At 44.8% G+C, this 72089-nt stretch overlaps 2 protein-coding genes across 2 annotated transcripts; one reads left to right on the top strand and one right to left on the bottom strand.

Annotated features, from left to right (window-relative positions):
* The first annotated feature begins 16066 nt into the window (after nucleotides 1-16066).
* Nucleotides 16067-23551, top strand: LOC145360487 (uncharacterized). The gene is made up of 3 exons (XM_080215728.1): nucleotides 16067-17180; nucleotides 17259-17383; nucleotides 21451-23551. The coding sequence occupies exons 1-3, from the start codon at nucleotides 16122-16124 to the stop codon at nucleotides 23138-23140; spliced, it is 2874 nt and encodes a 957-aa protein (XP_080071854.1). The 5' UTR covers nucleotides 16067-16121; the 3' UTR covers nucleotides 23141-23551.
* Nucleotides 23552-32209: 8658 nt separating this feature from the next.
* LOC145360531 (catechol O-methyltransferase domain-containing protein 1-like) lies at nucleotides 32210-48733 on the bottom strand. The gene is made up of 7 exons (XM_080215800.1): nucleotides 48579-48733; nucleotides 44875-45011; nucleotides 44056-44161; nucleotides 39697-39815; nucleotides 36584-36638; nucleotides 35512-35645; nucleotides 32210-34687 (listed from the first exon to the last, which is right to left on the bottom strand). The coding sequence occupies exons 1-7, from the start codon at nucleotides 48652-48654 to the stop codon at nucleotides 34538-34540; spliced, it is 777 nt and encodes a 258-aa protein (XP_080071926.1). The 5' UTR covers nucleotides 48655-48733; the 3' UTR covers nucleotides 32210-34537.
* Between the last annotated feature and the right edge of the window lie 23356 nt (nucleotides 48734-72089).

A 72089-nucleotide genomic window follows, 5' to 3' on the forward strand; every position in this document is an offset into this window, starting at 1 on the left:
CAAGAAGGACCTTGCATTTATATAGTGACCACAGGATGGTCCAAAACACATTACAATCAATGAGGTGCTTCTGCAAAGTAGTCACTGTGGTAACGTGGCAACCAATTTATGTGTAGCAATGTTCTAGCATCTGCAGTGGGATAATTAGTTTATTTTTACTCTTGAGTCTGTTTGCTTATATAAAGCTATCATATAAAACAGTGACCCGTATTGAGATCCAGAGAATTCTTTCATATCAAATCACTAGAAGAAAAGATGCTACACGTTCAAACTGCTTAAGAAAAAAGAAAATGTATATATTCTTCCATGAGCCCTTCGCACAGAGTAACTGATTAGTTAGCATTGCTGTTTCGCAGTGCCAGGGACCCGGGTTCGATTCCCAGCTTGGGTCACTGTCTGTTCACAGCCTGCATGTTCTCCCCGTGTCTGTGTGGGTTTGCTCCGGATGCTCTGGTTTCCTCCCACAGTCTGAAAGATGTGCTGGTTAGGTGCTAAATTCTCCTTCAGTGAATCCGAACAGGCGTCGGAGTGTAGCGACTAGGGGATTTTCACAGTAACTTCATTGCAGTGTTAATGTAAACCTGCTTGTAAAATAATAAATAACCGATTCCCCACTGTTTGTACGAGCCTGAGCCCCAGTGTTGTTATGTTCACATCTGACAGTCATGAGAGTTTGGCATTTGTTGAGGTTGCGCACAGATTGCAATATGGCCCTGAATACAATATCAAAAATTGCTCTCAGGATGGACTTTCCTCATACTCTGCAGTCTTCACTCTCTGTGAATCACACAAATGACACTTGACTAGTTGTATCTCATTAAAACATCCATTATTAAAACTGTTGAAAAACTTTTCTCAAATTTGCTTTTTGTTCTGGTTTCTGACCAGCTGCTGTTTCTCCACAATTACTTTTGTAATCCTATTTTACTTTTGCAGTCAGAACTGGAAGATGTATTCTAAGAAGTGCTTAAAGTGCACAGGCCTGTGCTCCAAACTTACAGAAAGAATACAGAGGCACTGATGGAGGTATAAAAAGGATTGACATGGTTGGTACCAGAAGCAAGAGGTCATAACTCTCAGAAAGTTTCACAGCTACTTTTCTCGAAGAGAGAGGGGACTGAGAGGTGCCCTAGTAGAGTTCTTTAAAACTATTCCACAGTTTGATATGGAGAATAGAGAATATTGTCTCACTTGTGAGATATCCAAAACCAGGGGTCCTGAATAAAGGATAGTCACTAATAAATCCAATACAGAATCCTGGAATAACTTTGCTTTTGATTTGATTTGATTTATTATTGTCACACGTTAGTGTACAGTGAAAAGCATTGTTTCTTGTGCACTATACAGACAAAGCAGAACGTACATAGAGAAGGAAAGGAGAGAATGCAGTGTTACAATCATAGCTAGGGTACAGAGAAAGATCAGCTTACCTCATGGTGTAATTGAGTTGAGTGGTGAAGATGCTTTTAAGAAGAATTTAAATAAATTCACTCAGGAGAAAGGAAGATATGTTGATAGGATTAGATGAGATAGAATGAAAAGTAGCTCACGATTGGATGTCGACACCAGCATAGACATGTTGGGCCGAATGGCCTGTTTCTATGTTGTACATTCAATGTAATGTTAGACTTTGACAATTTTTAAACACGTGCTGAAACAGGGGCAGCGAGGCAGAGCAAAGAGAATGATGGCGGGGGTGGGGCGGGGGCAGTGGCAATTCTTTATCTTCCACAATACGCTTTATAGTTTGCGATGAAGTGCTTTGGGACATCCTAAGAGGTGCTATATAAATGCACTCTTTCATTTACTGCTTGTAATGAGCAGGAGGTTGTAAAGTTAGATTTGCTTTTCCTCAAACTAACAGACATCATCGTCCAAACAGAAATATCTCACAATCCTTAAAACAATATAACTGAATACAAACGAAGATCTTTCATTGTAGGATTGCATTGTTACACAAAGCACAATGAGGTGGACTGCATCTTTTAAATGCACTGGGATCATTATCGATGAGCTAACTAAAAGAGAAAGCTGATTCATGAGAAGGCGGACACCATTAATCAAGTTAACATGAAGAATAGGCACGCCTTGAGCATGCTGAAGAGGGCACAGTTAGAGATATTAACCAGCCTGCAAATCACAGGTTAAAACTGCACTGCACTGTGAGTCTCCGACTTACTGTGCACCTTATTCTGTTTCATTAATATGAGGCTTGAACTGTCACACCAGCTCCAGCTCAGCACATCTCTGAAACATCAGTAATCAATCTCAGAGAATCAGATCATTTCATAACATGTCAGCGAGAGTTCTACCATTGAAGCCATACATGGGATCTGAAGAAAAGTTTATTTACCCATCATACATTAACACTGCAATGAAGTTACTGTGAAAATCCCCGAGTCACCACATTCCAGCGTCCGTTTGGGTACACTGAGGGAGAATTTAGCATAGCCAGTGCATCTAACCAGCGCATCTTTCAGACTGTGGGAGGAAACCCACGCAGACACAGGGAGAACGTGCAAACTCCACACAGACAGTGACCCAAGCCAGGAATCGAACCCAGGTCCCTAGCATTCACAAGGGGTCCACACTTGAAACATAAACTCTGTTCTCCCTCTCTGGATACTGCCTGAAAATTAGCCCACTGTTTAAATGGTTCAATCTGCACTAGTCACAAGAACCACTTTAATCAATGCCAATTTACAATGAGAGGGATTGGGAGATACCTCCTTCCTTCACATAATCAATTGCTTCCTCATGTGGCTTAATCACTGAATGAATAGAGAGGCTGATTAATTTTCCAATCTTGCTGTCCTTCAGATCTGTAGATGAATTCTGATGGATAAGGAAGAGATTGGACAATGGGAATGTGGGTAATCTGCTTGTCAACGTGACCTTTAACTTAGTGCATTACAGAGGCAATGCTGCACTGTTGAAGATGCTGTTTTCTCGGTGAACCGAGGACCCACCTTCTCTCTCAGTTGGACATACTATTTGAAGAATGGTAAGAGTGCTCTCCCAGTGTCCATCAAATAAAGAACGAGATAATCAGTTTTAATACTTATTAAAACTGATCATATCATTCTTTATTTCTCTGTTGTTTGGGGGAGCTGCTTCCTAGATTACAATAGTGATTACACCTAAAAAAAAGATTTAATTGGCTGTAAAGTGTCCTGGGTTGTGTAAGGCCCTAATATGTGAAAGGCTGAATTCCATGCAGGGCCAGGGGGCAGCCTCTGTTTGCCCAGTAGTCATTCAATAGAGTTTTTAATTGGCTTGAAGTGAACCCTCTACCTCAGTCAGGAAGGAAACCCCGTCTCTGAGTGCTGGCGGCCAATCAAATGGCTGGCAGGTCTCTGCTCCCGACAGTGCCATTGGAAGCAGTGGCCAGTGCTGGAACTGCAGCAGTCCCGGGGTGTGTGTTGGGCAGGGGAATGGTGGTGCGGGGAAGTCAGATGCCAAGGAAAGGGTGAAACCTTGCTCAGGACAGGCTGGCAGGCCCTGGGTTGAGGGGGCGACAGGGTGAGGGTTGATAGGGCAAGGGTAACGGGAAACGCGGGGAGGGGAACACACTGGGGTTGGGGTCTCCGACTGGCACAGAGGAAGCAGAAAGGAAATACCCTTCACTTGCCTGGCAACGAGACAATAAAACAACGGGGAGTATGGTGATGGTTGGGTAGGCACAGAGAAGAGTGTCCAGGCATGATGCCCTCTTAGTGTCCCACTCCCAACATATCAAGTCACCCATAAGGTGCCACAAAATTCAGCTCCAAGTCTTTGCTTTTTACATGAGAATCATCCTTGATTATTCTTAAACCCTACAAAGAAACCTTACAGCAATAATCCTGGCATTTTTTTATAGAAAGCAACTGTCCTGATTCTTCCCTTCTCCTATTTTATTTTTAATCGGTTCTGTCCTGTGGGTTAAGATTAATCAGGCTGTGAAATTAGTTCCAGTTGGTGTCAATTTTAGTGCAGTGTTATGATCACTGAACATCTGCCCCGGGGGAAGAAATGCCTTTCCATTGTAATTTCTAAATCTTCTCCATTACAGCCTTAACTCAAAGGGTTTTTAATTCTCTCATGAGATGTGTGCATTACTAGTGAGGCCAGAATTTATTCCCCATCCCTAATTGCCCTTGAACTGAGAGGTTTGATAGGCCATTTCTAAGGGCAGTTAAGAGTCAACCACATTGCTGTAGGTCTGGAGTCACATGTAGGCCAACTGGGTAAGAAAGGCAGATTTCCCTCCCTTAAGGGCTTTAGTGAACCAGCTGAGATTTTCCAACAATCAACATTACTAAGGCTAGCTTTATCATTCACAATTTAATTAACTGAATTTAAATTCCATCAGCTATCATGATGGGATTTGAACTCATCACGCTGGGCCTCGGGGTTATTAGGCCGATTATGTTACTGCTACACCCACCACTCGGGTGGCAAGATGGCACAGTGGTTAGCACTGCTGCCTCACAGGGCCAGGGACCCAGGTTCAATTCCCGGCTTGGGTCACTGTCTGTGCAGAGTCTGCACATTCTCTGCGTGGGTTTCCTCCAGTTTCCTCCCACAGTCCGAAAGATGCCCTGGTTAGGTGCATTGGCTGTGCTAAATTCTCCCTCTGTGTACCCAAACAGGTCATGATGTGGATGTGCCGGCGATGGACTGGGGTAAACACAGTAAAAAGTCTGACAACACCAGGTTTTAGTCCAACCGATTTATTTGATAGTAAACGCACAAGCTTTCATAACATAAGAACATAAGAAATAGGAGCAGGAGTAGGCCATCCAGCCCTTCGAGCCTGCCCCGCCATTCAATAAGATCATGGCTGATCTGTCGTGGCTCAGTTCCACATTCCCGCCCTCTCCCCATAACCCTTAATCCCCTCTCTTATCAAAAACCCATCAACCCGCGTCTTAAAAATATTTAGCGAGGCAGCCTCCACCACTTCAACGGGCAGAGAATTCCAGAGATTCACCACCCTTTGAGTGAAGAAGTTCTTCCTCAACTCTGTTCTAAACCGCCCCCCCTTTATCTTGAGGCTGTGCCCCCTAGTCTTTCGGGTTAGTCCCTTCGTCAGGTGAATGGAGAGTTCTGGCCCAGAACTCTCCATTCACCTGACGAAGGGACTAACCCAAAAGCTTGTGCGTTTACTATCAAATAAATCGGTTGGACTAAAACCTGGTGTTGTCAGACTTTTTACTGTGTTTACCCAAACAGGTGCCAGGGTATGGTGGCTAGGGGAGTTTTCACAGTAACTTTATTGCAGTGTTAATGTAAGCTTATTTGTGACACTAATAAATAAACTAAAACTTCTCCCTCAACCCCAGTAGAATATCTGACTCCCACCTGGTGGTCCATCTGAAATTCTCCCCAGTTGCATTTGCGAGTTAGAACTTCAGCCACTCAGGAAGGCAGCTCACCACCATCTTCACAAAGGCAACTCGGGATGGGCAATAAATGTTGGCCCAGCCAGTGACAACCATGTCCCACGAATGAATGAAAAAAATCCAGATTATCATGGTTGACAGTCAAGCTGCTTTAATTTTCACATCAGGGGGAATCGTTGATTTGAGATAAGTGGGCCTCAAACAAAGTTGTCATTCCAACAGAACAGAATGAAAGGTGCAAATACTGCCTTTCTTGATCCAGCACTGGAATCTGACAGTAAAATCTACGGCAAGTGTCAATTTCTCGGAAAACGTCATTTATTTCTGCAGTATGCAAGGCATTTCTCTTGATTGTGGAATGACTGTCACTCCAGAAATAACTACAATGGAGCTATTGTGAAAAAAAAACTGAGCTCAGGCAAAAGCAATTATGATATGACCTCTCCAAAGGGACTGGAACACTAAATGCCATAATGCAAGTGAGTTGAGCTTCTGAGATAATTGAATTCACATTATAAAGCTGATAGATTTTACCTGGAATCATTACAGTTTGACTTTTCCATTTGTCAACCCAAAGTCCTTTGCAATCTTTCCATACTTTCCCAAGGTAATTAGGGAAAAGGTTAACTGTGTTTCTTTCTGTCCTTAATATTGCACTGTAACATTTAAAAAAAAACTTCTAAGAATAATTTACAACCTGTAAGCATGAGACTCCAAATAAATTTCACCAATAGATGTATCCTTAAGCTCCTAAATACCAGCCCTAACTTTCTGAGTTCAATGCTGAGCAAGTGTAGCAATTTCACGAAACTGATCCATTTATTAGTTTGTAGAACTTTGAGGTGATTACTCCTCATACTCTCATTTGGAACAACCACTAAGCAATGATCCTTCTCTTACATAGCTATCAAATTCTGACTCACAAACGTACCCTCTCCTTCTTTCTCCCTGAACCTCCAGATAGACATTTCTACATCCTTCCTTTTCCTCGTGCTTCCCTATGCTGCGTTCCAGATTCATTGCACCGGCAATGCTGCATTAAAACTGTATGAAGCCATTTAGTGGCTAGACAGAAGACATCCACTGTGAAATAGACAGACATTTTGAATAAAGATTGAGACATGCTCCAGAGAGTTTACTGACAGTTGGCACTCAAGCAAGCCACCGACCTTTAGATGGACTCGGAGCTATTAGAACAAAAGAACAGCACAGCACAGGAACAGGCCCTTCGGCCCACCAAGCCTGTGCTGACACCGATGCCTCTCTAATCTAATATTTTCTTGCCTCTATGTGGTCCATATCCCTCTATTCCCTGCCAATTCACGTATCTATCCAGTTGCCTCTTGAATATTGTTATAGAATCTGCTTCTACCACCTCCTTTGTCAGTGCATTCCAGGCATTCACTACCCTCTATGTGAAAAACTTGCCCCTTACATCTCTTTAAAACTTTCCCCCCTCTCACTTTCAACCTATGGCCCCCCCGGCCCCGAGTAATTTTTTTGACCCTGGGAAAAAGACCCTTGACCATCCGCTCTGTCCAAGCCTGGATTATTAAAGGAAGGTTTCAGAAATTTGAAACGAGATGGCAAAATGGATAGAGTACTTTCAGATATGGGCAATGACACCATATACGGGAGATGAAGGAGATGGCAGCCCACGCACCAAACTGGGTATGATGGAGCAGGAAGAAACAGAGGTGTATAAAATGTTTCTGTATGCTGGCTGTGAGTACAGGTGGAACCTGTAGCTATTAGTGACTGTTTGGCCCACGGAAGATGGTGATTGCCTAGAATGTGCTGCCAGAGGTGGTGGAAGCAGATTCTACAATAACGTTCATGAGGCATCTGGATAGATACATGAATGGAGGGATATGGACCATAGAGAGACAAGAAAGCATTAGATCAGAGAGCCATCTGTGTCAGCACAGACTTAGAAGAATATTCTGTACAATAGCTACGTGTCACTTCGAATTTTTTGAAAAGTGACATAGATCAATTTGAAATAGATCTGTGAAAAAAGGTAAAAACTTGGAAGTTTAACCAGTCAGAAACAAACTTGTTAAAGAAGACGGAATTATACTTGGGGTGGCACAGTGGCGCAGTGGCTTCACAGCACCAGGGACCCAGGTTTAATTCCCACCATTTGGTCACTGTCTATGTGGAGTTTGTACGCTCTCCCCGTGTCTGTGTGGGTTTCCTCCGGGTGCTCCAGTTTCCTCCCACAGTCCAAAGGTGTGCGGGTTAGGTTGATTGACCCTGATGTCAGGGGGATTAGCAACGTATATATGTGGGGGGTTACGGGAATGGGGCCTGGTTGGGATTGTGCTAGGTGCAGACTTGATGGGCTGAGTGGCCTCCTTCTGCATTATAGGGATTCTATGATTCTAATAAAGGACTGAAGCAGGAGTCTGAACCAAATGATTAAAAGAAAAAAATCTGGATCCATGAAAAATAAGTGAGATTTGGTGCATTCCTAAGTTTTAAGTTAATTTATTAGTGTCACATTAGGCTTACCTAACCCTGCAGTGAAGTTACTGTGAAAGTCCCCTGGCAGTGCTGTAAGATCTGTGACTGGGACAGAGTTATCACATCATACAATGAACTTACTATCCACTCACACAGACCAAATGAGCAATCACAAGATGAAAAGAGAAAATACTCATTTTAAACTGACCACAGGGGAGCTGTGAGCTGTGTTATGTAATGGTAAGTTTACAAAAAAGTTAGGGAGAAAATTTCCAATAAAAGTACTGAATTCCAAAAATACTTAGCAGGTCAGTGGAGAGGGAGATGGAGTTAACATTCTGGGTCTGCAGACTGGTAACTTTTACTCTGTTTCTTTCTCCATAGATTTGCCTGAGCATTTCCAGCCTTTTCTGTTTTTGTTTCAGATTTCCAGCTTCCAAAGTATTTTGCTTTTAATTGGGTATAAAATTCTGTAATTCTAATAAAAAGTGTTGTTCTATCCCAGTCACAAGTTAGAGCGATAACATGTTGTGTTTAAATCCTTTCACAGCCTTGCCCCTCTCTATCTCCGTCATCATATCCAGCCCTACAAACCGCTGCCTCTAATTCTTTGCTTCTCCAACTCTGGCCTCTTGTGCATTGCCCCTCTGTGCCACTTAAGACCCACATTAAAATCACTAAACCTCTCTCAGCCTTAAAACCCAGCTCTGACCTATAATCTTGGCTATTTGTCTGAGAATTTCTCACTTTGACTTGGTGCCCGATTCTTCTGTTGATTAAAATGCTGTGAAGCATCCTAGGATATATTTTACAAGAGGCACTATACAAATGCAAGTCGTAACTCCCACAAAAAGGATGTCTAAGCTTGAACAACAATCAGCAACGCTAATAGGAGGTTCAGGTACATAGCTAAAACAACAGAATATAAATATTAATATTCAGTCTTTAGGCAACATGGTGGCACAGTGGTTAGCACTGCTGCCCCACAGTGCCAGGGACCCAGGTTCGATTCCTGGCTTGGGTCACTGTCTGTATGGAGTCTGCATGTTCTCCCCATATCTGCATGGGTTTCCTCTGGGTGCTCCAGTTTCCTCCCATAGTCCGATAGACATGCTAATTAGGTGTATTGGCCATGCCTCAGTGGACCTGTACAGGCTTCGGAGTGTGGCAACTAGGGGGATTTTCACAGCAACTTCATTGCAGTGTTAATGTAAGCCTACTTGTGACACTAATAAATAAGCTTTAACTTTAGATCTCTCTGGTCAGGTAGCAGTTGGAATAATGCACTGGGATACCAACAAACTGAACATTCAGACACTGGATGCAAATGCAAAGCATCAAAGTAGATTTCCAATATGAACGGTCTGAATTGTGGGGAAAGTCTAATTGAGATTTCAGTTTTTCAACTTGGAAGATAGAAGTTAGAGAGATGATTTTGCAAAGGTTGAAGCTGAAAAAATGTTATCCCAAAACACAGAACAAAGAGACACAGGTTCAAGCTGGTAAAAGACAATTGATTTGACTTATTATTGTCACATGTATTAGTATATAGTGAAAAGTATTATTTCTTGCATACTATACAGACCAAACATACTATTCATAGAGAAGTTCAAAGGTGTGCGGGTTAGGTTGATTGGCCGTGCTAAAATTGCCCTTTAGTGTCCTGACTTGCATAGGTTAGAGGGATTAGGGTAAATATGTAGGGTTATGGGGGTAGGGACTGGGTGGGATTGTGGTCGGTGCAGACTCGATGGGTCAAGTGGCCTCTTTCTGCACTGTAGGGTTTTTATGATTCTATGATTCAATGAAAGGAGAGGGTGCAGAATGTAGCGTTACAGTCATAGCTAGGGTTTAAAGAAAAATCAACTTAATGCAAGGTAGATCCATTCATAAGTCTGATGACAGCAGGAAAGAAGTTTGAATAAGTTGGTACATGATAGTATGTTGGCATGGTGTGTGTGAGGCCCTTAATTATGTTGACTGCTTTTCTGAGGCAGCAGGAAGTGTAGACAGAGTCAATGGATGGGAGGCTGGTTTGCGTGATGGATTGGGCTCCATTCATGACCTTTTGTAGATTCTTGCGGTCTTGGGCAGAGCAGGAGCCATACCAAGCTGTGATACAACCAGTTTTTGGACCGGTATGAAGGAATTATTGTCTGATCAACCGATAGTTTTAACTTTCAGATAGAATAGTGGAGGCATAAAAGCTGGAAACTTCTGAAACACACATACTGGGTGCATGATGTTAGGATCATTCGGGATGGATGAGATAAATTCAATGGCCATTCTGATCTGTAATTATCTGATGATGTTGCAAGGTGTAGTTAACAATGGAATATAAAAAGATGCTATGTAACCAATGGATTGAACCAAGCTAGCTAGTTATTCAGACGGGATGGATGGCAAAGATTAAACGTGTCTGTATGTTGGTTTGGGTGAAGGTAGTCAACAGAGGAAAGTGTATCTCAAAGCTTCCCACTCAAATCTATCACAATGGCACCAGAATTTTAATGCTGTTTTTCCTCAACTCTGCTCACATTTTTAAAGTTCTAAGTTTATTTATTAGTGTCACAAATAGGCTTACATTAACACTGCAATGAAGTTACTGTGAAAATCCCTTAGTTGCCACACTCCAGTGTCTGTTTGGGTACACTGAGGGAGCACTTAGCATCACCAATGCATCTAACCAGCACGTCATTCAGATTGTGGGAGGAAACCGGAGCATCCGGAGGAAACCCATACAGAAAATGTGCAGAATCCGCAGACATTGACCGCCAAGCTGGGGTCCCTGGCACTGTGAGGCAGCAGTGCTAACCACTGTGCCAGCTTTGTGCTGTAAACACGAATTCTCAATGGAAATATCTTTATTGTTGAGGCCGAAATGAAGGAGGATGAACACATGGAAGAGAACTGCTCAGAGTCAGGCATTATTAAAGTTAACTCTTCCCCACTTCTAGGCAATTGCTCACCAGAGGCTGGAGATAAGGAAGCTCTGCATTGAACACCCCATCAGCACAGGAGGTTTCACAAGGAGAAACAGTGGAACAGGAGGATGAGCAGATGGCTGCAAGAGCAAGGCCAAATGAGAGTCCAGAACTTTTAATAAATAACATGCTGGCTCACCAAAGAAACCACTTCACACCCACATTGTGTCCACCACACTCGCTTGTAAAGTCCCTCACTAAATGACTGCCAAGTACTTAACAAGGCAGTAATCAGCGTTTCCCCTGCTGCCAAATCAAACATCACTCAGCTTTTGGCTGGGCCAGCCTGAGGAAATGTATTTTGACTGATATATATCAAAGCTAGTGAGGAATTGAAACATTCAGAGGTAGAGCAAGCGCTGTCCAATGTGCAGCTGAAATCTCAGCACAACCTGCAGCTGTAGTTAACCAACATCCAATGTGAAATGCATACACAAAGCATAGTACAAAGAATGAAGAACAGTACAGTACAGGGACAGGCCCTTTGGCCCACCAAGCCGGGGCTGATCATGATGTCCTAACTAGACTAGGAAATAACCTTCTGCACTTTCTCGGTCCATATCTCTCTATTCCCTCCCTATTCATGTACCCATCCAGATGCCTCTTAAATGTTGCTAATGTACCTGCTTCCACCACTTCCTCTGGCAGCGCGTTCCAGGCACCCACCACTCTCTGTGTGAAAATCTTCCCCCACACATCTCCCTTAAACCTTCCACCTCTCACTTTGAACTTGTGCCCCCTTGTAACTGACACTTCCACTCTGGGGAAAAAGTCTCTGACTGTCCACCTTGTCGATGCCTCTCATAATTTTGTAGACCTCAATCAGCTCTCCCCTCAGCCTCTGTCCTTTGGGTGAAAACAATCCTAGTTTGCTCAATCTCTCCTCACAGCCAACACCATTGAGACCAGACAACATCCCAGTGAACCTTCTTTGCACTCTCTCCAAAGTTTCCTCCGAGTGCTCCAGTTTCCTCCCACAGTCCGAAAGATGTGCTGGTTAGATGCATTCGCCATGCTAAATTCTCCCTCAATGTACCTGAACAGGCGCCGGGGTGTGGCATCTAGGGTCACCACAGTAATATCATTGCAGTGTTAATGTAAGCCTACTTGTGACACCAATAAATAAATTTAAAACTTTAAGCCTGTGTGATGGCCAACTGATTCAAGAGGGGTTTTAAGTCTTTAAGAGGAATATTCATTGAACTGGAACTCATAGGGATAGGTTAACAGTTAACATCTTGTCATGTTTAAGTATTGTTCAAATGTTAAATGTTGTGCTGATTCATTTGTTAAACTATATTGTTTAAGAACATAAGAAATAGGAGCAAGAGTAGGCCATCTAGCCCTTTGAGCCTGCCCCGCCGTTCAATAAGATCATGGCTGATCTGTTGTGGCTCAGTTCCACATTCCCGCCCTCTCCCCATAATCCTTAATCCCCTCTCTTATCAAAAACCCATCAACCCGCGTCTTAAAAATATTTAGCGAGGTGGCCTCCACTACTCCAATGGGCAGAGAATTCCAGAGATTCACCACCCTTTGAGTGAAGAAGTTCTTCCTCAACTCCGTTCTAAACCGCCCCCCCTTTATCTTGAGGCTGTGCCCCCTAGTCCTACTGTCCTTTCTGAGCAGGAAGAGTCTCTCCACCTCTATCCTATCCATCCCATTCATCATCTTATATGTCTCAATGAGATCTCCCCTCATTCTTCTAAACTCTTAACAAGTACAAGCCTAGTTTATTCAGCCTCTCCTCATAGCTCAACCCCCTCAACTCCAGCATCAGCCTAGTAAACCTCCTCTGCACTCCCTCCAAGGCCAAAATATCCTTGTGTAAGTACGGCGACCAAAACTGCACACAGTACTCCAGCTGCGGCCTCACCAATGCCCTATACAGCTGCAGCAAGACCTCCCTACTTTTATATTCAATCCCCCTCGCTATGAAGGCCAGCATCCCATTCGCCTTCCTGACCACCTGCTGCACCTGCAAGCTGGGTTTTTGCGACTCATGCACAAGGACCCCGAGGTCCCTCTGCACCATCGCCAAACTTTAATAAAGTTTGTTTTCACAAAAACTCCCTAGTTTGTCAATAGAATCGCAATTGGAGTGAAACGTCCTCGCACAAAATGAAGGCAGCACAGTAGCACTGTGATTAGCACTGATGCTTCACAGCACCAGGGATCCAGGTTCGATTCCCGGCTTGGGTCACGGTTTGTGTGGAGTCTGCACATTTCCCCCATGTCTGCATGGGTTTCCTCCGGGCGCTCTGGTTTCCTCCCACATTCTGAAAAGAGTGCTGGTTAGATATTGACCAGAACAGGCACTGGACTGTGGTGACTAGGGGATTTTCACAGTAACTTCATTGCAGTGTTAATGTAAGCCTACTTGTGACTAATAATAAATAAACTTTAAATGCTGAAGTAGAAGAATTGTTGGGGTCTGTTATGACTTCATAACATACCTTGGGGTTTTGATCAGTACCCTATCAGAACGGTTAGGTGGTTTCTCTTCGATTGGTGCAGGTGTGATGGGCCCAAAGGCCTTTTTTCTGCACTGTATACCTCTATAAGGAGGCAGTAAAGGGAATGGAAGAAGAAAACATAAAGAAGCAGTTGAAATTGTGCAAGTCAATACCTCCTAAGCCTTTTAAAACAGGATGCATCTCACTCATGTTACTTTTGTCACAAGTGAACATCAATGTCCAATGTACAAAGCTCAATGAAATGCGTCAGTCCTGGGATTTATCCCTTTGGGAAAACACACACAGGCTGAAAAACAGCTTGGCACAACTTAACCACAGAGTGAATGACAATTGTTGCAACATCCTCACTCTTTGCATTAAATATTTACTTTGCAAAAGCTTCTGCACTGCACAAGAACGGGCTGAATTCTCAAATGAGACCCATTAGATGGTTTATGGTCGAAGTATTTCATTTGTATGAAAAGATAAAACTTTTACTATATTGGGAACAGTAATTGCTGGCATAAATCTCATGTACTGATTCAATTTGGTGGTATACCCCAGGTAAGAGCTGTATCTACATAAAGAACAAAGACAATTCTATCAGAGCAGATCACTTCAAAAGTTAAAGTTAATTTGTTAGTCACAAGTAGGCTTACATTAACACTGCAATGAAGTTACTGTGAAAATCCTCTAGTCACCACACTCTGATGCCTGTTCGGGTACACTGAAGGGCGAATTTAGCATGGCCAATGCACCTAACCAGCATGTCTTTTGGACTGTGGGAAGGAACCGGAGCATCCGAAAGAAACCCACACAGACACGGGGAGAACATGCAGACTCTGCACAGACAGTGACCCAAACCAGGAATCGGACCCAGGTCTCTAGCACTGTGAGGCAGCAATGCCAACCACTGTGCCACTGTGCCTCCCCAAAGTGATAGATCTCCTAAAATAAACTCCTCAGGACAAAAATAAATCGATGGCCACCTTCTCAGCGGAATGCTTGAGAACAGAGCACAGCATCGAGATGCAGCACTGACTGGAACATATGTACACTTGGCACTGGTGGCATCTCGCTCTCAGTTACATCCAGCATCAACTACATGAACAGGTTTCCTGCGCCACATTTCCAAGCATTAAGATTCACTTGCCAGTTTCAACTTTACAGCACGTGGCACACACTTCAATATCATCATCACAAATTCTACTCCAAGCTGGTGAGCAGAGTCGGCGAAAAACAGAACTGCTTCTGCGGATGTGTGCAGGAAGTCGCCAGAATCCCTGCCTGAATTCACCTTAGAAATCCACCAACTCACCATGATATTCTGGCTGCGAAAGCTAGCTCATCCTCATAAGATATGTTTCTGACCATTTATGCGCGGGGAATCAGGTTATATATTCACTCACCAGAGTCAGCCTCCTGTTATAAGACAAAACCAATGATTGCTGTATTTCAATGCAGAAAGACTGCCTTGAAATGGAACTGTGCCTTGGAATATTAATAACATTAACACATCACTCCTATTTTTAAAAAATCATATGCAAAACTTTAAATACCAGAGAGAGAGAGAGAGAGGAAATTGGTTCCTATGATGTAGTTAATATTTGTCCCAGCGCTGCAATGAATCTGAAAACTGAGACATTATTTGAGAGGAATCATTCTCATTTTAAAGGAAAGGTTACTAACTGACCAACTTGGAGACCGCAATTTTAATTCCACATGCACTGTAATCGTTCAGCAAGGCCCAGCCCAGGGCAAAAATATAGGATCCCTAACATCCCCTCCTCCATCCCTATCCTGCGAAACTACACATGTTAAAAAATCTCAAAAAAGACCCACATTTGCTGTGAGTGCTAACAATTACTGCATTGAGTCTCACTGACAAGTGTCCCATTCCCAGCAGAGAGAGAAAAAAATAGGTTCTGGATTGAAAATTCGACCAACAATGTTCAGAAATGTCATGATTCTGAGATCTCGCAGAAGAATCTATCTAGTGGTTTCGACAGCAGAAAACATGTAAGAATGTGGGAGGAATCAGTGTTACCCCCCTGCAGGAAAGAACACTGCAGTTGTTGACGTGTTTCTGGATGGGGGTAAAACGCGTTCAGAATCTGAATGTATTTTATTAAAAAAGACAAGAATTCTACTGAATGCTCCAGTCAAGAGTTATAATTGATACCAAAAGAGAAAATCTCAGCAGTTCTGGCAGTAAGGATAGAAAAGAACTGACGTTTCGAGTCTAAATGACCCTTTGTCAAAATTGTCAATTATAATACATTAAATTATTATTTAGTTATTATATATTCAATTATTATACATCTATCAACTATATTGGTAATGAATTATATTATCAATTATATAATATTGATAATTGATTATACAATTAATATATTAATTATATTATTATACATTTATCAATTATAATAGAGATTGATAGAAAGATTGATAGATATCAATTATAACTGATAGCTTATGTAGGAGTAAAGTTCCTGAACTATTACTAAATCGTCTAAAAACTAATCTTCTGTACTTTGAATGAAATCCGAACCCTTCACTTGTTTAGCAAAATAACACTTTAACTAGAGACGCTGCTTATTTGATGTAAGGTATAACTAGAGTTATTTTTAGTTCTGTTTTTTTCACATCGCCACTTTAAATGCAGAAGTCAGAAACTCAGCGTGCGTCACCGAGCGGCCAATTCCCCTTCAGAATAGCAAAGTGAGTACACAGGCTGGATCTTGCGGTCTTCCCATGCCCTATATAAGAAGCAGGGGGAGAACAGTGACTCCGCATTCTCGCAGGCAGAGCGGCCAGTGGTAGCAAGGATGAGCTACGGCTGGGATTCTCTGGGCACTTCCCCCTATCGCAAGGTGCACCCTGATCCTTCCAGGAGCCTGGTCCGGAGCCTGGGCTACTCAGCCCCCGGTTACCGAGCCCAGAACTGGTCCAGGGCGACGGGCAGCAGTTTCAGCTCCTCTGCCAAGCGGAGCAGCCTGTCCAGTGCCCGGGGCTACGGCGCAGGGGGAGCCCCTAGGTCCTCGGAGAGTGTGGAACTGACCCACTCCCCTCTCTACAGCGAGGACTACAAGGTGATGGGGGTTAACGAGAAAGAGTTGATGCAGGGTCTGAATGACCGCTTCGCCGGCTACATTGACAAGGTCCGACAGCTGGAGCAACACAATAAAGGTTTGGAGACTGAGATTGGGGAGCTAAGGAAAAAACAAAACTCTTCCAGCCGCCTGGCCAGCATCTATTGCCCAGAGATCCGAGAGCTCAGAGAGCTGATCCAGGAAGCAGAGAACCAGAAGACCCAGGTTCTGTTGGACAGGGAACACTTGGGGGAAGATCTGCAGCAACTCAAGGGGAAACTGGAGGAAGAAGCCAGGCTTCGGGATGAGCTGGAAAACAACATCCGAGTGTGCAAGAAAGACACGGAGGAGGCTCAGCTGCTGAAGCTGGAATTGGAGAAGAAAGCCCAGTCCCTGGCCGAGGAGATAGTCTTCTTGAAGAACCATCACGAGGAAGAGGTGGCTGAGCTCTTCTCCCAGATCCAAGATTCCCAGGTCAGTGTGGAGATGAAGGATTATCTCAAACCCGACCTGACGGGGGCTCTGAGGGAGATCCGGGCTCAGATGGAAGGCTACACCAACGTTAGCATGCAACAAGCAGAGGAGTGGTTCCGATGCAAAGTGGCCAAACTCAACGAAGCGGCAGAGATCAACAACGAAGCCATCCAGAGCACTCGGCAGGAGATCAGCGAGTACCGCAAGCAGTTACAGTCAAAGAGTATCGAGCTGGAGACGGTGAGGGGCACCAAAGAATCTCTGGAGAAACAGCTCAATGACATTGAAGAAAGGCACGATGCGGAACTGGTCCACTACCAGGTGAGAATCCTTCCACTGCTTTTCCCCCTCCACCGCCCCGGTCTTTCTCATTTTATAACAAACCTTTACCTTTTGCAGGACACCATTCAACAACTAGAAAACGAGCTGAAAAATACAAAGTGGGAAATGAGCCATCACCTGAGGGAGTACCAGGATCTGCTGAATGTCAAAATGGCTTTAGATGTGGAGATCGCCTCTTACAGGTAAGATTCCCTGAAGCTTGCAGCAGCGCCCAGCCAGAGAGGGATTCTGAGAATGGCACTCACTACGTGAAGATCACAGAAACACACACACGCACACACAGGGGGAATATTACCCTTTACAACATCCAAGCAATATATCAAAGCAAATTACCGTGGATGCTGGAATCTGAAACCAGGTGAAAAAATGCTGGAAAATCTCAGCAGGTCTGGCAGCATCTGTTAGGAGGGAAAAAAGCTGAGGTTCCCAGGTGGAACCAAAAGAGGAAGTGCTGGACAGTCTCAAGTTTCCAGCACTTTGTAAAAGCTAAAAGGAATGGAAAATGGGAGATATTAATCCTGAGGGGATGACAGATGATTCATAGTCACAAAAATAAGGGGAAAGGCTGCTAATGGCAGCCTATAGAGAGAATAGAAGCCAAACAATATTCTCCCTTGTAAGAAGCTGCAACACCTAGCAGGGGTTAAGTAATTTGCGTCATAACTTGTTACTGCTCTGCAGTATTCCTGAATATGAGTTTCACTCCTTTCTGCAGCTCCCAGAGATATTAGCGCCCCTGTCAGCGGGATTGATGCATTAAATAAACAAACCACCCCTCCTACATCCTACCTCTGGCTAATAGCAATCGCAAAACAAAACCCAACAAGTCAACTCCAAACCAGCTAGGTCATATTCCTATATTAAAGGCAAAAATACTGCGGATGCTGGAATCTGAAGAACAGTTTTTAATATCACATTCCTCGCCCAACCACTATGCGAAAAGTGGGGGTTGAAATTATAATGACCACGAGAAATATTAGAGGTATATACATTGTTTAAAGCGAAGTATTTCCTCTACCAATCCTTTCTCCTTTTAAAAAAAAGTGAAGACGAAATCATTTTCACCCCGGGAACTCACGTTGTAACCTGCACCAAATCAGCACACCTTTCATTTTATTCCCAGACCCTGGTACATTAAACATCCTGCACATTTACAGGGTTCCCGAACACCTACTAGCTCTTCTTGGCACAACAGGCATTTCCAAAGTCGGTGCTGAGAGAGTTAACACGAACGGAGACGCGAGGATAGACTTCAATAAAATCAGAGACTGTGTGTGTGTGTGTGTGTGTGTAGTTTCAACGTTATGCTGAATGACACAAATTGCAGTGAGGGAGGAGGGACTGGCTGAGAGAATCGAGAGGTGGTGGCAGGGCGGGGGGTGGGGGGGAGGTGCTGCCAAATGACTTGCCAATCGATCAAGTCAATCAGTTTGGTTTCAAGCACTCAGTGCGCTGAACTAACCCGCACACACACACACAATATAAATGTGTTTCACTGCAAGTTGTGGTACACTTGGAAGCAGTGCAGCTGTCGCTCGGAGTGAGTCTGCGGTGAGGGTGGGTGCTGCAGTTTGGAGGGTGGGTGGCTGATGTGGGCTGGGTGTAAACAGCAGTAAAGTTGGTGGGTGAAAACATGCGGCAGTTTTGCAGTGTTCCGCAGCCCAGGCTCCTGCTGCACCCTTCCACGAAGGAGAGAGAAAGAGACTGCATCAGAAACACGGTGGGGACACGCCAGATCTCACACACGCACATAGATTTACACTTAACTGCATTCCCGGGATGACGGGAACAGATTGGGGAAAAATCTTTTATGAGGAATTTTTGGAAGTCACATTTATTGTACAGAGGACAAAAATCACTCGAATTCGGGAAGTTTTTCTCTTATCATTTTGCAGTAAATTAAAAATCAGATTCAATTTTATTGAAGTGTTTTGAGCCACTTCTCTCCACTCTTGGGGTTTAGCAGAGAGTTAGAGCCCTTTGTCCCATTCCAACAACGCATTAAAGGGAACAATATCTTTCTGAAGCTGGGAGTGTGTTGTGTCCATTCCCACTGGGGTCTGACTGAGTTAGCAGAGGAATTGTCCATCTGATGTGGACCCTATCACCTGGGGACAGGCCACACAATTTCGTTTTTGACATCTATATGTTACATTCAGCATCAATGCGGAGAGATATCAGTGACATTTCCATATTAGATGATATGGAACATATTTCAGTGTTACAGCTACAGACCTTCATGGAATAAATGTGAGTTAATATCATGTCATTCAAAATATCTTAAACTGGAGGTGATTCTAATTGGAGAACATATAGGGGTACACTGGAGGAGGGTAGGACTGGATTTGTCTATGATGCCCTATATGCGATACCGCTATATTCCTCTATGATAACCCTATATTAGTCTATGATACCCCTATATTAGTCTATGATATTCCTATATTAGTATATGATTCCCCTTTATTAGTCTATGATTCCCCTATATTAGTCTATGATACCCCTATATTAGTCTATGATATCCCTATATTAGTCTATGATATCCCTATATCAGTCTATGATTCCCCTATATTAGCCTATGATACCCCTTATCAGTCTATGATTCTCCTATATTAGTCTGATTCCCCTATATTAGTCTATGATTCCCCTTTATTAGTCTATGATTCCCCTATATTAGTCTATGATATCCCTATATTAGTCTATGATATCCCTATATCAGTCTATGATTCCCCTATATTAGTCTGATTCCCCTATATTAGTCTATGATTCCCCTATATCAGTTTATGATTCCCCTATATTAGTGTATGATATTAGTCTATGATTCCCCTATATCAGTTTATGATTCCCCTATATTAGTGTATGATATTAGTCTATGATTCCCCTATATTTGTGTATGATATCCCTATATTAGTCTGATATCCCTATATTAGTCAATGATATCTCCATACTTGTCTATCATGCCCCTATATTTGTCTGTGGTGCTCCTATGACAAAATAGTTTACATGTGTCTAACCATCTCCTTCAGCTCCTTGGGTCTGTTCTGCCCTTGTTAACGGCGCTTGCATTCTAAAGATAGAAAGGAATGTTTTTTGGGGTAATGATTGAGGGAGAAATGATGGCCAGGACACCAGGAACAATTCCTCTATTTTTCTTCCAAGTAGCTCCATGGAATCCTTTGTGTTCACTTGAGAGAGCAAACATGGCCTCACTTCAATGACTTGATGTGAAAAATGGGATCTACAACAGTGCAGCACACCCTAAATACTGCACTGAAGTATCAGCTTTGACTTTTGTGCTCAAGTCCTGGAGTGGGACTTGATAGCCAATGTGCTGGCAATGTGCTGAAAGGCACATGCTTGGCCGCCATCTTTGTAGAGGGTGATGTGGGTTTATATAAGTGGGACTTGATAGCCAATGTATTGGCAGTGTGATGGAAAGTGCATGCTTGGCTACCATCTACTTTGGAAGCAATGTAGATTTATACAATCTTCTGACTTGAAATAAAGAGTGCTACCAACAGGGGAGAGAAGGGTAGAATTATCCCTTGGTTTGGGTTGATGATTTGTCATTTAACACACAACTGGCCACAAGCAATGCTCTCATGGGAAAGCCACATGTATCATGCAAAGGCCATGTGGTTTCACAATAGAATAAGAAGGGCGTGAGCTCAGTTCATATTACTTTCAGCCATGTACACTGGCCCAATTGCAGCAGAGACAGGGGTGTGTGGAGTTGGCCCTTTGTTCAGTTTCATGGTGCGCAGTGTGAAAGGCTTACAGAGGGGGAGAAGTAAAACCTAGGTGAACATGGGACAAAAGAATTATTAATGTGGCATGCTGGCACACTGGTTAGCACTGCTGCCTCACAGCGCCAGGGACCTGGGTTCAATTCCAGCCTTGGGTCACTGTCTTTGTGGAGTTTGCATATTTCTCCCCATGTCTATGTGGGTTTCCTCTGAGTGCTCCGGTTTCCTCCCATACTCCAAAGACGTGCAGGTTAGGTGGATTGGACATGTTAAACTGACCCTAGTGTCAGGGGGATTAGCAGGATAATGTGGGGTTACGGGAATGGGACTTGGTTGGGATTGTGGTTGGTGCAGATGCGATGGGCTGAATGGCCTCCTTCTGCACTGTGGGGATTCTATGATTCTATATACAACAGATCGAAATCATTGAAGATTGCTTCATTTGTCCATGTACGGATTTAGTCCCTCTCATAAGTACATAACTATGTTCGCTTTTCTTTCTGAAGGAAACTTCTTGAAGGCGAAGAAACCAGATTTGGCACAATCGCAGGTACCTTCACTCCTCCAACGTATACATACAGACAGGCACAACCCATGTCTCATTCAGTGTACATCACGGCAAAGACCAAGGGGACCCCCACGAAAGCTGCCCCTCAGTACAAATTTGTCGAAGAAATTATTAGTGAAACAACGAAGGAAGTTGATATGGCTGAGCTGGAGGATACCGTCCGACGAGCCACCTCCGATGACGGGTCTGGGGAGAGGTTCGATGAGGACGACCAAACTAAACAGGAGGATGACGAAGACAAGGATGAGGCAACGACAGCTGAAGCTTCAGATGAAGAGGAGGCTGAGAGAACGAGCGAACCAAAAGAAGAGAGTGCAGAGGAAGAAGCTGTAGAGGGCAAAGAAGCCGAAGAGGAAGAAACAGCAGAAGAATCTGAGGAGAAAGAAAGTGCAGAAGGGAAAGAAGAGATCGAAGAAGAAGAGACAAAGGAGACAAAGAGTGAAGAGGAATCGACAAAAACAAAAGAAACTGAAGATCTCAAAGTTGCTGAAACAAAGGAGGAAGAAAAAATGACAGAATCTAAAGGGGAAGAAGAAGAGGCTACAGAGACAAACGGAGAACAAGAAGCCACAGAAACCAAAGCCAAGGCTGAGCAGCAAAAAACTACAGAAAGAAAAGACGCAGAGGAGGAAAAGAACGCTGAAGGAAAACAGGGCAAAGAGGAAAGGATAGAGAAAAAAGAGCCTGAAGAACAAGAAACAGTGGATACAAAAACCGAGGCTAAAGAGAAAGAAAGTGCAAGAGCAAAAGATGAAGATGAAAGTGAGAAGCAAGCAGCTACTGAGGAAGATCAGACAGAGGCAGGCGGTACTGCAGACAAAGGGACTGCCAAGGAACAGGATGAAGACCAGACGACTCAACAAAAAGAGGATTCAAAAGCAACAGTCACAAGTCAAAAAGATGAACCTGAATCCGTGACAGAAGACATTTCAGAGGAAAGTAAAGATAGGAAGCAACAGGATAAATCAGAACAGGAGTCACTTAAAGTGAAAGAAAAGACAAAAGCAGACGATAAAGAAGCTGCCCCTCAAGAATTAGAAAAAGAGAGTGAAAAGCAGGCAGTCAAAGTCGAGAAAGTGCAAGCGAGTGAAGTCTCAAAAGCGGCAGAGCCATCTGGGCAACCAGAAAAGTCTAAAGAGGAAAAAGTGGCAGACAAAGAACCTGACGTTCCAAAGAAGGAGGGAAAAGAAGCCAGCAAAGACAAGGAAATAGCATCAGAAGAAACGAAGACTGGCAAAGGGAATGACAAAAAAGAGGACAGCAAAGAGAGTGAAGAAAAATCAGTGAAGGCCTCAGAAGCAGAAAAAGTGCCAGATAAAGAATCAAGCAGCAATCCCGAAAGCAAGAGCCCACAATCGGTGGAGAAAACACCAGGGGTGGTCATAAATGGCTTGGATAGCAAATTGGATAAGGAAGAGAAAGAAGTGGAGAGCGACAAGAAACTGACAAAAACCTCAACGGAATCCATTCAGAAAATTGCAGAGGAAAGCAGCAGGATCAAGGAGGAGGTGGTGAAAGTCTCGATCACCAGCACTGTGAAAAAGGAAGTGATTGAGGAGACGAGAAAGGAAGAGAAGACTGTGACAGCCTCGGCAGATACTAAAAATGAGGTCAAAGAGAGTAGATGAACATGAGAAAAGTTAATAGACCAGAGAGTGAGAAATGCATGTTACACAGTAAAGGTCAGGCTCTTCAGCAAATTCAGACCATAGAGATGAAATGTATGTTTCCGCAATAGGAATTTATGGGATTTTCTCAGGGGAATGATTTCAATTTTAATTTATTGTTGCATGAGTGACTGCACAATTAAACATTGCCATTGCCATGGGGTGCTTACAGGTAACTTCGAGAAATAGTTTTGATGTCAATACAACAGAAAAAGCCTTAATTTTCCTGTTGATTTTAATATATTTAAATACATGCGCATTGCGTGTTGGAATTCAGACATTTTTGAGTCCTCAATTATACTAATAGTTGCTACAAGTGTAACCAATGAATAAGTAGCAATCGACATGCCATTCACAAATAAATGCACTTTGTCAAAGAAAATGGACCTGTTTCAGTGTGAGTTGTTTATTTTGTGGTGTCTTTATCAAGGATTGAGTGGGCGGAACCTCGCTCGTCCCAAAACTGTAAAATCCCAACTGAGGACATTTCCAGAGTCCGCCCCTTGCCCGTTCCAATTCTGTGGCGGGCGGGGCAGAAAAATTCCAGCCTCCATGTCCCCAAGATTTTCCAAAGTATGGCACAACTAATTAATTGCTTTTAACGTGTAGTCAATGTTCGTACAGAGGCAAATACAGCTGCCAGTTTGTACACAGCAAGCTCCCACAGCTCAATGTGCATGGTCCCTCCCTCCTAGCACTCTGTAAACACTTAATAATTGTACATCAAATCATGGCTAAATGCATTCCTGTTTTCAAAATAGTTGGTTTGAACTTAAGAGCCTTGAATCATCTATAATCAGCCGACAAAGAAGCTTAAAAGATGACAAGGTGTGGAACAAGAAGCTGTCATGACCAATTTTTTCAGTCTGTATATAACCACTCCCAATGCGGGTTTATTCAGTTATTGAGTCCGTTAAGGAGAAGTATCGAGAAACAAAATTGTCCCTTTAAACGTCATTGTGTTTTATTAATGGAATTGGCTCCAAAGGTCACTGGCAGCTAATCTAAATCCTATCCCCACACCTCAACAGCTAGGAAGATGAGGAATAACTTGTCCATTATTACATTTATTTTGCTGATGTCGCTCTATATTTTCGCATGAGATGGCAGGCACTGTTCCTTGAGGCAATTGTTGACAGAAAAGTGAATCAAATCTCGTCTCAAAGGTTTTACTCCTATTCGACATGTAATTGAATTGTTAAGTGTTTGGTTATAATGTCACTTTTAAGGAGCCGTGGTCTAATTCCTGCCTGACTGACAGAAAATTTGGGTGGCACGGTGGCACAGTGGTTAGCACTGCTGCCTCACAGCGCCAGGGGCCCGCGTTCGATTTCCAGATTGGGTGACTCTCTGTATGGAGTTTGCACGTTCTCCCCGTGTCTGCATGGGTTTCCTCCGGGTGCTCCAGTTTCCTCCTACAGTCGGAAGGTGTGCAGGTTAGGTTGATTGGTCATGCTAAATTGCCCCTTAGAATCCAAAGATATTCTGGTTAGGTGCATTGGTTGTGCTAAATTCTCCCCCAGTGTATCTGAACAGGCGCTGGAATGTGGCGACTGGGGGATTTTCACAGTAACTTTATTGCAGTGTTAATGTAAGCCATCTTGTGACAGTAATAAATAAATAAGCTTTAAGTCTGAATTGGCAGAGGAACTCCAGAATCACATTCTGACTTGACAGTGGAGCAGAATGGTCTGGGAATCCCCTGATGGACTGTGCTTTATACCACTCTGACTCAACAATGCAGGAAAGTCAACTTTCCTCTGGCCTTTTGCATCAGATTCAGGAGCGTAATGCAGAAAAAAATTAGATAGAAGTCTCATGCCTCATCTCTGTCCCATCTGGACATGATGCAAATTAAAGAGACACTCAACATAAAGTGAAACCTTGGACATTTTAATGGGGCATCCAAACAATTCCTGGATCTCAAACAACATCTGATATTTATATATAAAAAGTGACTCCCCTCGGTGGGTTAATTGCCTGGAGAAAGTTGGCACCAGATGGTCAGGCTGGCACTCTTGGCTTGGGTGCCCATGTTTCTAAGAGAAGGCTGGCAGCAATCCCATCCACAAGATAGGTTTTGCCTTTATCCAGTGTAGCGAGACAGAATGATGGGGAGGAGGCTATCTGGCTTTGAATGCAACACTCAGGACAAAGGCATCAGCCCAACCCTGGAGTTCATCTTGCTTCAGCAGTGACCCTGGACACTGTAAGAGTTTACTATGGGGAGGCAATGCTCTAGAGGTTTTATCGCTAGACTATCATTCCAGAAACTCAGCTAATGTTCTGGGGGCCCGGATTCAAATCCTGCCATGGTAGATGGTGGAATTTGAATTCAATAAAAAATAACTGGAATTAAGAATCTACTGATGACCATGAAACCATTGTCCAAAAAAAAACCCATCAGGTTCACCAATATCCTTTAGGGAAGGAAATCTGCAGTCCTTACCCGGTCTGGCCTACACGTGACCCCAGAGCCACAGCAATGTGGTTGACTTTCAACTGCCCTTGGGCAACTAGGGATGGGCAATAAATGCTGGCCAGCCAGCGATGGCAATGTCCCACGAACGAGTTAAAAAAAGGAGTAAAAGTAGGGTAGATTGACTGTAGCAGTTCATAAAGGCCATTCACCACCACCTTTCCAAAGGCAATTAGAAATGGGCAATAAATGTTGGCTATGCCAGCGATGCCCACATTCTGGGAAAGAGTAGACTTCTTTTTAAATGTGCAGACTGAGGGATCTGCATTCATAAGTAGGTCGAATAAACGTCGTTAGTTGCAAATCAAATCACTATCCTAACTCACCCCAAGTCCTGTCCATCCATCGTCATGTCTTCACTGCAACTAGCTCCCCGGTCCGCAACAAATTGATTTTAAAATTCTCATCCTGCTCTTTGAATCCCTCCATGTCCTCGCTCCCCCCTATCTCTGTGACCTAATCCTTCTCCACAAACCTCGGAACAATCTGTACCCCTCTCACTCTGACCTCTTGCATATCCCCGTTTCCATTGCCTCACCAGTAGAGGGCAGCAGTTCTCTCGCTGAGGCGCTCAATTCTGGAATTTTCACCCTCGACCCCTCCAGCTTTCTGTCCTCCTTTAAGCCATCCCTTCAAACCGAAATGAGCAGAATTTTAGCCGCCAGTCCTAACATCTCATTGTACGGCGGGGAGTCCGATCTTATTTAATAACCTTTGTAAAGTGCCCAGAGACATTTTACGGTGTTCAAGGCATTACATAAATGTAAGTTGTTGTTGTAGAGCTAACGTTCAGAGATACAACAGCTGCAGAGCTGAGCAGCTGCAAAAGGTGGCACAGTGGTTGGCATTGATGCCTCACAGCGCCAGGGACCTGGGTTCGATTCCCAGCTTGGGTAACTGTCTATGTGGAGTCTGCATGTTCTCCCCATGTCTGCATGGGTTTCCTCCAGTTTCGTCCCACGGTCCAAAAGACACATTGGTTAGGTGCATTGGCCGTGCTAAATTCTCCCTCAGTGTATCCAAACAGATGCTGGAATTGCAGCGACTAGGGGATTTTCACAGTAACTTCTTTGGAGTGTTAAGCCTACTTGTGGCACTAATTTAAAAAAAAAATTAGTGGAATGGGCAACTGGCATCAATCGTGGAATAAACACAGCGAGTTTCCCAAAACCTTCCACCAAGAAGGTGCAATGAAATGTGGCTCTCCCCAACAATCAGCCTTACCGCCTTTGTCACGTGTCAGCGTTCGTACCTCGCCTGGCTACCAGGAGGCACTGGACCCACTCTGCTCAATAAAGGCACAGCTCAAGCAAGCAATTGCCTGGCATATACAAGTGGGAGGTACTACCTGATCATCATGTATCACACACAGCATCAGAGTCAGAGAGAGACATGGTATGGGGACAGGCCCTTCAGCCCAACCCTGCCACGCCGATCAGCTTTCCTCAACTGAAATAGTCCCATTTGCCTGTGTTTGGGCCCATATCCCTCTAAACCCTTCTTATCCATGTACCTGTCCAAATATCTTTTAAATATTATAATTGTACCCACCTCCACCACCTCCTCAGGCAGCTCATTCCATATACGCACTGTCCTCTGTGTTAAAAAGTTGCCCCTCAGGTCCCTTTAAATCTTTCCCTTCTCACCTTAAACCCATGCCCTCTAGTTTTAGACTCCTTTACCCTGGGGAAAAGGCCTTGGGCTATTCACCTTATCTACGTCCCTTATGATTTCATGAACCTCTGCAAGGTTATCCCTTCATCCACCTGTGCTCCAGGGAAAAAGTCCCAGCCTATCCTTGTAATTCAAACAGTGGTGAAACACATGTGTTCTTAAATGTGCTTTTAAATGGCCTTTGCTTTATTCCTGAAATGATATTTGCCGAAGTTTTACTTTCCATTATGGCTCCTGGCACCGTGACTCAGTGATTTAAAATGCTTTGACCCCATTGTATCCCACAGCACCATCTACCGACAAGACTTATTTTAATCACTGAACATGTACAACAGTTACAATGTCAAATTGCTGCTTTCTTTAAATTGCCCAGGAATACAGTTATGTAATATCTGTAACAAAATGGTTCAACATAGAGTCAAAGTGAAGAAATTATGATTGAGATTGGAAGTGTTGACACAAGCTAATAGATGCCAGAGGGAGAATCATATAACAAGATCTGAATGCAACTAAACTGTAGCACATAAGACTGTGATAACCTTAGTGTCTACAGTAATGTTTGTCTTTATCAGAATCCAAATGTGTGCTGGATATTTTGAAACTATGGGGGCGATCTTACCAAAAAATTTCGAAGTCTAGGACAGTTAGAAAAATGAGAGAGTTCCTCACCCCTTTTTTTGGGCGAATTTAAAACTGCGATCTTATCCATTTAGACCAAATAAACCAGCAGAAACTGATGCTCACCTGTAGGGAGAGGGGGCAAGGCTTAAATTGCCCAAAAGCCGGTGGCTTGGATCAGAATTCCCTAATGCGCACGCGTGCAGAAAGCTCAAAAACAGCAACTCGCCTGCCAGCAACTCCCCTGCTGTGGACACGGTCTCCCCCTACCCCCTCCATGGACATCGGAGGCCCTCCCCCATGGTCCTGACCCCCTCCCCCCTGGACCCCAACACCTGGCACTTCACCTTCACACTCTCTCTCTAAACCCCCCTCATCCCCAATCACAGAGTATCCCTCACCCCCTCTGTTAGCAGGGTTTTCTGACAAGGTGGCAATTATACTCAGGAAACCAATGTCACAGTATGAAGGTAAATCTTTATTAAAAGCCAGTGATCAATGGGAGAAATTATATTGATAGTCTCAGATACAGAATATCTGGACCGTTCAAATAAGTTCAAATGTTATCAGTAAAAAACAGGACAGTTATACACTTTTTTAATCTGATTCTCCACCTTACATTAAATAAAATTCCTTTTAAACTAATGTCCAGACATCAATGTAAATTATTGTCAGATAATTCAGCCAACTGCTTAGCACTTCCCAGCATAATGGTTTCTCATTTGTCCATTACAATCTGGATGTTACTCCCATCTTGGTTAAAGCTATTTGCCTTGTTGCCTGGATGCTGTAGGTGCTCCCATAAATGTCAAAGGGGAAGTTCCTACTGGCTCAGTGCTAAGCTAAATAAACATGTGTTCCTGCATACAGGGTCATGCCTAATCTATGGGCTGTGAATTAACTATTCATAAAGTTTCAAAAAAAAAATGTTCCCTCATAATGATCTCCCAGATATGAGCTTGATAACTAATGGGTTCCCAGGCCTTTGGCTCTAAACTATTCAACTTTCCCATCATGTCTTTCGGCACCTTGCATTGACTAACAGTATAATCACAGCAAAACACTTCAAAATACATTTAAAATATCAACTTATATGTCTTAAAATCATAGTTGCTTGTTTTAATTCTCTAATTGCAGTCATATGTGGGTAAATTATCATTCTTCTTCCTGCTGTTAGCTCTGTCAGTGTCTGTATTCTGTCTAAAATAAGAAATCTAAGATAATCGCTTTTATATCCCCCCTTCTGGCTGATACGGCTAGACCAAACCTAGGCCAGCTATAAGTGCATCTAAAGAACTATTCTTAACTCTATAATTGAGTTGACCTGACTGTGATTATCATGAATAATTCTGTACTATCTGCAAACTTGATTAACTGCATTGAATCAAGAATCCCTATAAAATTTGAAAATCATAATTGGAAACTTAATATCAGCCTGTGCTGAATCTTCAATGGATGATTGCCAGAACAAATTCTCATATGGTGGAAGGGCACTTGGGATTGTTGTTAACTCTGCTCCCCCTCGAAGCGACCCAACTACTGCCATACCTCCCATGTACTTGGTTACTAAGGAACACTTGATTGCTCACACAATCAAAAACAAAGTCAAAATGACCATCGCACAAATCATTACCCTTTGCATTATATTCTTCCCCAGTGAACCCATTCATCCAGTCATCCAATCCCAGGTCGAACAAGAAGTTGGTTGTTTCATCTTCTCGATTGCCTTCTGAATGTGTGTAACCAAATTAGTTATTGTTTTCCCAAGTGTCTGGTGTGTATGTGCAGCACTAACTAAAGCACATGGTCCATCTCTAGCTGCCAAGATGAAGTCTAAGCCAGCTGATTCTGTAACACTCATCAATTTTGTTTGTAAGAGCCTTGCCAATGGATTTTACCTGCTCTGGTGTCAAGTGTAACTCCCAGTTGTTCTAACAGATCTATCTTCAGAATACTTTTATCTTCTGTGGAGCATAGCCAACTTTGGACCCATTCCTCCCTACCTCCTATCTCCAATGTATTTGCTTCTGCTGCCGTACTAATTATTTCCCACCAGATGGTGATACAATCTATACAATTTCCCCTTTGGTCAATTTCTTCACTGTCCGATTGGAATTAACTGTTTAGCTCCAATTACGAATATCGACCCAATTTCAACCATCTTTTAAAGATTTTTCCTGGAATTTCCCTAATTTAGAATTCCCAGCCCCTGCCGAAAATAACTACCAGTTGAATACTGACAAAGGTTAACTCCTATGCTAAATAAGAACATAAGAAATAGGAGCAGGAGTAGGCCATCTAGCCCTTCGAGCCTGCCCCGCCATTCAATAAGATCACGGCTGATCTGAAGTGAATCAGTTCCACTTTCCTGCTTTCTCCCCATAACCCTTAATTCCCCTGTCTATCAGAAACCTATCTACCCATGACTTAAATATATATATAAATATATTATATTAAATATAATAAAAGGGCTGTATGGACAAGTTGGGCTGAAGGGCCTGCTTCCATTTTGTAAACCTCTATGACTCTAAGATTTCCCAGTGATACTTCCATCCCCTTAAAAAATAAAACTTAAAACTCTACCACGGATGCCTAGACTGAAATTCTCCCACACCTCTGGTTTCCTAGTCTTAAGTTCAAAGCGTGTAGCTCCTAATATGCTCAGCTGAGTTGGACAATCATAGGATTCTGTCCCTGGTTTTCCAGATTAGCATATCAATACTCTCAATTTTTATTTCTCTCTACCTGCGACTGCTAAGCAGGTGGTTCTCCTAACAGCCAAACATGGAAATGACATTTCCTGCACAACCCCTTTCGCTGTTCAGATTGGTCAACTTATGGACCCAGCAACTAGATGCTTACTCCTTCCTATCTGTGGGTGGTGACTGACCCAAACAAGGTGAGGCATCCAACTGTCACCTGTCACCCCATCCTGTGTCATCAAAAAAGCTGTTAGTAGGTTTTCCAACAAGATGTCAATTATACTTAGGAAGCCAGTGTCACAGTATAAAGGTAAAACTTTGTCCAAAACTGGTGATCAATGGTAGAAATTATATCGATGGTTTCAGATACAGAACACCTGGACCACTCGAATAAGTCGATCTTTCTCTACATCCTACCTATAACTGTAACACTACATACTGCACTCTCTCCTTTCCTTCTCTATGAACAGTATGTTTTGTCTGTATAGTGCGCAAGAAACAATACTTTTCACTACATACATGTGACAATAATAAATCAAGTGCTAATTTTAATCAGCAAAAAACAGGACGGTTATACATTTTCTTAATCTGATTCTCCACCTTACATTAAATGAAATTATATTTAACCTAATGTCCAGACATCAATGTGAATCTTTGTCAGCTACTTCAGCCAATCGCTTACTACTTTCCAGCATAATGCTTTCTCATTTGTCTATTACAAACTGGACATTATTCCCATCTTGGCTAAAGCTGCTCCCTTGTTGCCTGGATACTGTAGAAGCTGCTGTAAATGTCAAAGTGGAGGTTCCTACTGGCTCAGTGCTAAGCCAAATAAACATGTGTTCCTGCATACAGGGTCATGCCTAATCTATGGGTTGTGAATCAACTATTCATAAAGTTTCAAAATATGTTCCCTCATAATGATCTCCCAGATATGAGTTTGATAATTAATGTGCCTTTGGCTCTAAACTATTCAACTTTCCCATCATGCCTTTCAGTACCTTGCATTGACTAAAAGTATAATCACAGTAAAATACTTTGAGATACATTTAAGATATCAACTTATATGTCCTTACATGTCTTAAAATCATAGTTGCTTGTTTTAATTCTCTAACTGCAGTCACATGTGGGTAAGTTATCAATCCCCTACTTGCTGTTAGCTCTGTCAGTGTCTACTCTGTCTAAAATAATCACCTTCACCGTCTTATTCCCCCCTCCCCCGATCGCAGAGTATCCCTCATCCCCTCTCAATCCCCCCACTTCCACAATAGTAGACTGTCCCTCACCGCCTGTCCCCCACATGCCCCTGATTGCAGAGTGTGTCTCATCCCCCCTCATTCCTCCCTCATGTCCCTGATGGCAGTGTGCAACTCTGCCCTCTACCCCTGTTTGAAGAGTCTCCCTGTCAGCACCACATTAGCACAGTCCCTTCCCCCCAAACCCTCACCCCTCCCACCCCCGTTAACACCCCTGCGAAAGTTGCCTTGGCTTTCCCCCCTTCTGTACGATAAATCAAACTGGATCAGCAGTTATCTGGGAAATAGTCAGCAACTATCGTTTGGAGGAAAATTTCCACAAATTTATTTTGAAAAAAGTCTACACAAATTGATTTTTCATAATCAAGTCTCAACCTTCCCAAAACAAACAAATCAAATTGTCGAGAAGAGCAACATTGCCATTCCAGATGCAGGACAGAAATCTAACGTAGGAGTTAAAATTCCTGATTAGTAAGCAAGGAATCAGTTTTTGCAGAGTCGCCACGAGCACTCGCTACATAAAACAGAGGGTATATTCCAGAAAAATCCAACAGCGACCAGATGAGCGAGAGTTATTTATTTATTAGTGTCACAATTTGGCTTCCATTAACACTGCAATGAAGTTACTGTGAAAATCCCCTGGTCGCCACACTCCAGTGCCTGTTCGGGTGCACTGAGGGACAATTTAGCATGGCCAGTGCACCCAACCTGCACGTCTTTTGGACTGTGGGAGAAAACAGGAGCATCCAGAGGAAACCCATGCAGACATGGGGAGAATGTGCAAACTCCGCAGAGTGACCCAAGCCAGGAATCGAACCCAGGTCCCTTGCACTGTGGAGCAGCAGTGCTAACCACTCTGCCACCATGGTGGCAGAATCTCAACACTTCTCCTTTAGGGAAAGTGCACCCAGTCTTCCCCAGGACCTTGAATCCCAAGCCAGGTTTTCCAGGCCCAGAATTCAGCTTCCAGGGCTGGTGCAGATCATCCCTCAGCCCCGCGACCCTGGGGCACAAACCTTCAGGCAATGTCGCCTTCAACCTGCCCAGTTTCTCTCTCATGGAGATTACCAAGTGGCAGGGAGTCAACGAGAAAGAGTTGATGCAGGGTCTCAATGACCACTTTGCCAGCTTCATTGAAAAGGTCCGACAACTGGAGCAGCACAACAAGGAGCTGGAGACCGAGATCACGGAGCTCAGAGAGAGGCAAATCACCCAGTCCAGCCTCGCGAGTATCTACAAACCTGAAATGGCAGAGATACGAAACCTCATTCAGGAAACCGAGAAGCAGAAGATACAGTTTCAGTTGGACCGCGATCACCTGGAGGAAGATCTCCACCGATTGAAGAGAAAATACGAGGAAGAGAGACAGAATCGACACGACACTGAAGCTAATATTCAGGCCTGCAATGGTTTTTACAGAATCCCTACAATCATAGAATCCCGCCACTGCAGAAGGAGGCCATTCAGCCCATCGAGTGTACACTGACTCTGACAGAGTACATGATAATCAACAATGGGCTCATGGCCATTTATAGCTGCAGTCTTTTAATTCCAGATACTTTTGATTGCCTTCAAATTTCACCATCTGCCGTAATGGGATTCGAACCCAGGCTCCCAGAGCATTATCTTGGGTCTCTGGATTATTAGAAGAGTGACAATACCCCATTGCCACTGCTGACCCCATAAAGTGAGTGATGATCTTATCAAACATATCAAATTCTTAAGGTGCTGAATGGGGTAGGTGCTGGGAGGACTTACCCCTGGCTTGGGGCATCAGGCACACAGGGGCCCAGTCTCAGGATGAGGGGCCAGACATTAAGGACTGAGATGAGGAGACATTTATTCAATCAAAGGATTCCAAATTCTTTGGAATTCTCCATCCCAGAGGCTGTGGATGCTCAGGAAATGAGTAGATTCAGGACTGAGATGTGTGGATTTTTGGATACTAAAGGGATTAGTAGAGTGTACAGCAGGATAGAATCAGGGAGTAGTAAAGTGTAGAGCAGAATAGAATTGGGAATTAGCAGAGAGTGCAGCAGGATAGAAATCAGGGATTAGAAGAGAGTGCAGCAGGATAGAAATCAGGGATTTGTGGAGAGAGTGCAGCAGAATAGAATTGAGATAGATCAGTTCTGATTTGTTAGAATGGCAAAGCAGAAACAAAGGGTTAATAGTCTCCTCATTGTGTTCCTGATCTTTACATAAGATTCTTGCACACATTAGCAGATTGCAGCCTACGCGTGGATGATAGTCAGTTACTATCTTTGCTTTTATATGAATTCAAGGTTGAGATTGTTCCAATTCCATCCCATCCACTCCCACCAGCAATGTCAACATATCTTCACCATGATATGAAAACTCTTAAAGATATGAGGGCTGGTTTTGTTTCTGATGGTGTTTCAGACACTGAGGAAGGATCCTCTCAATGAATGAGTGACAAAAGTGTCAGAAAACATGTTAGAGGAATAAGTGTGTCCCCGGTAAATTATTTTGGAAAACCTGCAGAATTTAAAATGCCGAGTGAGAGAGAAAGCACATAGATAGTGTGAACAATGTAAGGATGCTCTGTTATCAGGTGCTGAAGATGTATTGTGAGCACGTTTGCGACGTGTGCTCACGGGAGTTGGGACTACAGCTTGAAGGCCAAGGTGACTCCATCACCGATGGTGAGCATGTTCATGTTGATTCTGCTATCTCTGTAGACCTTCTCATTGAGTCTAACAATACTCAGTGTGTCAGGGTCATTTCCGGGTTGAAGCACTGCCCCGCCCCATAGTACCTGTAGAGAGAGGAAAGGAGAGTAGAAACAACCAGGTTACGGTGCAGCAGAGTCAGAGATTTACAGCATGGAAACAGGCCCTTCGGCCCAACTTGTCCATGTCATTTTTTTTTTAGAAACCCCAAAGCTAAATCACAATTGCCTGCATTTGGCCCATATCCCGCTATATACATATTGTACCCATATAACTGTCTAAATGCTTTTTGAAAGACAAAATTGTAGCCGCCTCTACTACTACCTCTGGCAGCTTGTTCCAGACACTCACCACCGTGTGTGAAAAAATTGCCCCTTTGGACACTTCTGTATCTCTCCCCTCTCACCTTAAACCTATGCCCTCTAGTTTTAGACTCCCCTACCTTTGGGAAAAGATATTGACTATCTAGCTGATCTGTGCCCCTCATTATTTTAGACCTATATAAGATCACCCCTCAGCCTCCTACGCTCCAGAGAAAAAAGTCCCACTCTATCCAGCCTCTCCTTATAACTCAAACCATCAAGTCCTGGTAGCATCTTATTAGACCTTTACTGCACTTTTCTAGTTTAATAATAGGGTGACCAGAACTGTAGACAGTATTCCAAGCGTGGCCTTACCAATGTCTCGTACAACTTCAACAAGTCATCCCAACTCCTGTATTCAATGTTCTGACTAGAGAAACAGTTCAAATCACAATAATCTCCTAACAAGACATTTCAGAACCCCACACGATGACGACCTTCACTTAATAACATGTTTGGGGAGAATGTATCGGTATCTTATTCCCAATCCCTAGAAATTGTTGGCTAACGCAGTCCCTCAGCTAATTAGGGATGTCTCACAAACTCACGTTGTCAATTGCTATTATTCCTCCTCTCCGGATAAGTTGCAGGCATTTCTCATAATATATCCCATAATTCAGCTTGTCAGCATCAATGAAAGCAAAGTCAAAGGATTCCGCTTTGCCAGCTTCTAGAAGCTCGTCTGGAAAAAAAATCAGGAGCAAAAGAACTCAGTTAATGAAAAGGGACAAATCATTTTTAAATCTTAGTTAGCATGTGTGTGCATCAATGTATCAGCAAAGGCATGTTCCTTAAGCCAACTGCCTTATGAAAGACGTGTGATAGTTATTAGCTCAACCCCCCGAAGATTGTGAATGGTCGGAACAGCTGAGGTGGAGACCATAAGGAGTTTGTCGAATGTAGAATAAGCTTGAAGGTGTATGGTGTACTGGCCTTCATTAATCGAGGGATTGAGTTTAGGAGTCGGGAGGTAATGCTGCAACTTTTTAAGACCCTTGTCAGACTCCACTTGGAGTACTGTGCGCAGTTCTGGTCACCTCACTACAGGAAGGATGTGGAAGCTATTGAGAGGGTGCAGAGGAGATTTACAAGGATGTTGCCTGGATTGGGAGGCATGCCTTATGAAGATAGGTTGAGGGAGCTCGGTCTCTTCTCCCTGGAGAGACGAAGGTTGAGAGGTGACCTGATAGAGGTTTATAAAATGTCGACAGGAATAGATAGGGTGGATTCTCAGAGGCTATTTCCCAGGACTGAAATGGTCACTACGAGAAAACACAGGTTTAAGGTGCTGGGAAGCAAGTACAGAGGAGATGTCAGGGGTAAGTTTTTCACTCAGAGGGTGGTGAGTGAGTGGAATCGGCTGCCGTTGGTGGTGGTAGAGGCAAACTCACTGGGGTCTTTTAAAAGACTTCTGGATGAGTATATGGGATTTAATGGGATTGGGAGTTACAGATAGTTCTATGGCCTAGTAGATATGGATATGATCAGTGCAACTTGTGGGCCGAAGGGCCTGTTTGTGCTGTAGTGTTCTATGCTCTATAATCCTGGTGTAAAAGCAATGCCACAGTTAAAGAATTAATCATTATTTGGTTCCCATTTCTTGTGCTTTACAGAACTTACCAAGTGTGTCAGCTGCTGGTTGGATTTGTAGGTCGATTTTGTGCTCCACTCCAGCCTGCAGTTAAATCAGTCCAGAATTCACATTAAAGACACAGAATCCCAACCTGAATTTAATAATGTTTAGTTTGTTCTCGGTGAATGTTTCCGACGGGGCAGGAGAATGAGCCGCCCTTGCAGAATGTGCTGAGGTTCCCCCAGTGGGACCTGGGTAAACCAATCCCAGTTTGAGAGCGAAGGGTCTGGGCTTGAATTCATCACAGGCCCCACAGCAGCAAGGCTCATTCGTCACACTGACAGAACGGGGGCCGTCAAAACGGCCAAGCACCAGCTCACAGCTGGCCACATCACCAACCATCCACCGGAACCAACTAACCTTCTCAAATCCCCCTCACTCCAGAGAGGGATGGGAAACGAGAAGGAGGTTGTTAGACACCAAGTACATTGGGACCTTGACACCTTTATTCACGCGGGGACAGTGAGCAGGATTACTTTAGCTGCTCTAGGCAATTGTGGCCAGATCTTCAAATAAATAGTCGTAAGAAACTATCAACATCAGTCACAACATACAGCTCAGCAATCTATCCAATGAGAGGAGAGTAGATCTCACCCATGGTTAGAATTCTCCAGTCCCGCTGCAGTGAACGGACTTATGGCTGAGCGCCAAATTCTCCTTTCCCGCTGGCAGTGGGGTGTGAACGGCCAGAGAATTCCAGCTTTACATATAAACCACCATTTTAATGGTGTTTCCAAGGCCAACCCCACCCTTTGGTTCTACAATCTTCACCTGCCACTAGAACGGTTTCCTGGAAATTTGTGCAGGTAACATTTAAAGAAAAATGCAATGAAGAAATTCCTTCCATTTCACCAACCCCCCCTCCTCCCCTCCCACCCACCAAAATCCTTCCACCCACCTTACTGTTGCTAGGAGATGTCTACCAGAAACCTGGGCCCACACAAGGGGCAGTTGGAGCCTGTGCAGCATTTACTCTGACTCAGATAATCCTCCAGTGACCTGGCACTGCACACAATTTAACAGGCATTTATTGGGAGGCAATAGTATTATTGCTAGGCCATTAATCCAGAAACTGTTGGGGACCCAGGTTCGAATCCCACCACGGCAGATAGTGGGAATTTGAATTCAATAAAAAATATCTGGAATTAAGAATCTACTGATGATTGTGAAACCACTGTCAATTGTCAGAAAAAACACATCTGGTTCACTAATGTCCTTTCAGGAAGGAAATCTGCCGTCCTTACCCGGTCTGGCCTACATGTGGCTCCAGAGCCACAGCAAGCTTTCAACAAAGCCCGGTACGCAGGTGGGGTTTGGCACAGGAAAGAACTAATTTGTGATCGGTGAAGATGTGGACACAGATCTGATTGTTTTAAAAAGATTTGTTAACATTGGGAGGTGGGGCAAATCAAATTTGTTTTGTCAAGAATGTCATTGATTGCTTGATTTAGAAAGATGTGGAGATGCCAGTGTTGGACTGGTTTGGGCACAGAAGTCTCGCAACACCAGGTTAAAGTCCAACAGGTTTATTTGGTATCACAAACTTTGAGTGCTGCCCACTCACCTGATGAAGGAGCAGTGCTCCGAAAGCTCATGATTCCAAATAAACCTGTTGGACTCTATCCTGGTGTTGAGACTTCTAGCTGGATTTGGAAAGTTGCTGATTGTTACTGAATGTAGTGGATAGTCACAGCTGGTGGGATTTGTTACTGCTGTCAAAACGTGACCAGAGTTTTCAGAGCAGCTTGTTTGATGCTGATTTCTCTGAAGCTTCTTTTGTGAAATGGAAGCCCCGAAAGAAATGAGCTATTTTTCCAGCTTTCGTAGCTACAGGTCACCGACCAGGCAACGGAAAGCCTGAAGGAAGAACAGCACGACTGTAATATTAACCCATAACCGCCAGGGTAGAGCTAGCCCAAGAGGCGCTGGGGAATCCCTCTGGGAAGTTCCCAGATAAGGATCTGCATGGCAATTATCCAGAAGCGTGAACTGTCCCTGGATAATTGGACTGGGCATCATCTGGAAAAATGATTTACATTCCTGTCTTCAGATGGCTCTGCCAGTTTTACAGTAATAGTTACTCTAAAAATAGTTCGCAGAAATAAAAGCATTCTAACTTCAGCATATCTATTTTAAAGACTGAGACCCACATGGGACACCCCCCCCCACCAACTCCCAGGGGTCTCCCACACACTCCCAACACCCCCTCACCAACAACTAAGCACCCTCAACCCATGTTATTCCCCACTACGGACACCCAACACACACACAGGAGTCCCCCTGTCTTTGTCCTGACACCCACCCTCGTGAACCCATCCTCTCCCTTAACCAGCCCCCAATTCCTAAATCAATCACCCTTCCGAATCCAACACACACTCTCCAACTCTGATGCCCGACATGCACCCTGCACCCCCCCACCCCCAGGGATTCAGGTGCTTGAATCATCACCCGAATGTCCAAGCAACTGTCCGACCTCCTCCCCCACTTCAGATCCACTTGATGTCCTACTGCCCTCCCACATCGGGTCCCCCCCAAAGCCTGTACTCCTCCTGGTGCCTGAACCATCCCCACAAAGCCTCAATCACCCCCAAAGCCTGAACCCCACCCCACAGTACAACTTCCTCCTGCTGCCTCAACCTCCACTTTAACTCCAATCCCCTCCCCAGATCTCTCAGCATTCACTTCCTGCTTCCCGCTTCCCATTCAACCTGAACATTTACCTTTTCCCTGGCTTACTGTTCTCACGCAGCGCAGGGGAGCGGTGTGCGCTGGCATGGGGGAGGTGCATGTTAACACAGCGTGGGGAGCTGTAAGCTCTACTCACTGCCTCCTCACTTGTTTGTGTGTTTTGGGAGGTTCTGGGTTTATAAGTAGGCGTCTGGGAGAAAACATCAAAGAAAACAAAACTAAACTCACGCCAGGCAGTGAATCGAAGGGTGAATAGGTTGCCCCTTTATATCTCTCCAAATGCAGTGAATAGTTTCATTTTTGGGGCAAATTAGTTTAGATTTTTGTTCACTTAAAAACTGCCAACCTGCCATTCATTAACAATACAACTAACCAAAGAAATGTCACTGATTTTACAGGAATCATTTCTCACCTCCTTCCAAAATGGCATTCCAATCTTGGCAAAGTCCAAACTGATATCACAGGCTACAACTTTTCCATCGTCTGGGATCGCAAGAGCCATGTTCAAGGTGTTGTATCCAGTGTAGACACCTGCAGAATCAAAACCAACCAAATATTAACGATTAAACAAACGAGAAGGGAAATATTTAATCTAAGGACAGTTCATGTAGATTTTGGACAAATCTGACCTGCCTGCTTTGCAAAGAAACCCAAAAGCCAAATATATATTGTCCCATAGCTCAGAACAACATCGACGGCCGAAGGGCCTGTACTGTGCTGTACTATTCTATATTCAGCTAGTCTCAAACCCTTTAGAACATTGTCCAGCTCTTGCTGCAGTTGGACGCAGACTGCTTTAGCGTCTGAGGTGTTGCAAATTGCCGGCATGTTGACAGTGGTTAGCACTGCTGCCTCACAGAGCCAGGGACCCGGGTTCGATTCCCGGCTTGGGTCATTGTCTGTGTGGAGTTTGCACATTCTCCCCGTGTCTGCATGGGTTTCCTCCCACAGTCTGAAAGGCATGCTGGTTAGGTGCAGATTAAGGGGAGTGAAGTTGGTTTCTAAGACATTGGAAATCACGTGTGAAGCAGTGAAAGCATGTTCCCAAAAGAGATGCTTTGAGCATTCTCCCTCAGTGTACCCAAACAGGAGTGTGGCGACTGGGGGATTTTCACATTAACACTGCAATGAAGTTACTGTAAGCTTACTCGTGATGCTAATGAATAAACTTACAAAACTTAAAACTTAAAAACAGTGCTGAAATCAATCAGCAAACATCCCCACTTCTGGCCTTATGATGGAAAGGAGGAGACTGATGAAGCAACTGAAGATGATTGGGCCTAGGTCACTACCCTGGAGCTGAGATAACTCTCCACAACTGTCTTCCTTATTGCTCAGTGTGGCTCCAACCAGCAGACAGAGCTTTCCTCCTGATTGCTATTGACTCCAGTTTTGCTGGGGTTCCTTGATGCCACACTCGGTCAAGTGTTCCCTTGATATCAAGGGCAGTCACACCTCACCTCCGGAGTTCAGCTCCTTTGACCATGTTTGAACCAAGGCTATAATGAGGCCAAGACCTGAGTGACCCTGGCAAAACCCAAACTGGGCATCACTGAGCAGGTTGTTGCTTGGTAGCACTGTTAATAACCCCCCTCCATCACTTTACTGATGATCGAGAGTAGACTGATGGGCAGTAATTGTTAGGTTGGATTTGTCCTGTTTCCTGTGTACAGGACAAACCTGGGCAATTTCCCGCATTGCCAGGTAACTGCCAGTGTTGTAATTGTACTGGGACAGCTTGTCTTAGGGGTGTGACACGTTCTGGAGCATCAGTCTTCAATACAATTGCTGGAATATTGTCACAGTCCATAGCCTTGGCAATATCCAGTACTTCCAGCCATTTCTTGATATCACAGAGTGAATCACCTTGGTGGGAGATTGATATCTGCAATGCTGTCCCCAGCATCACAAACGGATCATCCATCTGGGCGTTTCTGGTTGAAGATCTTGTCTTTTGCACTGATTTGAATGTGGCTTTGAGGAGAGCAAGAAATTAAGCTCTGTGAGCCACAGGAGAATAAAAGATACGCATGCAATGGGGTGATGAGACAGGAACACCTTTCACAACTTTCCAAGCATTTTACAGCCAATGAAGTACTTTTAAAGCCGAGTTACTGTTATAGTGTAGGAAAGGCGACAGTTAATCTGTGCACAAAAAGCTCCCACAAACAGCAACATGACATCCATCACTTTAAGGGATAAATCCAGACCCGGAAACCAAGGATAATTCCCTTCTCTTCAACAAAGTAATGATCTTTTATGTCCACCTCGCAGAACAGGTATGGTAATGGTTTAACATCTCATGTGAAAAACAGCATCTCCAGCAGCACGGCGTCCCCTCACCACCACACCAGAGCATCGGCCTGTAGTGTTTTCTGCAAATCTCTGGAGTAGCTCTTGAATCGACAACCTTCAGACCCAAAGACAAGAATGTGACCAACCGAACCACAATTAATATCAACGTCAATAAATCCTTAATTAGTTTTTTTTATAAAGTGAATTAAATGCTGCCCAGTTACTTTATTCATCTCATTTGGTGAAATTGAAACTAAACCAGTTCATAAATGTAAATAATAGTTAACAAACCAATTAGAACATATACTGCTTGACCGAATGTTACATCAGCAATGCTAACAAGATGACATTGTTCTGGGTGAATGAACCTTTGCCGAGAGCCTGACTACATGAATGAATCAATGAGCTTATTAAAGTCCAATTGGCATTGCTGAATGTAGTCACCTGGATTGAGCTGAATCGAGTTTTGTGTCATTGCCAGTTGCTTAGTCAAACATACAGTTTGGGCTCTGAAAGCTGCACAAGGTGCTGGGAGGTATCATTGTGTTTGGTTCAATGATCGAGTCTCTTGTACTACATACGATGGGATTTGTGTCGCATGTTTCTATCTGTCCACAGGTTTCTACCTGACCTCAAAACAGTTTTGTTTTCTCTAACTGCCCCCCTGATTAATACATCCACGGGAAAAGATACTCTGAGCCCCGTGTTAAACCAGTCTTTGATCCTCCTTGAGCTTGTGGTACAAATAACCTCGACTGGCTCCGTTCCCCAGGAGGTGGGAATGATATTCCTCACTTTCACATCACTCCATAGCCTAAGCCTACCCCACCAGTGGAGATTTCCTCATCTTTATGAGTCTATCCAAACCTCCCTGTCTCCACCATCCTGTACACTCCCAGCCTCTCTGACTGGGATCTTTGCTGTGGCTCAGAGCCAGAACTCTTGCCACAGGAGTCAGAATGTTGTGAGTTCAAACCCTTCCTACACAATCCCCAGGCTGACACTCCAGTGAAGTACTGAGCGTGTGTTACACTGTAATATAGTCTCTCCATGCAAAACTGTAACCCAAGGCCCCATCAGATCAGCTACACAGTTTCCACAATAGTTTGAAAAGCAGCATGGTTCTCCCTGACTTCTGGGCAATATTAATCCTTCAACCATCATCACTGCATCAGTTTATCCATGCATTAGCTCCTTCCTGTTTGTGGGATTGTTGTGTGCAAATTGCCAACCAATTTTTCTAAATGACAGCAGTAATGACCAAAAGTAATTAGCAATGAAGCACTTTGGGATATTCCTGAGGACGTGAAAGGCACTATATAAATACACTACTCTCTTTCTCCCCATCTCTGTCCTACCCTTTTAAACAATTTGCACATCCATCTTTGATCCAGCTTTCAGTCTGCTCTCCAAATCCTCCCAGTAAATCTTCAGCATTCTCCCCCCTCTCTTACATGAGCCACTGGGAGGTTCCAACTCTTCAAAGCACTTAATCTGAACATTAGCTACCCTGAGTATAGGAACCATCTCAATATAGTCAGTGACATTTCTTTATTAAAAACACACCAACACTCTGAGAGATGGTTCTGAATCTAATTATCACAGAAACCAGTTTAGAATGATCCTTGCAAACACTAGTCTGGTTCAAATACAAAGAGCAATTTTTCACTGAACACATTTGTTAAACACATTCCCAGATCTCAGTAAATCTCCTGCTGCTTGAATAAAAGCTGTATTTCTGTTGGTTATTGGAAAGGCCAAGGTGTGACTCACCTGCACTAACCCCCTTGTACTGATTGTTCTGTATGGTTCATCCAGCAGTAAGGATACTCCAATAACAAGTGATAAAAGAACTTCACAAAGTCAATCAAAGAAAGGGTTTACTAAAGAAACCTCAATCCATCACCACCTGGGCCATAAATGATTTTACACAACCACCACCTGCTCTCTAGTTATACCAGGTCAGCTGACCACCACATCACTTTGCCATTGGTTGCATTGTCTACCGGGTCAGCTGATCCTCACAACATGTTACCATTGGTTACATTGTAGCATGTAAAGAACCATAGAATCTCCACAGCACAGGAAGAGGCCATTTGGCCCATTGAGTTTACACTGACCACAATCCTTCCCAGGTCCTATCCCCTTAACTGCACACATTTACCCTACTAATCCCCAAACACCAGCGTCAATTTAGCATGGCCTATCAACCTAATCCACACATTGTTGGACTGTGGGAGGAAACCGAAGCACCGGAGGAAACCCACGTGGACATAGGGAGAATGTGCAAACCCCACACAGACAGTGACGCGAGCCGGGAATCGAACTCGGGTCCCTGGCACTGTGAGACAGCAGTGCTAACCACTGTGCCACCGTGCTGCCCAAAACAGACGCTGCCACCACACTGTCATGTAACTTGGTCGGGAGTGGCTCTTTAACCATGTTTGTGGATTGGTTCTGCTGGAGGGTTACTCACCAATCTCAATCACGTTCTTTGCCTTGATAAGCTTTGCCAAGTTGGCCATCAGCTGAGCCTGTTCACAAGCTACTAACATCCTGCACATCGGGTCCTGGAGGGTGCGCTGAAATGGAATTTGAAAAAGAATCAAAGTGGGAGAGGGGTTTCCGAACATTTCCTCATTCTTGGCTGATGTAATGCTGCTACACCATACTCCTGTTGTTCATGGGCTGCCACCATCTGTAAAACTCCTTAAAATTTGATAATTTCCCATCATTTCCCCACGGTGGATTGGCCGTGCTAAATTATCCCTTAGTGTCAAAGACATGTAGGTTAGGGGGATCAGCAGGGTAAATATGTGGGGTTGTGGGGAGTCAGTGCAGGCTCGATGGGCTGAATGTCCTCCTTCTACACTGGAGGGATTCCATGATTCTATGAAATGGTATTGAGGCAGCTAGAGTGGAACCTGCTGTGTGGAGATAAGTTGAATTCTAAAGCTCTTACTGTAACTTCCAAGCTGAAATGTTTTGTAATAAACTCCTACAAATTGTGCAGATAGAGTTTATTCCTTTGGTAGAGAAAATGATTCACACTCACTGGTACTGAGGGCACAATCTTATCAAAAAATTCTAAAGGGTGTGATCTTACATCCAGCTTCCATTACTTAGTACTCTGTCAGAGAGTCGGTTCAGGCTTGATGGGCTGAATGGCCTCCTTCTGCACTGTACGATTCTGTTCTACCATTCTGTGATTTTTTTACATACAGCTGTGATTACTTAATGGGGGCTAACCTTTATATTCTGTGCATTGTACTAAATCCCACAAATAATCACTCACCATCCTCAATTTCCTCAGGACCGGGTGTTCTCGGAGAGAATTCTTCAAGACGTAATCCATTAAAGGATCTCCTTTCGCACCTCCGTGACTCTTAAAGGTTTGGATCAGTGAACGACGACGCAAAAACAACTTTCTCCCTAGCAAACAAAAGTCACATTGCACATTATACGTATTCATCCTCAGAAATCTAAAAGTTAGAATGTCGAGTAGCTTGACGCCTTAATATGCACACTAATGCGAACAATATGCGGGTGATAAAAATAAACCCGGGAGTGGACAGAATGAGAGAACATGTTGCCCCGGAAACAGGAAACTCCAACCACTGTTACAGAGCCATTCCCATAAAGAGCGATCTAATCTATAGATTCCCATTAGTTCCACTCTAACCCTGTAATACTTCTGGCCTCAAAAATACATCTCAAATTCCTCACTATCGATCTGCCTGCACCCTGGCTTTCACACGCAGCCTTCCAGGTGAGAAATCAAAACAGAAAATGCTGGAAAATCCCAGCAGGGTCTGGCAGCGTCCGTGGAGCGAGGAACCGAGTTAATGTTTGGGTTGGGGTTCTCTGGCCATTCATGCACTCAGCCCAATCTCTGTTCACTGCTGCGGGATCAGGCATTTAAATCTAAAGGAATAGACTATAAAGATAAGGAAGTATTGTTGTAACTATACAAGGCATTGGTGAGGCTGCACCTGAGTATGGTTTTGGTCCCCTTATTTGAGGAAAGTTATGGTGGCATTGGAGGCAGGTCAGAGGAGGTTCACTACAGCATTCACTGCTCCCAATGTGTCTCCTCTATATTGGAGACATAGATTCCAGAGGTGAGGCGTTTGTCGTTCAGAGAGAGATTGAACAGTTTAAGCCTATACCCTCAGGAATTAAGAAGAATTGAGGGGGAGATCAAATACAACAAGATAAAAAGGTATGGATAAAATAGACATGGAGCGGATGCTTCCTCTAGTTTTGGCATTCTAGGACAAGAGGTCTGAGGATAAGGGATAGCAAATATAAAACAGAGTTGAGGAGAAACTACTTCTCCCAAAGGGTTGTGAATCTGTGGAATTCACTACCCCAAAGTGCGGTGGATGCTGGGACAGTGAGTAAATTTAAGGAGCAGTTAGACAGATTTTTAATGGGTTGAAGGGTTACGTGGAGAAGGCAGGAAAATGGGGATGAGGAACATATCAGCCATGATTGAATGGTGGAGCAGACTCGATGGGCTGAATGGCCTAATTCTGCCCCCATTTCTCGTGAATTTACAAACCAGAGAATCCCGTCGGTGTAAATGGCTGCAAGATTTCACCCTTAGGAGTCCAATATCACTCTTCTACAGAGTTGAAGAGGTGTCATTCTGGGCTTGAAACATTAACTCAGTTTCTCTCTTCACAGACACTGTCAGACCTGCTGGGATTTTCCAGCATTTTCAGTTTTTATATTCAGGTTTCTGGCATCAGCAGTTTTTTTGCTATCTCACTATATATAGCAGCTCTGTCCTTCTGCAGAAATGACATTGTGGATCCTGCTGTCCAAACAGGGGCCTGACCCTCAACAACTGTGGTCCTCACCAGATTTAATTGACTCATGTTCTGAAGTGAATGTAAACTCTGGTTCAGAAATGATTGTGAACCGTATCCAGATGAGTGACCTGACCACTTAAAACTGGAACCCATCCACTAATCTCTATGGAAATAAACTGATAAAGGCAGCACGGTGGCACAGTGGTTAGCACTGCTGCTTCACAGAGATCCGGGTTTGATTCCTGGCTTGGGTCACTGTCTGCGTGGAGTCTGCATGTTCTCCCCATGTCTGTGTGGGTTTTCCTCTGGGTGCTCCGGTTTCCTCCCACAGTCCAAAGATGTGTGAGTTAGGTGGATTAACCATGTGTGAGGGGAGTAGCTACAGTAAATGCATGAGGTTATGGGGATTGGGCCTGGGTGGGATTGTGGACAGTGCAGGGGCGATGGGCTGAAGGGCCTCCTTTTGCACTATGGGATTCTATGATAAAAGCAGAGAAAAATAGAAAGCTGGGAGTAAAACAAGACGAGCTTTCTTTTACGAGAGTGACTTCTCCTGAACATTAACTTTGTGTTCTGGCTCATAACATTCTTTGGAATCTGACTGATCACAAGTTCTGTAAGTAGAAGATGGAAAGACGCCAAGATTCCTCCTCACATCACTACTGCAAAGTTACACAAAGAAAGCCAACTGTGGGAAAGGCTTCTCTCCTTACAAGTAGGCACTCAATAAACCTCCCTCAGAGAATTTTCATGGAGCTCCACTCGCTGAATTGTGGGCAATGATATCATTGTTCTTTCACGGGATGTGGGTGCCACTGGCTGGGCCATGTTTATTACCCACTGTGACAGCACTGGGCCTTTAAGAATTTTTATTTTTTGATCATGTTCTCTGCAGTTTGTAAGCAGCTTTTTTTTTCATTGTTGCCAACCTGTCCACTTAGAGTGTAGACCCTCCCCTCGACCACCACCCCTTACTGGCATGAATCACATCCTGGCTTTTGTTCGCACTAAATGCCATAAGACTGTGAGTCACATCTAGCCAAAAGGTTGGTGCAATTCTAATTGTATCATCTGCCATGGTAGGATTTGAACTCGGGTCCCCAGAGCATTACTCTGGATCTCTACGTTACTAGTCCAGTGAAAATACTATCAAACTATTGTCTGCCCACATCCCCGCTTCCCCCCACCCCCCCCACCCCCCCACCTCAGCCGAGTGAATGATTATCATTTAACAATGAGTGTGCAGCAGAAGGCAGCAGGGTTCCACTGAAGGTCCTAAATGTTCTGGCACTCTGACAGTCACAGACCTCTCCTGCATAAACCACCAGGAAACCCAGCAGCGACCCGGGGCAGTCATCCTGATCCAAACTCAACAACACTGAAGTCAATTTTATCTGAGATTAACCAGTGGTCAAATCCAGAGGCTAGGGGAGACAGCGACAGAGAGGGGGAAAGCAGTGTCTATAGCAAGAAGATTTGATACAAGATGTATCCAGCCTGAAAGAGTTATACGGTGACAGAGGTGATTTGTTGTAAGATGGATACACACTGCGAGTGTTATACAGTGACAGAGGGGATTTGTTACAAGATCTATACACACTGCGAGTGTTATACAGTGACAGAGGGGATTTGTTGTAAGATGCATACACACTGCCAGTGTTATACATTCACCTGACGAAGAGGGAAACCTCGAAAGCTTGTGAGTCTATTATCAAATAAATCGGTTGGACTAAAACCTGGTGTTGTCAGGCTTTTTACAGTGTTATACAGTGACAGAGGGGATTTGTTGCAAGATGTATGATTTTCAGAGTGTTATACAGTGACAGAAAGGGTTTGTTACAGGGTATATGAAGTTTCAGAGTGTTACACAGTGACAGAGGGGATTTGTTACAAGATATATACACATTGCGAGTGTTATACAGTGACAAAGGGGATTTGTTGCAAGATATATGATTTTCAGAGTGTTATACAGTGACAGAAAGGGTTTGTTACAGGGTATATGAAGTTTCAGAGTGTTACACAGTGACAGAGGGGATTTGCTGCAAGATCTATTCAGGCTGAGAGTGTTACACAGCGACAGAGAGGAATTGTTACAAGAAGTATGCAGACTGTCAGTGTTACACAATGATAGAGGGGATTTGTTACAGGATGCACGCGGTCTCAGAGAGTTTCTCTCACTTACCCAGCCACATCCCGGCGGTGAAACTCACGCCAATTGCAGCAGCGTACAGTAACCCTTCCTTATTGAAGTGGTACATCTCAGAGCCACAGGTTTATCGCGATGCAGAGTGTCAGGGCCGCTTTCCACGGAGGGCTGCCTCTTCCTTAGCCACAGAAGCGAATGACGCAAAGGGAAGTTGGAACTTTGAAATTGCCGGAAGGAAGAATTCCTTCTGCGAAAAGCCGCCTGGTAATGCAGCAAGCTGGAGGGTGGAGAGACTGAGAAAGGCACAGCAGAAAGCGCTCTGTCTCCATGTGTTTGTGTGGGAAGCTTTTCCAGCATTAACTGGTTCAGAGCTTCTCTGTCTCAGTGGGAAAGGGATGCCATTCTCCCAGGGCCCTCAATCTCTATTTAAGAGATAGAGACATCTCTCCAGGTTCTGTTGTACCTGAATCATTGAATCCTGCTGCGCAGAAGGAGGCTATTCGGCCCATCAAGTCTGTACTGACTGCAATCCTACCCAGGTCCTAGCCCTGTAACTCCACACACTCCCCCTGCTAATCCCCCCTGACACTAAGGGGCAATTTAGCATGGCCAATCCCCCTAACCAGCACATCTTTGGAGTGTGGGAGGAAACCAGAGGAAAACCACACACATTAAATGGATACAAAATTGTCTTGATGACATTGTAAGAAGTCTCACAACACCAGGTTAAAGTCTAACAGGTTTATTTGGTAGCAGAAGCCACGAGCTTTCGGCACACTGCTCCTTTGTCAGGTAAGTGGGATTTCAGTTCACAAACAGGGCATATTGAAGACACAAACTCAATTTACAAGATAATAGTTGGAATGCAATTTTTTTTTAACAAGTGATCAAGTCTTAAAGGTGCAGACAGTGTGAGTGGAGAGAGGGTTAAGCACAGGTTAGAGCGATGTGTATTGTCTCAAGACGGGACAGTTAGTGAGATTTTGCAAGCCCTGGCAAGTCATGGGGGTTACAGATAGTGTGACATGAACTCAAGATTCCGGTTAAGGCTGTCCTCGTGTGCGGAACTCTACTCAGTGATTCTGTGTGGTTGTGCATCATAAAGGCCGCCTTGGAGAACGCTTACCTGAAGGTCAGAGGCCGAATGCCCATGACCTCTGAAATATTCCCCAACAGGAAGAGAACACTCTTGCCTGGTGATTGTCGAGCGGTGTTCATTCATCCATTGTTGTAGCATCTGCATGGTCTCCCCAGTGTACCATGTCTCGGGACATCCTTTCCTACAGCGTATCAGGTAGACAACGTTGGCCGGGTTGCAAGAGTATGTACCGTGTACCTGGTGGATGGTGTTCTCACGTGAGATGATGGCATCTGTATCGATGATCCAGCACGTCTTGCAGAGGTTACTGTGGCAAGGTTGTGTGGTTGTTTTTCAAACTGGAGGCCTGTGACCAGCGGTGTCCCTCAGGGATCAGTGCTGGGCCCACTGTTATTTGTCATTTATATTAATGATTTGGATGAGAATATAGACGGCATGGTTAGTAAGATGGGTATAGAGGGATAGGGGCCAAATGCAGGCAATTGGGACTAGCTTAGGGTTTTAAATAAAAAAGGGTGGCACTGAGAGAACATGCAAATTCCACACAAACAGTGACCCAAGGCTGGGATTGAACCCAGATCCCTGGCACTGTGAGGCGGCAGTGCTAACCACTGTGCTGCTGTGCCACCCATATAATTCAAGTCAACAATTCACTGCCATATTGTTTAATACCCACTGCATGGTACTGAGGTCTACTCTAAATATTATCGTGCAGCGTTATCCCCATCCGGTCAATGCAGTTGGGTCACCACTTGTATCCCTGTTTGGACCAAAGTTATCATGAAAACTGAGTGATTCTGGCAAAAGCCAAACATGTGTCTCAGTGTGCAGGTAAAATAAATTCCAAACACTGTGAATGCAGCAGAGATCAAATCAGGAATAGTTGGAAATACTCAGCAGCGCTGTCAGTGGCTGTGGAGAGAGAAACAGAGTTAACATTCCCAGTCTGTTTTGATTCTTCTTTGGAGCTAATGCAGATGTTTTTTCAGAATGGAGACCTGTAGCTAGTGGTGTTCCACAGGGATCAGTGCTGGGACGTCTGTTCTTTGTAGTATATGTAAAAAATCTGGAGGAAAATAAGGGGGGGAGGGTCTGATTAGTAACTTTGTGGATGATATGAGGATTGGTGGAGTTGCTGATAGTGCCGGAGATTGTCAGAGGATACAACAGGATATAGATAGATTGGAGACTTGGGCGCAGAAATGACAAGTGGAGTTTAATCCGGACAAATGAGAGGTGATACATTTTGGAGGATTGAATTTAGGTGTGAGTTATACTATAAATGGCAGAACCCTTAGGAATATTAACATGCAGAGGGATCTGGGCATGCAGGTCCACAGTTCCCTAAAAGTGGCAACACAAGTGGCCAAGGTGATTAAGAAAGCATATGGCATGCTTACCTTCATCAGCCGGGGCACTGAGTACAGGAGTTGGGAAATCATGTTACAGCTATATACAACCTTGTAAGGCCGCATTTGGAGTATTGTGTGCAGTTCCGGTCACCACACTATCAGAAAGACAAGGAAACATTTGGAGAGAGTGCTAAGAAGGTTCACCAGGATGTTGCCTGGTCTCGAGGGTGTTGGCTGTGAGGAGAGGTTGAATAAACTAGGATTGTTTTCACTGGAAAGACAGAGGCTGAGGGGAGACCTGGTCTACAAAATGATGAGAGGCATAGACTGGGTGGATAATCAGAGGCTTTTTCCCGGGGTGGAAGTGTCAATTACAAGGGGGCAGAGGTACAAGGCGAGAGGGGGAAAGTTTAAAGAAGATGTGCGGGGGAGGTTTCTCACACAGAGAACGATGGGTGCCTGGAGCATCCGGCCAGAGGAAGTGGTGGACACAGGCACATTAGCAAGATTTGATTTATTATTGTCAGATGTATTGGGATACAGTAAAAAGTATTGTTTCTTGTGCACTTACCGACAAAGCATACTGTCCATAGAGAAGGAAACGAGAGAATGCAGAATGTAGTGTTACAGTCATAGCTAGGGTGTAGAGAAAGATCAACTTAATGCAAGATAGGTCCATACAAAAGTCTGCTGGCAGCAGGGAAGAAGCTGTTCTTGAATCGGTTGGTACGTGACCTCAAATTTTTGTATCTTTTTCCCGACGGAAGAGGTGGAAGAGAGAATGTCCGGGGTGTGTGGGATCCTTGATTATGCCGGCTGCTTTTCCGAGGCAGCGGGAAGTGTAGGCAGAGTCAACGGGTGGGAGGCTGGTTTGAGTGATGGACTGGGCTTTGTTAACAATCCTTTGTAGTTTCTTGTGGTCTTGAGCAGAGCAGGAGCCCATACCAAGCTGTGATACAACCAGAAAGAATGCTTTCTATGGTGCATCTGTAAAAGTTGGTGTGGAAGTTGAAGAGACATCTGGATGAGTACTTGAATAGGGCAGGAATAGAGGGATACGGACCAAATAAGGGCAGAAGGATTTTTTTAACTTTAGTTAGGGCATCATGATCGGCACAGACTTGGAGGGCCGCAGGGCCTGTTCCTGTGCTGTATTTTTCTTTGTTTTTTGCTCTTTGGAACAGTTCTGGTGAAGAATTTGGACTTGAAACATTTCCTCTGTTTCTCTCTCCAGAGATGATGCCAGAGTTTTCCCAGCACTTCCTGTTTTTCTGTCAGTGAGCAGGTTTCTTTTTTAGTTTATTTATTAGTGTCACAAGTAAGACTTACATTAACACTGCAATGAAGTTACTGTGAAAAATCCCCTTGTTGCCACACTCCGGTGCCCGCTTGGGTACACTGAGGGATAATTTAGCACGGCCAATGCACTCTAACCAGCTCGTCTTTCAGACTGTGGGACGAAACCTCAGGAAACCCACGCAGTCACGGGGAGAACATGCAGACTCCACACAGACAGTGATCCAAGTGCTGTGAATCAATAGTGTTAGCACTGTGCCACCCCTAGGTAAGTGCTGAGTAAGCGCTGCCTGACAGCACTGGAGATGACACTTTACTGATGATTGAGAGTGGGTGACCAGGTAGTAATTAGTTGGATTGGATTTGTCCTGCTTTTTGTGGACAGGATCTATCTGAGCAATTTTCCACATTTCCAGGTAGATGCCAGTGATGTACCTGGGACTGGAACAGCTCAGTAAAGGAGGCAGCTGGACTATTGGAGCACAAGTGTTCAGGATTTTGTCACGGTCCATGGTCTTTGCTGCATCCTGTCTGTTCAGCCAGTTTTTGACATCACTTGGAGAGACTTGAGTTGACTGAAGACTGGCATCTGTGGTGTTGGGGAGCAGAGGGTTAGGTCGAGATGGATCATCCACTTGGCATTCCTTGGTGAAGATTGCAAACACTTGATTCAGTCTTGTCTTTTGCACTCGTGCTGGACTCCCTATCACTGAGGATGGGGAGATTTCTTCCTCTGGTTAGTTTTCTTATAAACTGTCCACCATCATTCACAACTCAATTTCCTCCAGTTTCCTCCCACAGTCCAAAGATGTGTGGGTTAGGCGGATTGGCCATGATAGAGTGCCCCATACTGTCCAAAGATGTGTGCATTAGGTGGATTGGCCATGATCCAGTGCTCCATACTGTCCAAAGATGTGAAGGTGAGATGGATTTGCCATACTACATTGTTCCTTCGTGTCCAAAGATATGCAGGAGACAGGGATTAGCCATGCTAAATTCTTCCTTAGTGTCCACAGATGTGTAGATTAGATGGATTAGCCACACAAATGTGTGGGGTTATTGGGATGGGGTGGAGGGGAGGATCTGGATAAGATGCTCTTTTGGAGAGTTGGTGCAGACTCGTTGGACCAACTGGCACTGTAATGATTCAATGATTTCTTAACTCTATGCTTTGGCAGGACTGCAGAGGTTTGATCTGATCCACTGGCTGTGAGTTTATTTAACATTGTCTGTTGCATGTGTTTCTGCTGTCTGGCATGCAGGTTTATGCTGTAGGTGCACCAGATGGACACCTCATTTTTAGGTATATCTGGTGCTGCTCCTGCTATGCTGTCCAATGCTCCTCATTGAACCAGGGTTAATCCTCTGGCATGGTGGTAATTGTAGAGTGAAGGGAATGCCAGGCCATGAGGTTACAGATTAAGATGGAGTATAATTCTATATCTGTGGCTGGCCCATAGTGCCTCATGGATACATGGTCTTGAGTTGTTAGATCTGTTGAGAATCTATCCATTTTTGTACAACAGAAGTTTCACACAACACAATATAGGTGTCCTCAGTGTAAATATAGGACATCACTTCCACATGAATTGTGCAGTGGCCACTAACCAATATTGTCACGCAGTTGGTAGATTGGTGAGGATGAGGGTCAAGAAGGGTTTTTCACATACATAATAGATATGTCCTTCAGGAGTTGGGCATCTACCTCAGTCATGGCGCTAGTGAGACAGTTTTGGTCATTGATATTGTCACACCTTCCTTCCCCCCCTATACACACACACACACACACACAGAGTACATTCGGTTCTGTGCTCCCATGCCACCCTCAGTGCTTCCTCCGATTGGTGTCTAACACAGAGGAGTACCGATTCCTCAGCCAGGGGAGGGAGGTAGGTGGCAATCAGCTGGAGGTTCCCTTGCCCCATGTCATGAGGTTTCATGGGATTGAGGATCAATGTTGAGGACTCCCACAGACGGAGCCACTCCTGCCTCACGTTGTGTCACCACCTCTGCTGGACCTGTCTTGCCAGTGGGATATAGGGTAGAGAAAAACACCAAAGACAGCTGCAGTCACACTTATCTTTTCCCTCTTTCTTCCTTGAATATTTCCTCCAGTTGTGCCCCATTAACCCTTCTCACTCCCTCCTGAAGTCAGACACATGGCATGGGGAGGGTTAACACCAGAAACTTACATGAGTTTGGGGCGCCCTCTGCTGGCAGCCCATCAAACTGATGCGAGAATCTGATCCCAGATGTAAAGGGTGTGCTCCTGGAAACCAGTATAAATGTCCTATTAAAGGGGTATAATGTACACAGAGCATGGGCCCACACCCCATAGCCTTCACTACGTGAGGCAAATTGGATTTTGATAAGAACAACTTGTATTTTGTATAGCCCCTGCTGTGTGGAGTGCAGGTAGACCTCTAGATTGGACACTTCTATGTCATGGTGCATGTCTGCTCCCTTTCACAGCACATGGGGGCTGGCACTAATGCCCCATCTGTGGAGGTTGGCCAAGCAGGTGTTGTGGCTGGTGCTGAACCTGTTGAGGGTGGTCCAGTCTCTTTTCTTGCAAGGTTGATACCTGACAGCTGTTGGGTTAGGTTTGAGACCAGGTTCTTGTTTGCCATATCCAATGATTCCCATTCATTTGTCCAGGTGGGAAGTGAGATTAGAGACCTTAATTTAATCGTTTAATTTATGTTGAAATCCTGTGTGGGAGGGTTTTTCCAGATCAATCTTAGCATAGAACAGAATCATAGAATCCTACAGTGTAGAAGGAGGCCATTTGGCCCATCGAGTCTGCACCGACCACAATCCCACCCAGGCCCGATCCCCATACATTTACCTTGCTAATCCCCCTGATATTAAGGGGCAATTTACATGGCCGATCCACCCTAACCCACACACCTTTTCATCTCTACCTGACCAATGCTTCTCAAAGCCTTCATCAGGAGCTCACAGTTGAATCTTTATCTGTGGATGCCACAATGCCTCGAGTTTGCTGATTGTAGGAGGGTGGAAGATTGGCTGGGGTCCCTTCTGGGATCCACTGGCGAGGCCACTCAAGCCCGGGTATAAATGGATTTGGTGTGAAAACTGCACTGGACAGACTTTGAGTAACTGGAGAGGCCCCAGTTAACCACAAAACAACTCCACCTCCCCCGAGATCCCTTCCTCAATTTTCAAGCGGGTCCATTTATCAGACGTGGAATGGATCGATTTGTTGGTTCATTGTGGTGGGAGAAAAAGGCTTCCGAATAGCTGGAGGATTTGGAAGGAGCTGCTTGTAGTTGGCTCAGTGGCCTCCTTGGTAGTTGACTCTGAAAACAGGAGATTGTTTATGCCTGTAGTGTGACAGATCTGGGAGTTGATAGTAACATGGATGTTACATTTGGTGTGTCACCTCATCTGAGGATCCATGCCTCCATCGGACACACACCGCTGTACCCTCTTGTTGGGAGTTGTATCTTGGGTGGACTGAATAGACTAGCATGAAGCGGCAGGTGGGTGGCTTTGCAAACGTTTTCTATCACTTTGTGAGTTGTTGCAAGTCAATAGATAGGTGGAGGAGTAAAGTTTGCCAGGGCAGAGGGCTAAGGCAGTGATGTTGAACATAGTCATAGAGTCATAGAGGTTTACAGCATGGAAACAGGCCCTTCGGCCCAACTTGTCCATGCCACCCTTTTTTTTAAAACCCCTAAACTAATCCCAATCGGCCGCATTTGGCCCATATCCCTCTATACCCATTGTATCCACGTAACTGTCTAAATGGTTTTTAAAAGGCAAAATTGTACTCACCTCTACTACTACCTCTGGCAGCTTGTTCCAGACACACCACTCTCTGTGTGAAGAAATTGCCCCTCTGGACACTTTTGTATCTCTCCCCTCTCACCTTAAACCTATGCCTCTAATTTTAGACTCCCCTACCTTTGGGGAAAGATATTGACTATCTAGCTGATCTGTGCCCTTCATTATTTTATAGCCTTCTATGAGATCACCCCTCAGCCTCCTACACTCCAGAGAAAAAAGTCCCAGTCTATCCAGCCTCTCCTTATAACTCAATCTATCAAGTCCCAGTAGCATCCCAGTAAATCTTTTCTGCATTCTTTCTAGTTTAATAATATCCTTTATATAATAGGATGACCAGAATTGCAGACAGTATTCCAAGGGTGGCCTTACCAATGTCTTGTACAATTTCAACAAGACGTCCCGACTCCTGTATTCAATGTTCTGACCGATGAAACCAAGCATGCTGAATGCCTTCTTTACAATTCTGTCCACTGTGACTCCACTTTCAAGGAGCTATGAACATGTACCCCTAGATCTCTTTGTTCTATAACTCTCCCCAATGCCCTACCATTAACTGAGTAAGTCCTGCCCTGGTTCAATCTACCAAAATGCATCCACTCACATTTGTCTAAATTGAACTCCATCTGCCATTCATCAGCCCACTGGCCCAATTGATCAAGATCCCGTTGCAGTTGAAGATAACTTTCTTCACTGTCCACTAAGCCACCAATCTTGGTGTCATCTGCAAACTTACTAACCATGCCTCCTATATTCTCATCTAAATCATTAATATATATGACAAATAATAGTGGACCCAGCACTGATCCCTGAGGCACACCGCTGGTCACAGGCCTCCAGTTTGAAAAACAATCCTCTACAACTACCCTTGTGTTCGAGCAGTGATACACATGGTAGCATTCAGTTGGGTGTCAACTCTGTGCATGTGTAGCTTGACCACATGGGGGCACAGTATCCCGCTGCTGAGTATGAGAATGCGAATGCTGAGCTCAGAGGCTGGATAAGACCAGGAAACGTGAACACATTTATTAGTTTAGTTGTGTTGAATATCTCCTCAGCAAAATTCACTCTTGGGCCAACCTCAGTCAAAAGCAGTGGAGAAAGGAACACAGAATTCCAAGGGTAGGTTCAGATAAGAAAGAAAAGGAGACTCGAATGGAGCAGAATTACTAGTAAGCACTGGTTGGGCTGAATGGCCTGATGTACATCCTGTCCACATGCGGTTTATCCACAGGAGCATAGAGTCAAGATTTGTTTTCAAAAATAAACTTTATTATTATTGTCGCAAGTAGGTTTCCCTGGTTGCCCTTGAGAAGGTGGTGGTGAGCTGCTTTCTTGAATCGCTGCAGTCCCCGTGCTGTGGGCTGACCCACAATGCCGTTAGGGAGGGAATTCCAGGAATTTGACCCAGCGACTGCGAAGGAACACCGATATATTTCCAAGTCAGGATGGGGAGGGGAACTTGCCCGTGGTGGTGTTCCCATGTATCTGCTGCCCCTGTCCTTCCAGATGGAGGTAGTCCTGGGTTTGGAAGGTGCTGTCTAAGGACCTTCTGTGGGTTTGGGGTCACATGTTAGCCAGTCAACTCTCCATGTTATTGGATGGTTTACTTGTGATTTCTCACATGACTGACTTGAAGTAGTTTTTAAAGTTTATTTGTTACTCACAAGTAGGCTTACATTAACACTGCAATGATGTTACTGTGAAAATCCCCTACTCGTCACATTTTCGTACCTGTTTGGGTACACTGAGGGAGAATTTAGCACTGCCAATGTACCTAACCAGAATGTCTTTCAGACTGTGGGAGCAAAGCAGAGCACCCGGAGGAAACCCACGCAGACATGGGGAGAACGTGCAGAGTCGGCACAGACAGTGACGCAAGCCAGGAATCGAACCTGGGATCCTGGCGCTGTGAGGCAGCAGTGCTGAACACTGTGCCACCCACAAGAAGGCCATGATTCCTGAGACAAAACAATATCAGAGGGTAACCACTGTGTCACCCTGTGTGTAGCATTGGCCTCCTCATTTAAGGGAAGATGTGAATGCTTTGGAAGCAGTTCAGAGAATATTTACTAGACTAATGCCAGGAAAGGTTGGGTTGTTTTATGAGGAAAGATCAGAGAGTCTCAGCTTGTATCTGCTGGAGTTTAGAAGAGTAAGAGGGGCTTGATTGAAATATATAAGATCCTGAGGGGTATTGACAGAGTGGATACAGAGAGGATACTTCCCCTTGTGGGAGAATCAAGAACTAGGTTAAATTAAGGAGTCACTCATTTTAGGTGGAGATGAAGAGAATTTTCTTCATTCTGAGGGTGGTGCGCAAGAAACAGCTGAAGGTTGTGAATGGAGCCCAGTCCATCACACAAACCAGCCTCTCATCCATTGACTCTGTCCACATTTCCCGCTGCCTCGGCAAAGCAGCCAGCATAATTAAGAATCCCACGTACCCCGGACATTCTCTCTTCCACCTTCTTCCGTCGGGAAAAGGATACGAAAACCTGAGGTCACGTACCAACCGACTCAAGAACAGCTTCTTCCGTCAGACTTTTGAATGGACCCACCTCGCACTAAGTTGATCTTTCTCTACACCCTAGCTATGACTGTAACACTACGTTCTGCACTCTCTCTCCTTTCCTTCTCTATGAACGGTATGCTTTGTCTTTGTCAGAACACAAGAAACAATACTTTTCATTGTATCCCAATACACGTGACAATAATAAATCAAATCAAAATCGAAAGTGAATCTCTGGAACTCTCTTCCTCGAAAGGTGGTGGAGGCAGAATCATTGAATATTTGTGAGGTGGGGCTAGATAGCTTCTTGGTTAACAAGGGGATGAAAGGTTATCTATGATCCTATTGAAATGGGGGAGCAGACTCGAGGGGCCAAATGGCCTACTTCTGTCCTTAATTGCTATGTATTCATTCTACATTTTGAAAATATTTCTTCGGTCACGGATCACTTTGAGATATTGGTGGTTGTGAAAAGCACGATAGAAATGTTTGCCTTTTGAACCAGGATCTTGTTTAAAGGATCCTTAATGCATCCACTAGGTGATGCACTATCCACGCTACCCAGTATTTTCACACGATGCTGGGAACTGCAGCAGAACATTCAATCCTAATCTGTGCTGGAAGGACTTGTTACAAACAACTTGGTATCAAATGAACCGTAACTGTTTGCCGTGTGAGGCGGCAGTGCAATTTCCGGCTGGAGCAGTTTTATTCCCCGAAAGCTCTCTGGGTTTTAATTCTTGATCAAACGTAGCTTTCGCCATGCAAGAAAAAGGCCATTTGTCCCATCAAACCTAGCCCATACCAGGCTTTTTGCTGTTTGGTCCATTGTAGAGCCAGCTCTGGGCATCTTCCAAATCACCGTCCACCACTCCGTGTACAGGACACTGCAAGGAAGGAATTCCTTTCAGCATCCCAAGAACTTCAGGTTTCTCGGTGTCCAGATCACCAACAGCCTGTCCTGGTCCCCTCCATGCTGATCCTATAGTTAAGAAAGCCTACCAACCCCTCTACTTTCTCAGGAAGCTAAGGAACTTTGGCATCTCGACTAATACTTTCACCAACTTTTACAGATGCACCATAGAAAGCATTCCTTCTGGTTGTATCACAGCTTGGTATGGCTCCTGCTCTGCCCAAGACCGCAAGAAGCTACAAAGGGTCATGAGAAAATGGTAGATGGGAGAGCAACGAGGTTACGTAATATACCAGAAGGTTGCTTCACAATTATGAAACTCTTTATATCTTTATAAACTGCTCGAGTTTCACATTGCTAATTCTGATTTAATTTTGGTTATGTAGCAGCCTTGCAGCCTCTACATGGAGCCAATTGAGCCTTGCGGTGAATCCTTGCTATCATCCACTGCCAACAAGCCTGTAATGGTCTACTGTGACTCACATGATCCCCATGGATACCAGAAGGTTGATGTCAGCCAGACACTGACAGTTCTTTGATTTCATCTTCTTAATAAAATTAAGCAATGCCAGTGTTTACAATCTGAAGTAGCAGACGCCAAGCAGTGAAAACCTTGACTCGATGATTTGTGGGAGAGAGAGTGGTAGTCAGGCTGCAGAAGGAGCTCGAGGAGGAGCAGGCCGGAGCTGTGGAGATTCTCCTGATAAGGCAGAGCCTTGAGTGCCCCTTGGCATGCCCGCCTCACCCAAGCGGACAGACCAGCTGGTGGGGAGGAGGCTCTGACTGAGAGGCCGAACGATCAGCGCTAAGGGGAGGCCAAAGCCTTCCTTGAGGGGATGAGGTGCTGGGAAGAAGGACACTCGTGTGCCTCCTAACCTTCCCTGTGTCCCCCCCTACCCCAACTCCCCTGAGAAAAATATGCAGCATCCATTAATGTTAAATCACGCTGGTGTGTGCCTGGTTTAAATAGGTTAATACGTGTCTCTATTGACTATCTGTGTGAAGTCTACACGTTCTCCCCGTGTCTGCGGTAACCCTTTGATACTGTGTGTTTCTCTCAGGAATCGTTGGCTTCTTGTGGGTGGCACAGTGGTTAGCACTGCTGCCTCACAGCACCAGGGACCCAGCTCGATTCCCAGCTTGGGTCACTGTCTGTGCAGAGTCTGCACATTCTCCCTGTGTCTGCGTGGGTTTCCTCCGGGTGCTCCGGTTTCCTCCCACAGTCCCAAAGATGTGCGGGTTAGGTGGATTGACCGTCATAAATTGCCCCTTAGTGTCGGGGGTGGGGGGGTGAAATAGCTAGGGTAAATACATGGGGTAAAGGGGATAGGGCCTGGGTAGGATTGTGGTCAGTGCAGGCTTGATGGGTCGAATGGCCTCCTTCAGGCACTGTAGGGACTCTAGGATTCTATGACCTGTGTTAAATCAGCCACGGGACTTTCACATTCCACAGCCGCATTCTCCCAACGGAGGATGACATAATCTCACTCCGGCTTCCCACGTGGCTGTTATTCCGTGTAAAACTGCCCGAGGGACGGCTCCGTCCTCTCGCTGGAGAGCGACAGTGTGACTGCCCAGAATATTCCCGTCATCTGCTTCTCCCCTACCCGCCCCCGCTCCCCACACTGTGAATCCAGTGTCTGACTAGCATCGTGTCTGACCCAGGTCACCTTTCCCACAATCTGCGGCCCCACTCGATGCGTTCACTGACATTTCTGGCAGGCCTCTGATGTGCAAAAATAAACCAGCGAAGAGTTCCAGTTGTTCACATTTCCTGTTTCACGAAGGCACTGCAGGAAGGGTTAATCAGCTCCAATCTGAAAGGCCCTCAGTCAGGCTGACTTACTCCATCCCACAGAACCTCACCCACAGAAGCTAGTTCATCCCCACGATAACGGAGTAACTTCCTCATCCTGTTACATCCCCGTTAGCTCACTGAGATTGCGGCTGGCGATGAGGAACGCTGAGTTCTTATCTGGGCGGCGAACCGCAGGATTGATGTTTGCCCCACCCTGACCCAGTGGGTGAACCTTACCGAAACTCCACTGTGGAGGGAGGGGTCTACCCTGCGGGGGAGTGGGGTGGGGAGGGATATGGATGCTGGGGGAAGGGCAGTGAGGGGATGGAAGGTGGGGGGGGGAGACTCAGAGTGGGGCTACTGGGGGGGAGGAGGGTCAGTGAGGGGTGGAGATGGGCGTGGGTGAGGCAGGGGGAGGAGGGAGCTGGGGATTTGATGGGAGTGGGCAGCAGCGAGAGCTGGGGAGGGGGCAGGAGTGAGCAGAGAGTGTGTGTGGTGTTGGAGGGATAAAGGCAAGGGTCGGGGGAGCAATGGTGTGGGGAGAGCGGAAAGTGGGGAGAGCGGGGGAGTGCAGGGTGGTGGAGTTCGGAGAGTGGAGGCTTGAGGGGAAGAGCTTGAGTGGGTGATGGTGAGTTGGGAGGAGAGTGGACAGAGCAGGGTGAGTGAGGGGAGGGGGCTGTGAGGATTGCGGTGGGGGGAGGGGGCAGGGTGAGTGAGGGGAGGGGGCTGTGAGGATTGGGGTGGGGGGAGGGGGCAGGGTGAGTGAGGGGAGGGGGCTGTGAGGATTGCGGTGGGGGGAGGGGGCAGGGTGAGTGAGGGGAGGGGGCTGTGAGGATTGGGGTGGGGGGGAGGGAGCAGGGTGAGTGAGGGGAGGGGGCTGTGAGGATTGGGGTGGGGGGAGGGGGCAGGGTGAGTGAGGGGAGAGGGCTGTGAGGATTGGGGTGGGGGGGAGGGAGCAGGGTGAGTGAGGGGAGGGGGCTGTGAGGATTGGGGTGGGGGGAGTGTATTGGGGAACCTGGCAGGGTTGGGTGAGATGTTGTGGGGGGAGGGGGCAGCTATTTCATTCTATTTGGGAACAAGTCGAGTTTAGGACAGATTCTTTTGGAATCACTGGCTTCCCCCAATCTATAGTTTTTAATATCCAAGATTAATCATTCTGTCTTGATTCATCATATTCTCACTCTTACCCTTTCATATGAACATTCAGGCCATTCAGCACCTCAAGCCTGTTCTACCCTTTTGTAAGATCCTGGTTGATCTGCTGTAACCTGTACGTGACTGGCAGCAGGCTTGGTGCTGGAAATATCAGGATAGGAGGAAGAGGCTCAGAGACATCAGCAGTGGTAACCTGGGATCAACCACTCCAGCAGAAGCAGCGCGACCCTGAGTCTGGGACCGGAGACATCAGAACAAAGCCCATCAACAGGGAATCTAATCACTTTGCCTCACCATGGATAGTATCTCTAAACCCAAATCATGAGTTTGGATATTTTATAAAGCTTTAGATATCTTTTGGACAATTTGTGTCAAAATTTGACAAAATAGATCAAAGATTAATTACTTTGTGCATAAGAAGGTAAAGACAGAAGTTGAATAGTTTGTGAATAATAAAATTGGATGCCTGGTGTGTGAAAATTTCTGTCCTAGAGTTTGATACTTTTGTGGTAACTTGTTCCAATACAATAAAGGAGATATGTTGTATAATAATTTGAGAGTTTGAATGTCTTTGTCCGCAGTTGACCTGAGTTCGAGGGCAACAGTTCCAAAGACTCCATAGAATCCCTAAAGTATAGCAGGAGGCCATTCAGCCCATCAAGTCTGTACTGACCACATCCCTCACAGCCCCTTTTCCCATAACTCTACACATTTAACCCACTAATCCCTTGACACTAGGGACAATTTAGCATAGCCAATCCACTGAACTTGCACATCTTTGGACTGTGGGAGGAAACTGGAGCATCCGGAAAGAGGTGCAGAGACAGGGCGGGAATGTGCAAACTCCACGCAGACAGTTATCTGGAATCAAACCCGGGTTTCTGACGTTGTGAGGCAGCAGTGCCGCTCTGAGGGAGAAAATTTTGTCCCATCTCCATTTTAAATGGGCAACCCTTTGTTTTTAAACCCTCAGTTCTAGCCCTGGATCAGCTGAAAACCTGGCTAAAGAGCAAAGGGCAACAGGGTTACATAGGAAGGGCAAGAATCGTTAAAGCAGAATGGGTTATAAAGACTTTTGGAAATTGCTGGGAAAACAATGGTGAGTTAGGTGTGGAAACTGTTATTAGTGAGTAAGTAAGTGAGAAAATAATCCTCTGCCAATTACAAATCATACAAATTACTGGGCCAATATTATTACTCTGCAGTTAGTCTCGTATAAACCAGAGTTCCCCATCAAAAGTCCCCGTGCATTTTAAATCATGACAAATACACATTAAACAGGAAGTTTGGAACAGTGTTGAGTAGCTGCCTTTTCATGATGCAACTTTAACCAATCCCTTTTATTATTTGGATTGTCTCATTCCTTCAGGTTCGAGATTTTTAGAATTTATAACAACATCTTTTTTCTTGCTTTTCCGTTCTGTCTCTTTTCTCTCTCTCTCTCATAATCCACTCTTTCTCTTTATTCCTGTCTAGGCGCCTGTTTTACCCATAGCACAGTGGCACAGTGGTTAGCGCTGACACCTCACAGTGCCAGGGACCTGGGTTCGATTCCACCTTTGGGTCACCATCTGTGTGGAGTCTGCATGTTCTCCCTGTGGCTGCTGGTGTTTCTTCCGGGTGCCCCAGTTTCTTCCCACAGTCCAAAGATGTGCATGGTAAATTGCCCCTTAGTGTCAGGGGGGATTAGCAGGGTAAACTTGGGGGGTTATGTGGATACGATCTGGGTGGGATTGTTGTAGGGCCAGGCTTGATGGGCCAAATGGCCTTCTTCTGCACTGTAGGGATTCTATGATTCTATAATCCATTCTAAATCTCATTCTCTCCATTTCCTTCTCTCTTTCTCCATGATTTCTTTCTCACTTCTTAAATTTCTCTTGTTAAGGAGGTAGATTGTTGGTCCCCGCTGTTCCCTGAGACTCTCGCTATGAGATATTCCTGTTATTGGCTCACAGTTCTGGCAAATTACATCTTTGAATCACTCTTAGGAGTTTGTAAATGTCTCTTGAAGGTATCCCTTTTAAGAGTGCTTGAGGTAAATCTGTCAGTAGCCGTGACACTTCTCAAGATAAATAGACAGATGAGATTCTTTGATTGGGCAGGGATTCATTAGCTCGATCAGGGATATTCTAAGAGGCGAATCTCATTGAGCGTCTTGTTGAGGTCATTGGCTTCTGTTCTCGACACACAACAATGCAGAGTCGCTGAGCAGAGACTGATAGCACACACGAGGATGGCCTCAACCAGGATCTTGGGTTCATGTCACACTATCTGTAACCCCCACGACTTGACTGGGTTTGCAAAATCTCATTAACTGTCCTGGCTGGAGACAATACACATCTCTTTAACCTGTGCTTAACCCTCTCTCCACTCACATTGTCTGTACCTTTAAGACTTGATTACCTGTAAAGACTCACATTCCAATCATTATTCTGTAAATTGAGTTTGTATCTTTATATGCCCTGTTTGTGATCAGAACTCCCACTCACCTGACGAAGGAGCAGCGCTCCAAAAGCTAGTGGCTTGTGCTACCAAATAAAATAAACCTGTTGGACTTTAACCTGGTGTTGTGAGACTTCTTACTGTGTTTACCCCAGCCCAACACCGGCATCTCCACATCATGGGTCAGGAGAGCAGCCTACGATATGGGGCAGAAAGCTTTGGACCAAAGTGTGCCATTCTACAATTTTGTTTTGCAGCACCACCCATGAAAGGTACTTGTCCCTGAACATGAAGCAGCATGTGTAGGAAGATGCGTGCAGACAACGACTGATTCACAGTCAATCCTACACCCTCCCTTAATCTCACAGACTGTCTCCACTTCCCTGAAACTTGGAAGGTTGGGTTGGTTTCTGGCGGCATCTGTTTTCTAAAATGTATTTTTATGCCATTGCCATTCCCTTCGGGAAACAATTTCTCCCGGAACAGCCTGAAGCAGTCTCTGTTATGCATTAAAAGCCGCCCATAGTCCCAGATGATATGCAAGGTCCATTCTGTTGTGACCCGGGTCTCCCAAACGAGTTGGTAGCTACATTGTTGGGAGATGGGAAATGCCTGGGAGATGGAATGGGAGTGGTGGATCCCATTCATTCCCAAGCAACCAGATGTTGGTCCACAGTATGGGTCTTAGGAAGGTTACATTGTCCCCTGTGTGTATGGGCAATAGGGACAAGCCAGTTTACCGGACCATTCCCTTAGAATGTATTGAGGAAATAGTCCAATACTCCGCTAAATACACATATGTCTTTTCCAAATGAAGTTTCCAAATAACAGATGCGTTTGATATCCAAAAATTTTAACTCCACAGGGGAAATCAGGCCATGGCTTTCTGATGTACTGTGCCCCAGAGTGGGTAGTGCCAAAGATCAGGAAAATCTGGGATAGTCCGAGAGAGTGGGAACATTCAGGATAGCCTGAGAGAGTGGGAAAATCCAGGATAGCCTGAGAGAGTGGGAAAATCCAGGATAGTCCGAGAGAGTGGGAAAATCCAGGAAGGTTTGAGAAATCAGAAGAATTCAGGATAACGTGAAAGATTGGGAAAATCCAGGATAGTGAGAGTGATCGGGAAAATCCAGGATAGTAAGAGAGATCGGGAAAATCCAGGATAATGTGAAAGATCAGGAGAATCCAGAATAGTGAGAATGATCAGGATATTCCAGGTTAGTGAGAGAGATCGGGAGAATCTGGGATAGTGAGAGAGATCGGGAAACTCCAGGCTTGTCAGACAGTCCATGGGAATCCTGATGTCCGATTGAATGGGGTGTCAGCCAGAGATTGGGTTTCCCGACAGGCATCAAGGTAATTGGGATTCACTTGATCCACCGCTCCGGCCCTACCCGGGCTCCTGCCCATAGCTCCTAGAGCCAATGTTTCAAATCTGCATGACCCTTAGTCGTATCCATCACGCTTATTGTCAGGGGTCTAATCTGAGAGGAAGAAATTAACAGCTAACACTAAAAGCAGAAACAGAGATTGATTGTCTCAGTCCCAGGAAATTTTCGGAAGGTGCTGGGATTGTGGAATGTTTTCTCTCTCTGTGACTGGCCCTGATTATATTTCTGTTCTCTCACACTCAGAAGTCCTTACAAAGCTCTCAGTGTAGTTAAGCATTGCCAGTACATGTTGGACACCAGAATGATGAGTAACCTCTTACTGTCACAGTCACTGCTAATTCCTGTTTCATTGCTGAGTTATTCGACTCCTCACAGTGTGAAAATATATTCAGCTCTTTGATACCTCTTTCTCGGTTTTGATACTGTATGCCCTGCTTTGTGTGGAAGGTTAAAACACAACAAGGCTATGGTGCCAATAGGCTGCCTGCCTGCAGGTTTGCTACTCGTGTTAATGCTGTGTACACAGTCCAAGTGTAAAATCGACTTAAAACAAGAGCAAAGTACAGCACAGGAACAGGCCCTTCAGCCCTCCAAGCCTGTGCCAATCATGATACCCTAACTAAACCAAAAAAAATTCTGCCTTTACTCGCTCTGTATCCTTCTATACATTCCCTGTTCACGTACCCATTCAGATGCCCCTTAAATCTTCCTAATGTGCCTACTTCCATCACCTCTTCTGGCAGTATGTTCCAGGCACCCACTACTCTCTGTGTGACAAACTTCTCCTGCACATCTCCCTTAAACTTTCCCCCTCTCACCTTGAACCTGTGCTCCCTTGTAATTGACCCTTCCACCCTGGGAAGAAGCCTCTGACTTGTCTATGCCTCTCATAATTTTGTAGACCTCTATCAGGTCTCCCCTCAGCCTCCGACTTTTCAGTAAAAACAATCCCAGTTTATCCAACCCCTTCATAGCCATCGCCCCTTGACTCCAGACAACATCCTGGTGAACTGTCTTTGCACTCTCCCCAAAGCTTCCTTTGTCCTTCTGGTAGTGTGGTGACCAGAATTGCACACAATATTCCAAATGTGGCCTAACAAAGGTTTTATATAGCTGCAACATGATTTCCCAACTCCTGTACTCAATGAAGATAAGCATGCCATATGCTTTCTTAATCACCTTGGCCATCTGTGTTGCCATTTTTGGGGAACTGTGGACCTGCACGCCCAGATCCCTCTCTATTTTAATGTTCCTAAGGGTTCTGCCATTTACAGTACAATTCATATCTAAATTTGATCCTCCAAAATACAACACCTTGCGTTTGTCTGGATTAAACTCCATCTGCCATTTCTGTACCCAAGTCTCCAATCTATCCACGTCCTGTTGTATCCTCTGACAATCTCCAGCACGATCAGCATTTATCATCCATAAACTTACTAATCAGACAACCCACATTTTCCTCCAGATCATTTATACATACTACAAACAACAGGGCCCCTGCGGAATGCTACCAGTTACATATCTCCATTCTGAAAAACATTCTTCTACCACTACTCTCTATCTTCTATAACCAAGTTACTTCTGTATCCATCTAGCCAGCCCACCCTGAATCCCATGTGATTTTAGTTCCTGTACCATGCGGGACTTTTTCAAACTATAGTCCATATAAACTATATCTGCAGGCCTTCCTTCATTAACTATCTTTGCCACCACTTCAAAAAACTCAATCAAGTTGGGGAGACATGATCTTTCCCGTGTAACACCAAGCAGCCTGTCACTAACTAGTCCATTTTCTACCAAATGCACATATATCCTATCCCTCAGTATCTTCTCCAAAAGCTTCCCCACCACTGACGTCAAGCTCACCGGTCTATAATTTCCTGGAATATCCTTGCTTCCTTTCTTAAACAACATTGGTTATTCTCCAGTCCTCTGGAACCTCACCTGTGGTCAAAGAGAATGTGAAGATATTTGTTCAGGCCCCAGCTATTTTCTTCCCTTGCCGCCCACAGTATCCTGGGATAAATCCCATCTGGCCCCGGGGACTTGTATTTATATAGCACCTGTCACAATCTCATAGTACCCCAAAGTGCTTCCCAGTACTTTTGGAAGTGTAGTCACTGTTGTGAGGTAAGAAGTAAGGCAACCAATTTGTGTGCAGCAAGCTCCCACAAACAGTGAAGTGATAGTAGCCAGCTCATCTGCTTATTGTGATGATGGGTGAGGAATTGACCAGGACGCTGGGAGACAACTCCCTTTGAGCTTCTTTGATATTAGTGCGGTGGGGCCATGTACACAGGACAGCATCTGATCTGAAACACAGCATCTGCAACAGTGCAGCACTCCTTCAGTGCTACACTGAAATGTCAGCCTAAATTCTGGGCTCAAGTCTCTGAATTGGGATTTGAACCTTTGAGTTAGGGAACAGTGTTGACCACGGAACAGGATGTGGAGACTTTTAACAAATGTGGTTGATGATGTGGATAAGACTCACATTCCAATCGTTACACGTGTAAATTGAGTTTGTGTCTTTGTGTCCTGTTTATGATCAGAACTCCCAGCCACCTGATGAAGGGACAGGCTGTCCTGAAAGCTTGCGGCTTTTGCTACAAATAAACCTGTTGGACTTTAAGCTAGTGTGGGACTTCTTTCTGTTTCACCACGGAGCCACAGACTGTCTCACACTGGAAAATTTACAGCATTTTGGAGTACTTTCTCCATGTCTGAAAGTACAAAGTATCATAATATATCAAAAACAGGTTTGATAATAATGCATTACTTGGGATAATTTTTCCATCTTGGTTTTTGTTCTTGCTCGCTCACTCACTCACTCTCTCGCTCATTCACTCACTCACTCACTCACTCACTCACTCACTCACTCACTCACTCACTCACTCACTCACTCACTCACTCACTCACTCACACTCATCAGAGTGAAGATACCAGGGTTGAAAGACTTCAGTGATGTTGAGAGATTAGAGAAGCCAAGTTTATTCTCTTTAGATCAGAGAAGGTCAAAGACTGATTTAATAGAGATCATAAAGTCATAGAATCCCTACAGTGCAGAAGGAGGTCATTTGGCCATCAAGTCTACATTGATAACAATCCCACCCAGGCCCTATCCCCCTAACCCACATATTTACCTGCTAATCCCCTGACACTAAGGGGCAATTTAGCAAGGCCAACCCACTTAACTCCCACATTTTTGGAGTGTGGGAGGAAACTGGAGCACCCGGAGGAAATCCACGCAGACACGGGCAGAACGTGCGGACTCCGCACAGACAGAGGCCGCAATCGAACCCTGGCACTGTGAGGCATCAGTGCTAACCACGATGCCACCATGCCACCCAAAGATTTTTTGAGATGGTGAGGCTGAATGGCTTCCTCCTGCCCGATAACAGTTCTGTGATTCTGTTTTGGTTTCCCCTGTCGGATGAAATTATTTCTCTCCCTCTACCCCATCAAATTCTTTGAACAAAGTAAATTGGATCCCCCCCACCATCAAGCCAAAATTGTATCTTAATGAGTTCAAGTTCTGAAAAATAAGCCTTTGTTCACCTAATTCCTTTCACTTCAGTACCCAGTGCCATTGAAATGATCAAAAACAAAAGTCAAACAGCAAGGATTTGCAGAACATTGTAACCGCAATCAAATAGCGGCCAGTCAGATACCTGAAAGATGACATGAAACCACGCACAAATAAAGGGAAGGTGGTTTCAGTGGGAGAAATAGCCCACTATTTGGACATATTTTCCAATTCATCCTGAATTCTCCCTGCTGTCTGGAATAATATTTTTCACAGAGGGATCAGGATGATCCCTGGCAGGAGGGGTAGTTACCAGAGGACACAAATTGAAGAAAATCAGGATATTCTATGCAGTGACACATTATAATTGGGAGTTCTTTACCTGAAAATTTGAAGGGAACAGATTCAATAACAGGAGAGTTGAGTATATAATGGAAATGGAAGCTCTGACAAAGGGTCATCCAGACTCGAAACATCAGCTCTTTTCTCACCTTACAGATGCTGCCAGACCTGCTGAGATTTTCTCTTTTGGATGGAGACATTTGTAAGGTTGGGGGGAACAGAATAACAAAATGTTTTAATTGGCTAGTTCTCTACCAGCACAGGTGTGATGGGCCAAATGGCCTCTTTTTGCTTTGTATGATTCCTCCTATTTGCTCCAGTTTCTGCACCGTGTGACTTTTCCTACCTGAGCTTTAACAGCTATCTTCCGTAAGAGTTTGGTACAATATTTCCTTTGTTATCTGTTTAATAAGTATGACAGGAGCCCTCTGTGAAAAGTATTATTCCAGACACCAGGGAGAGTTCAGGATGAATTGGAAAATATGTCCAAATAGTGGGCTATTTCTCCCACTGAAACCACCTTCCCTTTGTTTGTGCGTGGTTTCATGTCATCTTTCAGGTATCTGACTGGCCGCTATTTGATTGCGGTTACAATGTTCTGCAAGTCATTGCTGTTTGACTTTTGTTTTTGATCATTTCAATGGGGCTGAAAGGAATTAGGTGAACAAAGGCTTATTTTTCAGAACTTGAACTCATTAAGATACAATTTTGGCTTGATGGGGGGGGGATCCAATTTACTTTGTTCAAAGAATTTGATAGGGTAGAGGGAGAGAAATAATTTCATCTGATGGGGGAAACAAAAACAGAATCACAGAACTGTTTAGGGGCAGAAGGAGGCCATTCAGCCCATTGTGACTGCACTGGCTCTCCATATTGGCAATTCACCTACAGCCATTCTCTCAACTTCTCCCCATAACCCTGCAGATTGTTTCATTCCAAATAATCATCTAATTCCCTCTTTAATACCTCAATTAAACCTGCCTCCACCACAGTCTCAGGCACTGCATTCCAGAGCCTGACCACTCACTGTGTGAGAACATTCTTTTCTCCGATTGCTTTTGCTTCTTTTGCCAATTACTGCGCCCTCTCATTCGTGATCCTTTCACAAGCAGAAACAACTTCTCCCCATCTACTTTTGTCCAGACCCTTTGAGATTTTAAACACCCCTATCGAATGCCCCCTCAGCTTTCTCCTCTCTAAGGAAAAGAGTCCCAACTTCTCCAATCCTGCTGCATCCTACGGGTGCTCTGATTTCCTCCCACAGTCCAAAAGATGTGTGGGTTAGTTTGATTGACCATGCTAAATTAATCCAGTGTAGGGGGGATTAGGAGGAGTAAAGTTGTGGGAATAGGGCCTGGGTGGGATTGTGGTCAGTACAGGCTTGATGGGCCGAATGGCCTCCTTCTGTATCGAGTCGCACGGTGGCACAGTGGTTGGCACTGCTGCCTCACTGTGCCAGGAACCTGGGTTCGATTCCCAGGCAGGGTCACTGCCTTTGTGGAGTTTGCACATTCTCCCTGTGTCTGCACGGGTTTCCTCTGGATGCTCCGGTTTCCTCCCACACTCCAAAGATATGCGCTTAAGGTTGATTGGCCATGCTAAATTGCCCCTTAGTGTCAGGGGGATTAGTGGGGTGGGGTTACAGGGATAACGCCTGGGTGGGATTGTTGTCAGTGCAGACTCAATGGGCCGAATGGCCTCCTCCCACACTGTAGGGATTCTATGAATGTATAAAAGTGCAGTTCCTCATCCCTGGAACCATTTTCATAAACCTCTTTGGCATTCTCTCCAACGTCTTCCCACAAAGCTCTGCCCTGAACTATACACAATACTCCAGCTGAGGTCTATCTCGTGACTTATACAAGCTCAACATCAAATGAGGAAGCCCGATCCTATAAGTGGAGCTAGGCT

This window comes from Carcharhinus amblyrhynchos, chromosome 31 (assembly GCF_965287045.1).
Source record: "Carcharhinus amblyrhynchos chromosome 31, sCarAmb.v2.hapA, whole genome shotgun sequence".
Classification (NCBI taxonomy): Eukaryota; Metazoa; Chordata; class Chondrichthyes; order Carcharhiniformes; family Carcharhinidae; genus Carcharhinus; species Carcharhinus amblyrhynchos.

What these genes read in the sequence shown, in the direction of transcription:
- LOC145360487 (XM_080215728.1), top strand. Translation starts at nt 16,122, where the DNA reads ATGAGCTACGGCTGGGATTCTCTGGGCACTTCCCCCTATCGCAAGGTG. An exon ending in CGGAACTGGTCCACTACCAG is followed by an intron (nt 17,181 to 17,258) that starts GTGAGAATCCTT and finishes TACCTTTTGCAG; the next exon opens with GACACCATTCAACAACTAGA. An exon ending in GTGGAGATCGCCTCTTACAG is followed by an intron (nt 17,384 to 21,450) that starts GTAAGATTCCCT and finishes TTCTTTCTGAAG; the next exon opens with GAAACTTCTTGAAGGCGAAG.
- LOC145360531 (XM_080215800.1), bottom strand. Translation starts at nt 48,654, where the DNA reads ATGTACCACTTCAATAAGGAAGGGTTACTGTACGCTGCTGCAATTGGC. An exon ending in GAATGCCATTTTGGAAGGAG is followed by an intron (nt 36,639 to 39,696) that starts GTGAGAAATGAT and finishes ATTTAACTGCAG; the next exon opens with GCTGGAGTGGAGCACAAAAT. An exon ending in ACCAGCAGCTGACACACTTG is followed by an intron (nt 35,646 to 36,583) that starts GTAAGTTCTGTA and finishes TTTTTTTTCCAG; the next exon opens with ACGAGCTTCTAGAAGCTGGC.